Genomic DNA, 72,089 nt, shown 5'->3' with positions numbered 1-72,089 from the left:
CAGGTAGTACATGGCCTTTGGGTAGAAAACGTCCAAATATTGTCATCATTGCGTCGTAGCATTCTCTGCCCAAGTTGAATTGAGCCTTCAGAGCCATTATTTGTGAGATGGCATCCAGCTGACAAAGCTCAGTGTGCTCGTGGAGAGGACGTTTTGAAGACTCCAACATTTCATTGAAGGCCTTTGCAGATTCTTCCATCTCATCATCCGAGTCCCGAGCATCATCAAAGTCTTGCACCATGTCTTGCATCCGTACCATGCTTGTCGGTGCGACGACGAAGCACCTCAACTCTGGCACGTTGGGCAGACTCGCCATGAAAAGTCCACACTGTATAATATGGCGTAAAACCCACTTCTCTAGGTGTTTGCCCATTTCATCCTCTATCCTCTTGTGCCAATTGTTGCACCCGGCATAGGGGCACCATGCTGTCCTCTGGCCATTTGCAAATGCGGCTCTCGGAAACCCCTTGGTTTTTGTTAACCATTCAATGGTCATGTCTTTCTGACTAGTGTGACCGGTGTACATCCACGCACGATCAGTCATCTTGCCTAGCTACTGGACACATAAGAAATATATATATATATATATATCGACATGTATATATTCATCAGTTAATGGAGTTTGTCATTACGTCCATGCAACCTAGATGCTAATAGGTAAAGATAGGTCCTAATCCCACCTGAGTATGTGTAGACTGGGTTCGTTTTCCCATGCTCTACTCCGGATCCAACGTAAAATTTCGGCAGCACCTCCTTGCTGTTCTCCTGATACACGTCTCGACAATAAGCAGAGAGGATGTGTACCCGGAGAACAACAGGGAGGCACTGACAAAATTCTGCATCGGATCCGGAGCAGAGCATATGGGAAAACGAACCCAATCTACACATACTCGGGCTGTCCATGGATAACGTTGGACAATTCGAAAGAATCACGGTTATAAATATGCAAATGCATGCATATTTATAGATGTAACCCTTTCGAACGGGAGACGCATAGTGGTCATGCATACTGATGATTGAAGACACCTATAGCTAGCAAGTTTCATCGGCACGAAGACCGGAATAGAGCAAATGAAGGGGGAGGAGGAGATGTCATTTGTGCTCACCCACGAACACAGGGGCAGAGCTCGTCGAACACTAGACCCTCGCAGCGACGAAAAAACTGCACATTTAAATCGAAAGATGAGTAACATAGCAATTTTTCCGTTGACCTAACTAAATATTTACAACAGGACGAGCGGGTTAGGGGGTTCCTTGGCGTCGATGGAACCCTAAATAGCAAGTATCATTAGTGCGAGATACATGTGGCGCTCGGCATTGAACACTAGATCCACATCCCGCAAGTGAAGCCGGCGCCCGGCGTCCCGCAACAATAGTTCTGGTGGCCGATGACGGTCGAGCACCTTGGCGAATTTGTCTGGTAGCCTTTGCGATGAGGATTAAAGCCAAGTTTTGAAATTTCAAACAACCAAACCGACTTGAGTCAATTTGGGTGTTTCAAGTTTCAACACTTGCCTTTTAATCGTCATCGCAGAGGCTGCCAAACAAATTCGCAATGGTGTTCGACCGCCATCGACACCGAGAACTGTTGTTGTGGGACGCCGGACGCCGGCGTCACTTGTGAGACGTGGATGTAGTGTTCGACACCGACGGCCACATGTATCTTGCACCGACGATACTTGGTATTTAGGGTTCCATCGACAACGAGGAATCCCCTAACCCACTCGACCCGGTTTCGTCGGTAATACACCCCTAATCTTCTTCTTCTTCCTCCTCCTCCTCCTCCTCTTCTTCTTCCTCCTTTTCTTCTTCTTCCTCTTCTTCTTCTTCTTCTTATTCTTCTTTTTCATCTTTCTTCTTTCTTCTTAACCTAAAATAAACCTAATAAACTTAACCTCAACTACTAAATCTAAACCTAAAATACAGAAACTAAACCTAAACTAAACCAAGCCTAAATTAAACTAATCCTAATGAAACTAAATCTAAAAAAGAGGGATGTCTCACCTTCAGGGCGTGGCAGGGGGTGCCGGATGGAGGAGGGGGCGGGGCGATGCGGCTGGGGTGGCGGGGCGCCGGGTAGCCCGGGACATCTCGGGGCGGCGGGGCGGGGCGGGGCGGCGGGGCGGAGGGGCGGCGCGGCGGGGCGGGGTGGCCGGCGGCGGCGGGGCAGCGGATCGGCGGGGGCGGCTCGGGCACGGGGCGGCGGCGCGGATGTGATGAGGGAGGGAGAGAGGGGGGAGAGAAAGGGACGTGGGGCTGGTGGTTATTTAGTTTAAGTCACAGCTCTTTGCCGTCTGCTAGCGAACGACAAAGAGCCTAGCGAACGGACGTTAGTTGGCCACTTTCTTTGCCGTCCGCTAGCCGACGGCAAAGATTCTTTGCCGTCCGCTAGCTGACGGCAAAGAAAGTGGCCGTTAGGAGGCCCTCGCTGGTACGCCACCCTCCCTCTTTGCCGTCCGCTAGCGGATGGCAAAGCTTCTATGCCGTCTGCTAGCGGACGACAAAGAACTGGCTGACAGCAAACACCATCTTTGTCGTTCACTCTTTCTTTGTCGTCATCTTTCTGTATGCTGATGGCAAAGACCTCCTTTATCGTCAGCTAACTGACGGCAAAGAACTGGCTGATGGCAAAGATCCTGATTCCAGTAGTGAATGATCATGAATATAGGCATCACGTCCGTGTCAAGTAGACCGAAACGATTCTCCATCTACTACTATTACTCCACACATCGACCGCTATCCAGCATGCATCTAGAGTATTAAGTTCATAAAGAACGGAGTAACGCCGTAAGCAAGATGACATGATGTTGAGGAATTAACTCAAGCAATATGATGAAAACCCCATCTTTGTATCCTCAATGGCAACAATACAATACGTGCCTTGCTGCCCCTACTGTCACTAGGAAAGGCACCGCAAGATTGAACCCAAAGCTAAGCACTTCTCCCATTGCAAGAAAAACCAATCTAGTTGGCCAAACCAAATCGATAGTTCGAAGAGACTTGCAAAGATATCAAATCATGCATAAAAGAATTCAGAGAAGATTCAAATAATATTCATAGATAAGCTGATCATAAATCCATAATTCATCGGATCTCGGCAAACACACCGCAAAAGAGTATTACATCGAATAGATCTCCAAGAACATCGAAGTGAACTTTGTATTGAGGATCAAAGAGAGAGAAGAAGCCATCTAGCTACTAGCTATGGACCCGTAGATCTGTGGTAAACTACTCACGCTTCATCGGAGAGGCAATGGTGTTGATGTAGAAGCCCTCCGTGATCGAATCCTCCTCCGGCAGGATGCCGGAAAAGGCCCCTAGATGGGATCTCACAGGTACAGAAGGTTGCGGTGGTGGAAAAGTGGTTTCGTGTTTCCCCTGGAAGTTTTTGGGGTATTTGAGAATATATATATATATAGGAGGAAGATCTAGGTCAGGGGGTCACCGAGGGGCCCACAAGGTCGGGGGGGCGCCCTCCACCCTTGTGGCCGCCTCGTGGCTCTTCTGACTTGCACTCCAAGTCTCCTGGGTGTCTTCTGGTCCAAGAAAAATCATTGCGAAAGTTTTATTCCGTTTGGACTCCGTTTGGTATTCCTTTTCTGCAAAACTCTAAAACAAGGAAAAAACAGGAACTGGCACTGGGCTCTAGGTTAATAGGTTAGTCCCAAAAATCATATAAAATAGTATTAATGCGTATAAAACATCCAAAACATATAATATAATAGCATGGAACAATAAAAAACTATAGATACATTGGAGACGTATCTGGTTGTCTCCCAACAAGCGCTTTTCTTTATTAATGCCTTTCTAGCTAGGCACGATAATTTTGATGATGCTCACATAGGAGATAAGAATTGAAACATAATGGGAGCATCATGAAGCATATGACTAGCACATTTAATCCTAACCCACTTCCTATGCGTAGGGATTTTGTGAGCAAACAATTCATGGTAACAAGAATCAACTTGCATAGGAAGGTAAAGCAAGCAAAACTTCAAGATTTTCAACATGTAGAGAGGAAACTTGATATTATTGAGATACTATGTTCCTCTCTCATAATAATATTGAATAGCATCATGAATGAATTCAACAATATAACCATCACACAAAGCATCCTTTTCATGATCCACAAGCATAGAAAATTTACTACTCTCCACATAAGCAAAATTCTTCTTATTCATAATAGTGGGAGCAAATTCAACAAAATACCTATCATGTGAGGCATAATCCAATTGAAAATGAAAATCATGATGACAAGCTTCATGGTTATCATTATTCTTTATAGCATACACGTCATTACAATAATCATCATAGATAGCAACTCTGTTCTCATAATCAATTGAAACCTCTTCTGAAATAGTGGATTCATCACTGAATAAAGTCCTGACCTCTCCAAATCCACTTTCATAAATATTATAAGATTCAACACCCTCCAAAATAGTGGGATCATTACCTAGAGTTGACACTCTTCCAAGCACACTTTCATCAATATAATCATCATAAATAGGAGGCATGCTATTATCATAATAAATTTGCTCATCAAAACTTGGGGGACAAAAAATATCAACTTCATCAAACATAGCATCTCCAAGCTTGTAGCTTTGCATATCATTAGCATCATGGATATTCAAAGAATTCATACTAACAACATTACAATCATGCTCATTATTCAAAGATTTAGTGACAAACATTTTAATGCATTCTTCTTCTAACACTTTGGCACAATTATCGGGATCCTTATTTTCATGAAAGACATTAAAAAGATGAAGCATATGAAGCAACCTCAATTCCATTTTTTTGTAGTTTTATTTTATAGACTAAACTAGTGATAAAACAAGAAACTAAAAGATTCAATTGCAAGATCTAAAGATACACCTTCAAGCACTAACGTCCCCGGCAACGGCGCCAGAAAAGAGCTTGATGTCTACTACACAACCTTCTTCTTGTAGACTCGTGTTGGGCCTCCAAGCGCAGAGTTTTGTAGGACAGTAGCAAATTTTCCGCAAGTGGATGACCTAAGGTTTATCAATCCGTGGGAGGCATAGGAGGAAGATGGTCTCTCTCAAACAACCCTGCAACCAAATAACAAAGAGTCTCTTGTGTCCCCAACACACCCAATACAGTGGTAAATTGTATAGGTGCACTAGTTCGGCGAAGAGATGGTGATACAAGTGTAATATGGATAGTAGATATAGGTTTTTGTAATCTGAAAAAATATAAAAACAGCAAGGTAACTAGTAACAAAATTGAGCAAAAAGGGTATTGCAATGCTTGAAAACAAGGCCTAGGGTTCATACTTTCACTACTGCAAGTTCTCTCAACAATGATGACATAATTAGATCATATGGCAATCCCTCAACGTGCGACAAAAGTCAATCCAAAGTTCCTACCGCGGAGAACATAAGATGAAATTGCTTGTAGGGTACGAAACCACCTCAAAGTAATTCTTTCCGATCAATCCATTGAGCTATTCCTATAAGTGTCACAAACATCCCTAGAGTTCGTAGTAAAATAACACCATAAGACACACATCAATCAACCCTAATGTCACCTAGATACTCCAATGTCACCACAAGTATCCGTGGGTCAATTATACGTTATGCATCAAACAACTTCAGATTCATAATATTCAATCCAACACAAAGAACTTCAAAGAGTGCCCAAGATTTCTACCGGAGAAACAAGGACGAAAACATGCATCAAACCCTATGCATATATTACCCCAATGTCACCTTGGGAATCCCCGAGTTGAGTGCCAAAACATACATCAAGTGAATCAATAGAACACCCGATTGTCACCATGGGTATCCCACGCAAGACATACATCAAGTGTTCTCAAATCCATAATAGTATTCAATCCGATAATAGTGAAACCTCAAAGGTAAAACTCAATTCATCACAAGAGGATAGAAGGGGAGAAACATCATATGATCCAACTATAGTAACAAAGCTCGTGGTACATCAAGATCGTGCCATATCAAGAACACGAGAGAGAGAGAGAGAGAGAGAGAGAGAGGGAGAGATCAAACAAATAGGTACTGGTACATACCCTCAGCCCTGAGGGTGAACTACTCCCTCCTCATCATGGAGAGCGCTGGGATGATGAAGATGGCCTCCGGTGATGGTTTCCCTCTCCAGCAGGGTGCCGGAACAGGATCCCGATTGGTTTTTCGTGGCTACAGAGGCTTGCGGCAGCGGAACTCCCGATCCAGGTTTATTTCTGGGGTTTTTGGTATTTATAGGAATTTTTGGCGTCGGCAACAAGTCAAGGAGGTCCACAAGGCGACGACAAGGTAGGGGGGCGAGCCCCCCACCCTTGTGGATGCCTCAGGACTCTTATGGCCCAACTCTTTTGCTTCGGGGGCTTCTTCTGGTCCATAAAAAATCACCGTAAATTTTCAGCCCATTACAAGAACTTTTATTTCTGCACAAAAAACGACACCACGGTAGTTCTGCTGAAAACAGCGTCAGTCCGGGTTAGTTCTAATCAAATCATACCAAAATCATATAAAATTGTTGTAAACATGGCATGAATGCTTCATAAATTATAGATACGTTGGAGATGTATCAAAGTGCGAGGGGAAACTGACTTTCTGGACTTGCTTCCTTTGGATGCACGATCCTTTTTCTTCTGTATGTCTTGCTGAGTCAGCGCAACGCTTTTAGCTTCTACTTGATTTTTGTTCGCAGCCCTAGCATCACGCTTGGCTTTTGCCTTAGCCCTCTTAGCCACTTCATTGGGAAAGTTAGCTATGGTTTTGAGGGAGTCCGGATGAGCATTCGAAGGCTGAGGAGGTCTGACCTTTTCATTATGAGGTCCAATGCAATTTTCTGCAATACAGTCGTTCCACGGAGGTGAGAAGGCAAATAGAATTTGATATTTCTCGCGAACGTTTTCATAGTTGAACCATTTCTTTGCCCAGTGATGGTGAATCCTTTGCAACCTGTTGTTATGTTCAGTTGTCGTTTCAACTCCAGGTGGAGTTTTGTAACCTTCTGGTTCAGACATCTCAGCATTGGTATTCTTCTCTCTGTCGCGACCACCCTTTTTAGGATTTCCATCGGAGAACATTGTCAGGGTGTTAGTGACCAATTCATCCTCGGGATGACTGTGAGCAGAGGGAATCTCTTCATCATCTCCTTCGGATTCAGACTCTGATTTCTTCTTCGGTGTCTTGGGAGGCTTTGATGATTTTCCTCCTCCGGCCAATCTCATTCAGTCAGATCTAGGTGGAAGCTGAGGCAATTCTCCTTCAGAATCTATGTACTCATCTGAACTCTGTGTCATTGCTAACCTATGAAAAGAATAGATACGAGGGAAAATAGGGTAGGGTCATAAACATGCACAGAAGCATTTTTGAACAAAAATGAATGTTTTTTGGAAGGAACATAGGAATCCATGGTATACTTAGAGAAGATATCTTTGATAGATTTCAACCTAGACACAAAGAGTGCAAGACCGATCAAACTATCTAATCTTTCGGATAAGTACTCATGAACCCTAGATCGAGGAGGACTAGTATGAGGGAAAAACTACAAACTGCACCAGCCATAATCTAGTGAATCCTAAAGATCTACTGCAAGGAAATAAATCAAGGGAAATGTCGTCAGTATGAACTGCCCTAAGAACAGAGGTCAGGACAGGAGTAGTTCCAGATCTAGGCGCCCTAACTTGGCAGCATAGATCAACTACGGCAATGCGGAAAGGAAGATTACCGCACGGGCGTGATCAACTATGACGAGACTTCACCGGAGTCGCACGGCAAGGCACCTCGCCGGAGTTGCTTCGAGCTCAGGCTCGGGAGGAGGTGGATCTGAGGGTTTGAGGAACAAACAAGGAAGAAGACACCGAGAGGGGTATTTATAGCTAGCGAGCAGAACCACCTCTCCAAGATCCACGATCCTCATAAGCGGGACGTCCCACATTCAACGGACGCGGTCACGGTCATGGGGATTATGGGCACGTGGCAACCGTTTCCTGTGAAAAACTCGGAAACTAAGTGAGAGACCGAAAGGTTTGAGGAAGGGCAAACGCCAAAAACAGATTAAAGTTCGAAGTTGGTTTCTTTCGCGACCAAGGACATCGGATAGAAATTTGCTTCATATCAAGTTGCATGCTCATGACGGACAACATAGATTGGATGACCAAGAATAGAGGGATAAAAGGGTCCGAAACAAAACAGTCTGCCAGAAGAGAGAAAACACACAACACGAAGCTACGAGTGAGTTGTTCATCGAACGAAACACAAACATGGCAAGCGAAAACAAACACGAGAACGAAAGCAAATAAATACAAAGAGCTAGCAGCAACAATAATAGATCTCAGGGCTTAGAGTAAGCGAGTGGTATCCCTGAGAAATTTCCTGCAAGAAGGGTTAGTTCTTTTTCGCAACCCACACTTGTGTGGGCGGCGAGCATCTCATTCGCTTAGTCTGAGCAGGAACATTCCTTCGGCGAGATCTGTAGTTCACCTGTGCATTTCAAGTGTAATCATATGAATATGCATTGAAGTTGTTCCCAGAGACATGAGCATAATGATTCAAGGAGACACGCATGTACTCCTTCTGTCGAAGGTTTGACCCATATCTGTTCAAGGAAGTTTCAGGTCTAGTCTATGAAGGATAATCATTCCCATGAAGAGAATCACTCTGCATATCCAAGTTAGTCGTGACAGATAAATTTTCAATAATGCACTTCTTCACCCATATTAGCTTCTTGGGTGACCCAGACCTACCGTTAGTTCCAACATACCGAGCGAAAACCTTGCCATTCTGTTGTTTAAAGATTTTGTAGCTTGAGTCATCTGACTCGTCAAAAACAACAGATATGGGAGAATCATATCCAGACAAAGTTGCAGGTTTGAGAGTTTTACTTTTGGCAAGAACCCAACTCGTTCAAGGATATTGCTCGGGAGTCCAATAGCTTCCATCAACATTGAGTTTCCTTTCGAAACCCAAACCTTCCTTTCTAGGGTTTTTGTGCAGTATGGACTTTTTGAGCATGTCACAAAGGGTTTGATGTCCTATGAGCCTCTTTATCATTCATTTCTCAAGCAAGTTCTTTAACCTGCGATTTTCATTAGAGAGAGCAACAAATTCCTCGGTGGAGGGGTTAGAAATATCATTCGTAGTTGTTGCAATATTCTTAATGATGGCATTAGAAGTTTCAACATTCGAATCAGCATTGCTACGTTCTAGGCATTGTAAGCAAGGAGGCACAAAATCATCAGGAGGTCGATTAGATTGCTCGGCGAAGAGAGAAGCTTTTCCCATCGCAAGCACGTTATGAGACTCTTTCAGTGACTCGAGTTCTTGATTCCCATTAAGGAGTTCATCTGATAAACTCTCGTAGTCGACTGTAAGGGAATCATATTGGTTGGAAAGATCATCAATAGTTGAAGAAAAAGCTTCATGCTTTTCGATCAACTCTTGATTCTTCTCCATCTCTTCGACCAGTAATCCTTCGGTTTTACTAAGATTTTTCTCAAGTTTTTCAAGCTCAACTTGTTGAGATTTTGCAATCTTGACAAGTTTAGCGTAGGCAATGTATTCAGGAGAATATTCATTCATGGATGATCGATGTTTTGCTGATACCTGATCCTTTGAGGTTTTTGCCATGAGAATGTGATTGGTTCATCATCACTTGAGGCATTGTCATCAGTGTCTGATTCGAGAGATTTCTCAGCTGATTCGAAGGCAATGAATGCAATGCTTCTTCCTAACTTTCTGTAAAGCTCTTCATCTTCTGATTCTGATTCGGATGTCTCATCTTCCGAATCCACAGTCATTTCAGCACATGCTCTGTTCAGCTGCAATATTCTCCTCATATTGGATTCGATGGTTGTTCTTGCTTGCACGTCAGTGACTAGTCTCGCCGAAGAGGATGAGGAAGATTAATTCTTCTTCAAGAGCTTAGTGTGAAGATCAATTCGATTAAATCCATTGCAGTGAAGATATTTCCATCGGTTACTAGGTTTTCCATCCCAGCAAGAAAAGTCTGCTATAAAATGACCGAACTGTTTGCATTTGAAGCACTTCATTTCTTTCGGAGTTAATTGTGTTGAAGATTCAGGCAAGTCAAGTTCGTCATCATTTGTGAGACACAGATTCTGTCTTCTGAGATCGCTTAGCCTTTCAGTGAGCATTTCTAGTTCCCTTGTGATAGAGTGTTGATTTTCGACATCTTCTTCTTCTTGTGAACTGCCATAGTGTGAAAGAATTTCCCCTTCACCTCACTACAAAAAAAATACACTTCCGTGATGATACGTCTTTGTCACAGTAGGTCGCGTTTTCTGTCATGCATGTACATCCATGACAAATTTATGACAGAATCAAGATAGTCATACATGTGCTGTCGTAGAAGTGTTCCATGACATTGCCAAAATTATCATCACGGAAGTGTCCACATCCATGATGATAAATCGCGCGTCACAGAAGTGCTTTCGTCAAGGGTGACCGACATGTGGCATCCACCGTAACAGAACGCCGTTAAGCTATCGGGTCGGGTTTTGGATCCGATAACCCGTTAACAGCCCCAACCAATGGGGATTTTCCACGTGTAAAATCATCATTGGCTGGAGGAAACACGTGTCGGCTCATCGTTGGGACAGATGTCATCCACTCATTGGACGGAAGGCGCCTATGATACGTCGACACGTGGCATGGCCCATTCCTGTGAAAAGGTCGGGCCGTTTGACTTGGTCAAAAGGTGGCGGGCCAGCCCATGGAAAGCCTGTTAACGGCCTGTTCGCATATAGCCATTTACAGCCCGCTAACCCAAGGCCCGTTACGCCCTATCCGAATTAGGCCCAATAGCGTCATCTGGGCCATCCAATATGATTCCAGCCCATTTTCACTTCTGGCGCGTGTATGGCCCATGACGTCTTTCGGCCCATATGAGGCCCTATGTAACTCTTGGCCTATTAACGGCCCGTGGTGAAACTGGCCCGTAATGAACAGTGTATCACTTTACACCCATTAACGGCCCGTGGTGAAACTGGCCCGTAATGAACACTGTATCACTTTATACCCATTAACGGCCCGTTATTCCGTTGGGCCGTTTCCAGCCCATGTTATCTTTCGGCCTTCTCAGAGCCCATTTATTCTTGGGCTCATTTCCAGCATTCGTTTACTTACGGCCCGTTACTCTCATTTTTTGCTTGTGGGCCAAATTCAACCCGTGGTTACAGTCGGCCCGTTTGTGGTCCGTTAATACGTTGGGCCGTTTTCATAGCGTCATCAAATACGGCCTATTAACGATGGCCCGTTATGGTCTGCCCATGAACGGATGATTCCAACTCTAGCCCATTTACGGCCATAATGCGGTCTATTTGGCCCATGTTTGGCCAATCGATCATACGGCCCGTATAAGGCCCATTGATGATACGGCCCGCAGAAGGCCCATTGTTTCTACGGCCCGTAGAAGGCCCATTGTTTCTATGGCCCGTAGAAGGCCCACTGTTTCTATGGCCAGTAGGAGGCCCAGTGTCACTACAGTAAATATTAGCCCATGGTTATTGTGGCCTAGTTTTAAAAAACAGGTTATTGCAGCCACTAGCTAACCGCGGAAAAAGAACTGCAATGACTACAAGCAAACAAATAAACAAGACAACAAGGAAATAAATAAGCAAGCAACTAACGCTAGGCTATCACGGCTATTACACATATTACATCCATTGGGCATCAAAGTTCGCCACCAGTGCAAATATAGCGAACAAAGCAGCATATCATATACACCGGTTGTCAAAGTTGGCAACCAGCGCAAATAAACGTTGCAGCAAAACAAATCCAGAACTGAAACCACTTCAGAAGATCTCAAGAAACAATATCCTGGGTACCCATAATGCTGGCAAGATGCTTAGCAAGCTTATTAACTTTCTCTTGTTTGGCGCTAAAATCCTCCAGCGCTTGCTGTTGCACCAGAAAATATGCATCTGAATTCTGCAGGGACTTCATCAGTCCTTCAGCTTCCTGTCGCAACACATCTGATCGATGTCTTTCAACTTGAAGTTGAGACTCAAGAAGACGAACTGATTCAGGCAGCGAGTTCGAAGAGCTTGTGCTAGCAGTAGTGGCCAGTAACTCGAACACTACATCAAGACAGGACTTTTGGGTTCCCTCACTGTCGTCAAGATAGTTTTTATCAGCTTTGTTGGAGACCAACAGGGATGTCTCACTATCTTGAACCTTATCTGCATTACTTCCTTTACCATTGGATAACGCGGTACTGTTCTCCAATATTTTGTTCGCATTCTAAAAGAGAAACAAGCAGACACCTCACATGTTTACCATGTTGTATATGAAACTCATTTTGGTAAATGAGTTCAGTAGTAAAGTGGATAGGATAACAGCATGAAACAAACATATATCTATGTACCATGGTCACTTTATGGTCTATATCATTCTAGTTTTTGTTGCCAAATCAAGATAGAGACACAGTTCAAATAATATTTGTTCAAGACAAAGCAGAATAGACAGAATATAAGTGTGGGTAACTATAGAGCAATAACAATACTTGTAATGTGCATGACATGAGAACATAACTGTTTATTCAATTGAAACTGAAATCAACATAGAGCAGGTTACAACAGCAAACCAGTTAAAGAAACAGGTTTAAAACATACCTGTTGCGCCATTGGAGTTTCAATTCCATCCTTCAAAATTGAAAATAGTTGGTATGAGTAAATACAGTAATGCAAGAGCAAAGGAGTATGAACCATAGCTACAGAACCTGACCTGAGAACAAATGTTCTTCTCCTTTAAGCATTGAGTTGGGATTCGGAGTGGTGGTCCTCGTGCTTTGGGCACTGCAGTTCCCTTACTAACTGTTCGTGTTTGGGTACTCTGTGGTGGAGACAGTGCTGTGTCAACAGGAACTGGGTTACTATCTGACGGGGTTGGGGTTAGAAGGGGTGTAGCTGGTTCTCTGTCCAACTGGGTAGGGGTACAATCTGCGAGAGTCTGGGTTATGTGTGGTGGATCTGGTCCTTGGGCAAGTACAACCGTGGTTCTATCTGCATCAACTGGTAGCATTATCTTTTCTGAGGACCGTGTTGTTACTCCCTTAGATACTGCCATCACGCTCTCCAATTCAAATGGCTGATAAACAAGAAAAGTAATTGAAAGTACAGACATTGTATGATAGACAGGTGCAATGGATAGTCGGGAATAAAAGAGGGCATGAAATAATTCATATTTATGTTGTCTAACCAAACAGGATAGCATGACACAATTTCACATATATGATGGCTAACTAAACAGGATAGCATGACACAATTTCACATTATGATGGCTAACTAAAAAAGATGGAAAGACATAGTTCAAAATATGAGACTGTGTAAACAGGATGACATGACATAACTATATAATGTGTTTATTAAATAGGTTGGCATGCCATAATTCACATACATTCACGGATAGAATGCCATAATTCAAAATATGATGACTGTAAACACTAAACAGGATGAGATGATATAACTATATGATGTCTTTATTAAATGGGTTGCCATGCCATAATTCAGATAGATGATGTGTATGTACTATGTAAACATGATGGCATGATATAATTCAAATATATGATTTATATAGTAAGCAAGTAAGCAGATGGCAATCCATATATGATGTAAAAACTAAGCAATGCAAGACAACATGCATGACATGGGTAACATAACCCTGCCAAGTTTGAGCATAGACCTCAGGGGGGAAATAGGACTGGTCATCAGTCTCTGAATCCTCCTCTGAGGAGTTGTTTGTAACCAGCAAGATGTCTGCTTCAGCAGGTAGCATTGTCTGCTCTGAATACCTTGTTTTCACTCCAGATACTTCCATCATCGCTTCAAATGGCTGATGCACAGGAAGAGTAGTTGAATATACAAACGTTGTCGACAAATGGAACACGTGATACAAAAAAATGATAGCATGATATAATTCACATACATGATGATTGGCCAAACAGCATGGCATTGCATAATTCACATATATAATGCCTTTGCAACAAGATAGCATTGTATAATTCACATATATAATGTCTTGCAACAAGATGGCAATGCATAATTCACATATATGGTAATTAGACACTGAACAGGTGGCATGCACACAAAGCATGTCTAAACTAATCAAATGACATAGCAATGCGAGACACCATACGCACGATATGAGCAACATAACCCTCGGGGGGGTAGGGCTGGTCATCTGTCTCTGAATCCTCCTCTGAGGAGCTATCCGTAACCAGCGAGATATGCGCTTCGTCAGATAGCATAGTCTGCTCTGAAGACCTTGTTTTCACTCCAGAATTTGCCATCACCGTGTCAAATGGCTGATGCACACGAAGAGCAGTTGAATGTACTAACATTGTTGACAAATGTAATATGTAGCGAAAAAAAGGATGGCCTGATATAATTTACATATAAGATGACTGGCTAAGCAGGATGGCGTTGCAAAATTCACATATATGATGCCTGGCTAAACAAGATGGCGTTGCATAATTCACATAAACGATGAATAAACTAAACAGATGGCATTCGCACAAAGGATGTCTAAACTAAGCAGATGACATATTTGATGTATAAAGTAAGCAATGCAATACACCATATGCATGATATAACCAACATCAGCATGCCAAGTTAGAGCGAAGACCTCATGGGGTAAAAAGGAGTTGTCTTCTCCTTCTGAATCCCCCTCAGAACAGATATCTTCCTCTCGATTACAATCCGAAATGCGTGGAGGGGGGCTGCCTTTGCGCCTACCATGGAGCGACGTCTGCATGAAATTTTATTGCCATGCAAGGCTCGTCTCTTTTGCTCTACATGTTCAGTTCCATTGTTTACAATAACTGTCATGCATAGGAATAAAACATAGTGAGATTATGTAAGGAGTGCATGCAGAAATCCAGAGTGATGGTAGCAACCTGTGGATAGACCCAAAACCAATAATAGCAGGCAGATAATGGCTTCAGTTAAAAAATACAGATAATGTCTTCTTTACTGTTTGTTTCCCACCCAACATGAAACTCATAGTAGACACCGGAGATTAACCAGATAGTAGATAGATACTATTGATAGCGGCCCCGATATGTACCCCACAACCATTTAAAAACTCAAGTTTGACCATTAGTTTGGAGCTGACTCAGAGTCTAATCGGTGAACAGGACGATAAAGTAGCATGTAATATTAAGCGATGCATAACGTAAGCAGACACGAAAGAGTGCGACCTCTCTTGCGGACCCGTGTAGTCCTCGAGGTCATCTGCTCGGTTGATGATGGTAATGTAGTTTTCATGGCTGCCAGCGGCGGGGAAGAAGATCTGAGGCGGCGAAAGACAGTCTGGAGGCTGGATCCCTGCTGTGCTAGACCCTTCTATCATTGGAGCAGCTGAGCTGGGGTGGACGACGGCGCAGCAGGAGCGGGACAAACCACACAAGGTTTTCTTTGACAACTATCTGTAAGAGAAGTAATTTTGTAAGGGCTCGTTTGAATTGGAGGATTCCAACAATGCAGGGATAGGAAATAGACAGGAATAGGATAGGAATGCACGTGCAAAACAGAGAATTTAAAAACACAGGATTTCTGCCAATCTGGGTGTTTAATTCACAACAATTGGAAGATCACAGGATGCAAAGAAGCATGGTGAGATTAAGTCAAACCACAAGAAAATGTACGGTTATAATGCTATTATGCTACTATCTCTTAGTCTTGTGCTTCATGAATAGGAATTTGAAAAGGAGGACAAGTGAAAATTAAAATTCCTACGTTTTTTCTTTCAAGGAGACACTAAAGGAACAAATCCGTGTGCTCAGTGGACAATATATATAACATGTAGAGTAAAAAAGAGATGCAACAAGTGTACAACCTCTTTGGCGAAGCCATGTCGATCTCAGCGTGATTGGGTTGGCCGGTGAGGATGCTCCGGCTGACTTTGCTGTCGGAGGAGGGGAAGAAGATCTTAGGCATCTGGAGATGGAGCCCGAGGTACTGCTCCGCTGTGATGGAGGGTTTCGACGTTGGAGCAGCTCCGGTGAGTTGTACGACGCCGAGGCTGAAGCAGAACAAGAGAGACAACGAACAACGTTAACCTGAGTGGAATTCTAATAGCATCTCCAATACATGACGTAAAATACATAACCACAAAGTGCTAGATGTAAAATACATCAGCCGCTCATCTCTGAACTTAACTGTCGAAACTGAGCTTAACTGTCGAAACTGAACTTAACTGTCGAAACTGAATTTTGCTGTCGAAACTGAACGCACTAGCAAGGTGAGGCTACACGTCGGTCGACTGACTTTTTCATCTCTGGTTAGTCGATTTTGCAGCCATTGGATATGAAATCAAGGGCCTGCGGTTCATCTTCAACCTCCACCCCCCTGAGCCGCCAGCCACCATCGGCCAAACAGCAGCCCCCCGCCGCCCGCGGCCGGCGGTGCGCCGTCCCGCCCGCCCCGAAAACACTCCCCACCGCCGGTCCGCCGCCGCCCCGGCCATCCCTCTAGGCCCCCCCCCGTGCCGAGCTTTTTCTCCGGCGATCCCCACGCCATCGCCCCGCCAACGCCCCGCCACCGCCGGCGACCACCGCCCCCATCCTGAACCCTAAGGTAGATAGTGGGGTACCTCTCCGGCGATCCCCCCTCCCCGCTGCGGCTGGTTCTTCCTTCACCCCGGCGAGCCCCCCCCCCTCCCCCACCCCCTGAAAATCGACTGACCCAAAAGTCGATTCAGTCGACTGAAGTGTAGCTAAATCGGAGCAGCATCGCAAGCAAGAGCAAGAGCGAGAGCAGCAGCAAGATCAAGAGCAATAGCAAGAGCAGACCAGGCAGGGGACCGAGAGCAAGAGCAGCAGCGCGAGCGAGAGCTAAAGCAGCAGCAGCTCCTACTGATGTGGACGTCGCCGTCGAGGGAGCGACGCCGTGGAGGAAGTGGCCGGCGATGCCGCCGTGGATGGAGTCACGCCGTGTCGGCTCGGGACTGAGCGCCGGCAGCACCGTGAGATCGAATCAAGAAGAAAATGCGGCGATTAGTGTACAACCTCTTTGGTGGCACCGATTAGGCCGCAGCTTCATCCGAGGAAACAGTGATGATGATGCTCTTCTGGTGGTGCAGGTGAAGATGGCGGTGTGGGAATGGAGGTGGCGCGAAAGACGAGGGGAACGTCGGGGCAGCTCCTTGGAGGTGGAGGACGGGGTGGCTGAACCGGCGGGACGATGAGATCGACGACGGATCCTCTTCCGGTACGGTGGATGAGGGACGTCGAGGTGTTGCTGTGGACGACGTCGTCGGGGAAGAGGCTCCGGCTGGGTGGCGGACGGAGCAGGGTGTGGGGTTTCGTCGCGGGTTTTCGCGGCCTCGGTGTACGAATGGGTGGGCGGATGGGATGGCAGTGGGGAACCATGGCTTAGAGACACGCTTGTCCGAAATGTGGGGTAAGTTATGAAAGTACCCCCACTGATTTGAGGTGGTTCTTTCGGTTCAGGGGTAGCACGGGCATTTCGCGTGTCGGGATTTCACAGGAGGTGGGAGTTTTCGCGCGCGTTGTAATTTCGGAATAGCAAGGCGCGGGTTGAGATGGAAGGAGTTGTCGGAGCACAACAAGACAAAGATATATCTTAAATATTTCGGGCTAACAAGGCGTGGGTTGAAATTTCCGGATAAGCCTAACGTGTATTGTACCAAATCAATGCGCACTACAAATGTCATTCAAAACTTTGAATTCATGTTATGTTCAATTAAAATATTTCGCTACATGTATAATGCATGCAACCTACTACTCAAATGAACGTTTTAGTGCATTCCAAACGTATATACTACCGCTTCAATATGAACTAAATTTCAATTCGTTTCTCTATTTGAATAAGATCTACAGTAATGATTGTTGTGAAGTCAAAGCATTTGAATTCATTTCTCTGTTTTAATAAGATCTACAATCATCATTATTGTCAAGTTAAACCATCGTTTGTGTATTATCTTCACAGCACACCACATGATTAGTCTCGAGTTACATATGAACTATGTGTACTATATGAACTCGAACTAGATTTTTTGAATCCACTTTATTTTGATTTCAAATCACATTACATTTCTAGCTCTAGCTAGATCTTCATAATCTAAACCATGTCTCATATGTTAATGTGTTTATCACATTATGTATGGTGCCCCGCCCCTACGCCTACAAGTATTTAGATGTGAGTTGCAAACACCACACATTACCACAAATTCAAATAAAATGTGAGAATGTTCGATATATAGTATTGTTTAGATTGTTCGATATTTAGTTGTAAGCTGCAAACGCCACACATTATCACAAATTCAAATAAAATGTGAGATTGTTTGATGTATAGTATGGTTTAGATTGTTCGGCATTTAGCTGTGAGTTGCAAACGCCATGCATTATCACATTATGGTATAACATGTGCACAGCACGTGTATCACCGCTATATTCATGCATGCAATGTTTAAAACACTATGATCTCCTATTCAAATATATGAATCCGCTTTCATATCAAATTATGATCTTTGTTAGTCTCTTACACCCACACAATCCTCTAACCTTTGTAGCTACCACTAACTTTCTCTCGTGCATGCACACGCCCTCCTCGCCCTCCCCCTCCCTCGGCATTCTATCCACCGGGCACATTCATTTTTTTCTTTAGGTCGTTCTCCCAGAGTCTCCACAAATCCTTTCCGACACACACCGATCGATAAACCTCTCCAGCGATGCCTGCCTACAACATACACACACCTTCAATCTCCTCCTTTATGTGTCCTTGCCTCGTTCTCTCATACGGTCAGACACACGTGTAAACTCTCGCCCCTCTTTTCATCGATCTCACAACCGCACACTCCTCCCCCTATCTAGCTAGTAGTTGGGCCTCTCGCACCACCTCCTAGCTCCATTCTCTCTGTCTATCCATCTCACTGGGCCTTATTTGCCTCTAACAAATGGACGTACACCGACCGATCTATCGCTATACATATAGCTAGCTAGGTCCTTATAACTCGTTTTTACCCACACGTCAATCGATCTACCTCATTAGTTGTGTCTCTCCCTTCCTCTGCCAAACAACAATTGATCTACCGATCTAGTTAGGTTTGCTTACCAAACACATGGTTCCCCTTCATCATCCATGGATGCGTCCCGACAGATCTATCACGCACAGGCACACACAGAAACACATCCCCACTCTTATTGATAACATTGCAGTTCCACCCTCAGTTTGTCTAGTAGGCCTCTCCCACCATCTTCGAGAAGCAACTCCATCACCCATCCAGCACTCTACCCCTCTCCCTCCCTCTCTCTCTCCTCTCTCTCTCTCTCTGTCCCATCATATTTCACGTCCTTCAGTTATGTATGGATGTCGACCGATCTCCCTCAAGACATAGATGGGTCTCTCCTTCTCAACACATATACGAGTCGTTCTACCTCTATAGTTAGGCCTCTGCCTACCCCCCCCCCCCCCCCCCCCCCCCCCCACACACACCGATACATCGAGCGCTCTAGTCATGTCTCCCTGCCACACACAAACTTGACATGTGCCCTCTAACGTTCCGGTAGGCCAGTCGCCCTATATCTTTGACTTGCACACACACACAATTTCGATGGCTCTCTTCATCGATCTTGCACCCACCCACTTGATCCTCTCTTCGACTCTATCGATAGCTATGACCCCTCCCTCTCTTCTCGTGGATTGCCCGACCCTCTATGTATGATATGGATAGGCCTCCATTTCACACACATTGCATGCAAAATTTTGTTTGAGATGTCATCGACACATATTCCCACAAATAATTCACGAAATCAACCCCCCACCCCACCCCCCACCCCAAAACAAAAAACACTCACGAACGCGGTTTGTATCTCTCACACACACCCACGTAGGTGGGGGACGTGCACGAAGAGAAGAGGTGCATGCACGGCGCACGTACTCCCGTCTCTTTCCCAACCACACCCGCGCGGTACACGGTGGAGCTCATTTCTGTACGAAAAAGGCAGCCCACGTGGTAATTTGGCACGTGTAATAGTTATCCACTTGGTGGAGGGAGGATCGTCTACCACGGATGAACAAACAAATTGTGACTTGACGTGTTATGTTAAAAAAGAGGCAAACCATGTGGGGTCTACCTTAGAGACAAGGCTCTATACACTGGAGTACTTTTGATGTGTCCCGTCAACTCGCAGAACGAGGAGAAGCTTGCTTAGTACGCCGTCTCCCCCGCCCACGGGCGCGGTGGCTCGTAGGATGAGGTGAAGCTTGCTCCGCCTTACGCCCGCTCCCTCGCCCATGCGCGCGGTGGCTCGCAGGACAAGGAGAAAAATTTACTACTCCCTCCGTTTACTCCTCGTCCCTACTACCTTGGTTATAGAGATTATATCATATTGTTTGGAATATATATGTCCTTTAGTAGATTTCAATATGAACTACTAGTACATACTCCAAACACTGATGTATATAGACGTATTTTAGAGTGTAGATTCACTCATTTTGCTCCGTATCACTACAGGAATCAGCTATTTTGCCGTCTGCCACGGCGGACGGCAAAGGCATGAACGGTGGACGGCAAAAGCCTTTGCCGTCAGCCGCGGACGGCAAAAGGCTCCGGCAAAGTAGGCTACGGTAAACAGCTGCTTTGCCGTCTGCTTCCTGGCGGCTGACGGCAAAGGACCTTTGCCGTCTGCCGCGGACGGCAACGAGAGCAGACGGCAATAATTGTGCTCTCAGTCCGTTAAGTGGCTAACAGCAGGCCTTTGCCGTCCGCCGCGGACGGCAAACTTTCTAGTGCCTTTGCCGTCCGCTTTCGCCTCGCCCGCTTCCGCCACTCCCGCCGCATCGGCCGCCCCCGCTTCCGCCTCGGCCTGCGGCGCCACTTCCGCCTCGGCCGCCGCGTCGCGTCGCGTCGGCCGCCCCCGCTGAGGCACTGCCGCCTGCCCCCCTGCCCGCTGCCGCCTCGCCTGCCCCGCGTGCCCCGACGCCTCCTGCCCCCCGCTTCCCGCTGCCGCGCTGCACGCCTGCCGTGCTGCCGGCTGCCGCCTCGCCTGCCCCGCGTGCCCCGATGCCTCGCGGTCAACGCCGCCATCTCGTCTTCCACACGCCGCCCTCTCGTCTTCCGCGCGCCGCCCTCTCGTCTTCCGCGCGGCCATCTCGTCTTCCGCCCGCCGCCCTCTCGTCTTCCGTGGCCCGGCACCTCCCTGCCGCATTAAATCCCGACGCTATAAAACCCGCCCTGCGCGGCGAGTTTGGTCACACCGGCCACCTCCTCCACCGCCCCGCCCCCTCCTCTCCCTCTTCACACCGGCGTTCTCTTCGCGGGATGGCGTCCAGCGACTCGGACTCCGACGGCGCGGCACCGGGGGGCCACTGGCCGTTGAGCCTCACGTTGGGGCAGACGGAGGACCTCGCTCGGTTCGGCCTCTATGTGCCGCCGCCGGCGAAGCTGCCGCGGCCGTGGAGGATCTCCGCGGACGGATTCCCCACGCAGGGCGTACCGGCGACGCCGGCAGAGCTTCGCGCGCACCCCGGGGGACGCTACAACCGGAAGGGCCGCCGCCATTTTTGGAAGGGCAAGCGGTTCGACGACGTCATCGGCGCCTTCAAGCGCGCCGCCCGAGGGCTCCCTGTCGGTGATCTCTCTCGTGGAGCCGGGCCCTCCCAGCCGCGCAGGGCACCCGCTCCCATCCCCGCCCCAGCAGCCCCGGCCGAGGTTGTGATCCCGACGGAGCAGGCGGCGCTCCAGCAGGACGGCGACCCGGAGGACACGCCCGGGCTCCTCGCGATCCTGGCGCAGTCAGCGGAGGAGGCCGCCGCGGCGGCGGCGCTGGAGGCCCAGGAGGAGGCGGTGCTGCAGGCGGCGATGGCGGCGCTGCAGGCGGCGCTGGAGGCCCAGGAGAAGGCGGCGATGGCGGCGCAGCAGGCGGCGATGGCGCCGCCGGAGTGGCAGCAGGTGCCGCCGGAGTGGCAGCAGGCGCCGGCGGCGGAGGAGGAAGAGGATTCGGACGACGTCGCGAACCGGTCCAGCAGCGACGATAACGGCGGCAACGGCCCGGCCGTGATTGACCTAGATAGCGACGCCGAGTAGTTTTTTTACTATTTATGTACGAACTACTTTATGTACGAACTTTTTTTAGTGTGTTGTTTGCGGCCCTAAAACTAAACTAAAACTAAACCTAAAACTAAAAAAACAGAAAAAAAGGAAAAAAGGGGTAGAGCTCACCTGAGGCAGGGCCGGTGGAGGAGGTCGCCGGTGGAGGAGGGGGGCGGGGCGGTGGAGGAGGTGGCCGGTGGAGGAGAGGTGCGGGGCGGCCTGGGGCGGCGGCGCTGGGCCCGGGGCGGTGGGGCGGCGGGGGCCGGGGCGACGGGGCGGCGGGGCCCCGGGGCGGTGGGGCCGGGGCGCCGGGCGACGGCGAGTGCTGGGGGCGGCGGCGCGCGGCGGGCGGCGGCGGTGGGGTGGGATGTGGGGTGGGATGTGTGGTGGGATGTAGTGCGCGTCGGCGAGGTGAGAGAGGGAGAGAACAGAGAGTAACGGGCGGGGGGGTACGGGCCTTTAGGTAGTCTCCTCTTTGCCATCCGCCACTATTTGCCGTCCGCCCTTTCGCCTCTTTGCCGTCCGCTGGCAGACGGCAAAGAGGTGGGGCGTTAAGTTTTCCCCAAACGGGCGGGGGGTCGGGGCCACCTCTCTCTTTGCTGTCCGCCAGCTGACGGTAAAGAATCTTTGCCGTCCACTGGCGGACGGCAAAGAGCCCGCAGATGGCAAAGAGCTTCTTTGCCGTCTGCCACTTCTTTGCCGTCAGCTTCTGGGTAGCTGATGGCAAAGAGCTTCTTCGCCGTCAGCTAGCAGACGGCAAAGAGCTGGCAGATGGCAAATTAGCTGATTCCAGCAGTGTATGTAGCACTCTCCCTCGCCCCTCGACCCTCGCCCACGTGGTGGACGTGCAGCAATTCATTCGGTCTCATATAGCCAGAACGATATATACTCCACTACCATTATTGCTCGACTTCCCGAAGAGGCGAAGAGCCAATCGCAAGGTTAATATTTTGGAGATGCCAAGCGCAAGGTTATAGGAGAACGAGTAGTAGGTGCCGCGTCATTTATAAATAAAGTTTTTTTTTCTTCAGTGGCACGTACACAATATGATAGGTTCATATGGAGAGGAAAGGAAACCGCTCCAATATATACATAGTCAGGACGGGCCAGCCTACACGGTTGCTTGCTGGGGTTGCTCTCTTCACACTCTCTCGCACAAAACGACTGTGGCCACATCTCTAACATCCCGGCGGATCACATCCGCTTGGGGAAGGGGTGGATGCTTAGTGTAGATGCGGTGGCCGTCGCCGACGGCGAAAACCCACTGTCGGCACGTCCCGATCAGGGGTCCCCGCCGTTCTCTCTCACAAAGCCGGTGAGGTTGCCTTCGTCCCTTGCTCACTGCCGCGACGTGGGCAGTTGTCGCCTCCCGCCGCCCTCCTCAAGGTTGTGCTACGTCCCTCAGGTACAACTCCCTTTACAGCCGGCTTGCACCACTGCTCCAGCTGCCCACATCACTCCCTGTGGATATTTCTGTACTTCTTTGCCCCGCACATACCTCTACTGGCTTCTACGTACTGTATTTGTGATGAGTTTATGTCTCATCAACTAGTCCCAGTAATCTTATTCTAATCACGCTTCTTCAATTTCTTTGCCACAGGGATGCTCATCTCGATTTTGGTGAAACTGCACAAAATGATCCGATGGTCAAAAGGTTGCAAACTTCATTTATTAGGAAGCTCGAACGTTGCCAGCAAATTGAAGCCTGGTCAGGGTTCACGGTTCAAGGGCTAGGGACTGCATGGATCTTTTTTTCTTTAGCTGCCTCTATTCCAAAATAAGTGTCAACTTTAGTAGTAGTACAACTTTGTACTAAAGTTTGCACAAAGTTGAGACACTTATTTTGGAACGGAGGGAGTACATATTTGTTATGATTTGTCAATCATTGAGATGCAATAGCATGCATGTTAGTCTCCTTTGTATTTGATGAAATGTTGCAACGGGCAACCTTGGACGCAAGATACATGTAACAGAAGCTGGAAGCTTCATAGCATTGTACAAATTTATCTCGCTGATAAATTACAGTACGTAGTATACTAGTACTTCCTCCGTTCCTAAATATAAGTCTTTGTAGATATTTCACCATGAACCACAAGCGGATGTATATAGATGCATTTTAAGTGTAGATTCATTCATTTTGCTCCGTATGTAGTGGAATCTCTACAAAGACTTATCTACTAGTAATAGCTAGCCCCCACTAGTAGGAATTCTCTATCCTCTCCTTGAGCCACATCATCAAAATTGATGTAGCCGTTAGATGAAGTAAATCAGTCCATAATAGCCGTCTGATCTAGACGTTGAGAGGCTCCGCACTAAGCCACATGCAAGCATGCAGAAATACCGTGGCACATGCATGTGAGTGGGTTTTAAATCACATCAACATGTCTGCATGCAAGCATGCACCGGTAGCATGCATGTAAGTGAGCTTTTAAGTCCCATTAACATGTCAAAAAGAAAAATATAATCTCATTATGCAGTAGGAGTTGGCTGATCTTTTTTCCTTACGTGGGATGATCTAAATGATGATGGGAGTTTATTTAGTTTGGCTACCACATTTGTCATGCGGTTATAGAGTTTTTTTTAGTTCTATGAAATCAATAATTTTGCGCAGAGAGATATACCGCTGTTCCGCGGCAACGTGCGGGGACTCATCTAGTAATATTTAGGAACGAAGGGAGTACTATGTAAAGAGTTAGGTGTCGCATGGTGATAGTGTGAGGTGGGCCATGTAATCACTGAGCCTGCGTGTTTTCACTGCTCTTGCACGCCTCCGCTGTAAGAATGGAGAAAATTGTAATCTAGTAGTAGTACCTCCTTTCGCCGAAAGCGTGGGACATCCAGCAGTCCTACCACCTCAGTAATAAAGACCAATGAGCCGTCAAATCACATAGACCCAGCAGTAAGTTGGACGGACGAAGCAACCATCACTCTTGCGCCAGTGAGAGGTCGCGTCCGCTCTGCCCGGGCATGAATGCGGCACCGATTCTTTGGAGCGGCGCTGGCCGTCTCGGGCGGGAAGCGCGCGCGGGTGATGGAGGGGCTTTGGGTGGGCCAGGCTGGTCAGGAGCGGGCGTGGCAGCTGTCCGCATGTCCCTACCGGACACGCCCGGAAACGAGAGGATGCACCGACTCTCGCGGCTAAAATCGTACACTACACAACATCTCTCTGTAGGAGTACGTCGATCTGTCGCTCTCTCTAGCACACACATGTTGTTAAACACACACACACACACACACACACACGCACCTTGGTCCCGTTGCACCTTCTAACGTGACTTATTACACCTAGACGGAGGGAGTAGTAAGTATACGAGATACGGTGGCACACTGACTTAAGTCGAATACAAGTGCCCAAAATTTGTGTGCATGTTATAATAAGGATTCACTTAAAATAGTACATGAGCGAACAGAGGGATCAATTGGATAGTGTTCCCGAGCAGTAGCGAGATGTGTGAGGTAAGATACACCGCTGGCACTTTTAATTTTTCTTATTAATTTGTTTGTTTCACCCTCTGACTGGTGGGACCCAACATACTACGTGGAGAGAGGTAAGGTGACTAAGGCTGCATTATTTCTGCACCACTGTGGATAGTCTTACCACCAAAGCCACATGACACGATTATGATTGAAATCCCAACGACTCCCACACACACACACAAAAAACACGGCATGCTTGTCACACGAATGCAGGAATGTATAAAAGGTTATTTCCCTCTCGTTGAACATAACGGGAGGGTTGTGTAGCTGGTTAGCCTGTTCGCTCATCAAACTTGAGGTCTCGGGTTCGATAACTACACTTGAGCATAATTTGTGCCAGGAGGATTCTTTGACTGGTCAAAAGGTTTTCTAGGGTTTGCACGCTTCACACTCTCTCTCCAGTATATATATACACGCTGGAGCCTCAGCGCTTGTAGTTGCTCTCTTCACACTCTCTCGCCCTCTCCCGTTGGAGCCTCAGCGCTTGTAGTTGCTCTCTTCACACTCTCTCGCCCTCTCCAGATCTAAACAAGACTTCGTTAGCCTCTCTCTCCCCTCACTGCTGCTCAAAGAGCCGGCAGGATCCGTCCGCCGGGAAGGGAAGGAGGCTTAACGTTGTCGCCGTCGGCGAGGGACTACCGGCGCAGCTGTTCACTTTCCACCCAGCGGCGGCGCGGGAGGGCCTCCGGCCCCTTCTTCTTCGCCGTTGTCCCGTCGCCCACCGACCACGCCCCAAGAACCTTAAGGTATAATTTACTTACTCCACATGCATTGCTCTAGCTGCATGTATACCATGAATCTAGGACGTGGTTCAAAGAGGAAAGGAGTGGGGGAAAGTAGTGGGAAAAGTTGTATATAGCATGAATCTAGGACGTGGTTCAAAGAGGAAATGAAGGGGGAAAGTTGTATAGCATGAATCTAGGACGTGGTTCAAAGAGGAAAGGAATGGGAGAAAGTAGTGGGGAAAGTTGTATCGCATAAATCTAGGACGTGGTTCAAAGAGGAAAGGAAGGGGCGAAAGTACTAGTTCAAAAAGGAAAGGAAGGGACAAGGTTGTAGAGTTTGAGCAGGACTAGATTTGCTGCGCTCACATAGGGAAAGGTGTCTAAAGATAACAAAACTGGGACCAACACAAATATGCTCCTTGGTTGTTTGTTCTTTGTTGCAACAGACTGTGCATGACCACAGTACATCGGTAGATGCACATGGTGCTGGTGCGTCCACTATCCCATGCAACTCATTAGCTGTTGTTAATCTAAGGCCATGTTTGGTTAAAAACTCCCTAGTCCCTACCTGCTTGGTTCCAGGGACTAAACATGGACTAGAGGTTATTAAATGACATGCTAAAAGACCATGTTACCCCTAGTAATGAACTAATAGAGACAAGGTGCGATGCGTGGCAGGGGCAACTGTTGGAAAAAGTCCCAAAAAGACTCCCTCGGGGTCTTCTTTCTTTAGTCCCAAATGCCCACTTTTAGTCCCTAAAAGTCCCTCCTGTTTGGTTTAGATGGGACTGACACGGAGTTTTTTTAGTCCCTACACCAAAATGTCCCTGTAAACAAACACCCTCTAATAATGCCGCTGGAAAATTGATGCAATGCCACAGTTAAAAGCAAATTACATGTTTAACGAATTTTATTGTTAATATAATCTCTATGTTAATATTAATCAATGCCACCGCTTGAGAAATGCTACTGTCTTGCTTTCTTTCCCATTTAGATAAGGTAGATGCTTCTTTTTGTTGGCTTCTGTGTCATTCACCATTATTGTTTCCTTTGCACCTCTGTGTAAACAGGGTTATCTACTTCACCTCATTGCCATTGTGACCTTTTGTTGCACTGCACAAAACACTTTTGTTTTAAGAGTGTTTTGTGCAGTTCAACCAAAATGTCACACCGACAACGTTGCTTGATTGCTTGATCTTAGTGGAACTGTACAAGAGGAGATCTTACTTCCTATCCGTTAAGGCGAATTTGGTTCAGATCTTCTTCTTGTGAGTTGTTTGAATTCTGCATCATGAGAGGTCAGTACTAGCCTTCTTTCACATGATTTTGCAGTGTGCTTTCATATGTTGTGCTACTTGTACGATAATGTTACTTGATTTTAGTGAACTGCACAAATGGAGACAAGACTTCCAATCTGTATGTGCACCGTAATATCCCATTGAGGTAAGATAAGGATATTTCACAAGGAGCAGTTGAAGGATGGTTACATTACTCCCCACAAGACCAAACTAACTTCAGCTCAGAAGGACTGACAAATCTCCATTTTTTTGCTGTGATGCGCGAGTACAATGTTGTTCTAGGATTCTTTCTGGTGAGTTCCATTTTTCTAAAAGTGTGCTCTACATGGACCATGTATGTGCCTGTTGAAACTGTCAATTCATAGTACAATTTGCTTTATACTAATCACTTTTTTGTATTTGTGCAAACAGGGGTGCTTAGCTTGATTTCAATGGGAACTGCGCAAAATGTTCATGAATACATCGAATCATTCATTTCCACCACAAGAAAGGAGGTGCCGATAAGTTCAAGGCGTTGCAACATATAAGGGCGAAATCATACAAGCTATGCGCGAACTTGGTTGATTTTGGTGGAACTACACAAAAAGAACAGTTGGTTTATTTAGCACGAGGTGCCATGTCAATGTCCGAACTGATGGCAAACCCTTCCCATTCCACAATCGTAGGCATTTGATATTTTGGAATGGGACAACCTTGTCAAATTTTGCTCATTGATTTTAGCAAGACATGCGTTTGATATTTTCGAATGGGACGCCCTTTGCTGTCAGCAGCGTCGATCAATTTTTTCTTTATTCTTTAGTTGTGAAGTAAATATTGCCTCTGACATGTGAGTAGCTGAGATGCATAATCATCGATTGTTTTGAATGTTCTCTATGAATTGCCAGGCCTGTGTGTTTGATTGCAATGTACAGAAATGCTAAAAAGCTGCTCAAACTCTTTGTACCCCTTCTGTTCCTTTTTACTTCGCACATTGTGAAAGTGCATACTTTTTTGTATAAGATTGGTCAAAGTAGAGATACTTTGACTGCAGACAAAACTTGTATGCAGACTAGAAAGGACCGGAGGGAGTACATGTGAAACTGCTGCAAACGAGGTGATCACCCTGGGAATAATGCTAGTACGTATTGTTTTGCATGTTCATCCAATGCCAGTGATACAGGAATCCGAACTAATCGAAATAAATTCATTCATACACGGTGGGATTTCATATAAACATGCCGGATTTCATTACATTTCATACATTCTTCAACTAAAAAGGGGTGCGCTAGAGGTATAATTAATTAACCGAAGCTACCCACCTGTGTCCCGCTGAGCCGAACAGAAGCTTCAGTGACTTAACTGCAGGTGCAGTTGCGTAACTGACATGTGGCCTGTTGGGCCCACGTGTCAGTCAGCCAACTGCACCAGCAGTTAAGTAGAAGCAGCGTTCTTCTCCAGCGCAGCTCTCCGACTCCACGTCGCCGCCAAGAAGCTAACCGGTCGTCAATGGTCAACCCGCCTAGGTTGGCTTCAACCAGAGGGTAGCAGCGGTGGCCTTACTTGGACCCGAGCGGTGGCGACCTACCGTGTTCTACTCTTCCTCGTTTTCTATGTGGCGCGGCCTCGTTGGCAGCGGGGCGGGGCCTCGACGGAGCCGGCGATGTCCTCTGTCTCGTTGCCGGCGGGCGGCGCCTCAGCGGAGCGGTGGAAATCCTCCCCCACGTTGCCGGCAGGGTGGGGCCTCGGCTGAGCCGGCGATGTCCTCTGCCTCGTTGTTGGCGGGGCGGGGCCTCGGCGGAGCCGGCGGTGTCCTCTGCCTTGTTGTTGGCGCCGCGGGGCCTTGGCGGAGCAGGGCCTCGTCGACGCTAGCGGAGCGGGGACTCGTCGGAACCGGCATTGTCCTCTGCCTCGTCCTCGGTCTCGTCAAACAGCGCCTCGCCCGCTTCATCGCCCTCTTTGCTAGCCTCTTTGTAGGCGGCCGCAGCCTCCGCCACCCGCATGTGGTACCGCCAGCGCTCGAGGCAGCCCTTGTGGGCGGAGCGGTACGAGTCGAGCAGCGCCTCCTGCTCCGCCCGCTCTGCGACGGTCTGCTCCTCCGCCTGCAGGTGCTCCTGGAGGAGATGGTGGTTGTAGGCGGCGTCGGCCTGCGCCTCCCGGAACTGCTCCTCACGCATCTGCCTCACCCAGTCCATATATTGGGCATGGGCCTCGCCGATGGTCATGGTGCAATGCACCGGCGAGGATGGCGCGGAGGAGGGGGTTGGCGCCGGATCGTCGACTACCATGTTCTCCATTGGGACGTCGTCGTCCTCCGGCTGCCTGCCGGCCAGCCGGTCGGCAGCAATGGCTGCCATCTCCTTGTGGTCTGTCGTCCGCCCATCCCGAAGAGCGCTGGAGCGCGAGGAAGCCATGGTGGGCACTAGTGGTGTGGACAGGAGAAAGGGAACAGATGCGGATGACTGCGGCTATGGCCGGCGCAGCAGTTTATATAGCAATGGTGGGCGGGCGGAGGGACGGACGTGTGGCGCCGCAGTAGCCGCCTCGGCAACCGCGTATCATTAATGTGGGCGGCAGATGGACGGACGGACGGCACTTGTGTCGTTTGAAGGCGGAGCAATCGCCTGCACCGGGAAGCGGGGCGGGCGGCGCTAACTGTTTCGGGCGGAAAGCGCGCGCGGGCGAGGAGATGACTTTACTTGGAGATGATGACAATGGGGACCCACCAGGTCCATAGCCTCACGTACACAAGTGCCTCCTTATTTTATATATATATAACTATAATTTATTTTGCTTCCTCCTGGTTTCCTGACATCACGGTCCCACACCATTGTCAACCTATGTAGTAGTCAATAAACAAGAGAATTGCACAAGAAGCGGCCGACAGCTGGGACCAAGCAGCTCGAGCAGTATTTGTGTTTTTGAGGTGTCAGCACTGCAGAGTTTTTTGATGTTTAGCCCAGATATTAATTTTTCTCCTCTGAACAACAACGAAAACATCGCTGCAGATATTAACTGGGCGGGTTGTGGCCCGTCTAGCCCAGGCCAGATATCCAGCCCAGATATTAATTTTGTTCAAGCTGAAAATGGCTAGCCCAGCTATACTTTTTTTTAGGAATACCCAGGCAAGGTCAAGTTGTTATTCTCCGCCCCGCTGGGCTGCAAATCTTTCCTAGGAGGGATGCATTAGGCTTAACAAGAAAATGGGCTTTAAGAAATAATAAATGGGATGTAATTATAAAAACTGGGCAGTAACTATAAAAAAAATGCACCAAACACGTGATTACTTTATAAAATATTATTTTTGGATATTGAAAATTTTAATTTCATTAATTGTTGCGAGCGCAATGTTTCGTTGGATTTTTACGTAATATAAATTTATATTGAAATTGTATTTAATCTGACTAGAAATTTCGGGATAAAAATATTTCGGATCCCATCAAAATGTGGGAAATTTTATTGAATTCTGTTTTGAACGATTGGTTGAAATGGGCTGTACTTTTAACAAACTGTAAATGGGTTGTAGTAAATTCCATTAGAATTCAAAAATGGGCTACACATTCTTACAAATCTCAAATGGGCTATAAGTTCTCTGCCACACACTTCTGGCCTTACTAAGTTGACGCATCCCCTAAAAAACAGAGTTGACGCGTATGCAAGGCTTTGTCAACTTATAGTCAACACACGGTTCTAGCAGCAGTGGCCGTTGGATGTCCATCCAACGGATGCCGTGCTTCTTCTTCAATCTCGGATATTCTAGCTTCACCCGCCCAAAAAATGATTCCTCCCCCTGACATCTGGGGCGCACCATTTCGAAAGCTGACCTGTGGGCCTACTAAGCTGATCTGCATGCATTCAAAAAAAAGTTGACGTACCAAGGGCTTTGTCAACTTAGTCAATATAAATGATTCTAGCTGCAGTGACCGTACGATGTCCATCCAACGGCCGTCGTGCTTCTTCAACCTCTGGTCTTCTTGCTCCAGCCGCCCAAAGCAGCGCCGGTCGTGCCGCCTGCTCCTGCCTCCCGTGGCCGGCTGTGCTGTCGCGGAGGCCTCACCGCCCCCTACTACTCCCACCGCTGGCCAGGCCATCCCTCCACTCACCCACACCCCCTGTTATTCTGCGATGATGGCAGCCTCACACCGCAGCCGAAGCAGTGAACGCTCGTACTCCTCTCCGCGTGGGCATCCACTGCCGCGTCTTGCCTGGCTCTGCGTCGTCCCCTTCCTAGGCCTCGCCGTCGTCCACCGCCGTGGTGCTCTCGGCGCGGCGTGGTCAATGTGGTCAACGACCGACTTCCATCGGAAGAGTACTGTACGTGGAGAGGCTGACAGCTAGGTCCACGGCAGCCGCAAGGAAGTGCCTCCTTATTACGCGGAAAATAGTTATTCCTCCACCTGACAGCGGGGACCCACCGGACGGGCCACCAGTAATTTTTTGCAAAAAAAATTGTTTCCCCTTGACTGCTGGGACCCACCGGACGGGCCACCGTATTTCGCGAAAAAAGCGTTCCCCCCGCTGTCAGCTCGGACCCACCGGAAGTGCCTCCTTATTATGCACAAAAAAATAAATACTCCCCCGGCTAGCTGGGACCCACCTTGGTGGGAGGCTGACTTGTGGGCCTACTAAGTTGACGGGGACGAAGGGCTTTGTCAACTTAGTCAATATGAACGATTCTAGCTCCAGTGACCGTACGATGTCCATCCAACGGCCGTAGTGCTTCTTCAACCTCTGGTCTTCTTGCTCCAGCCGCCCAAAGCAGCGCCGGTCGTGCCGCATGCTCCTGCCTCCCATGGCCGGCTGTGCTGCCGCAGAGGCCTCACCGTCCCCTACTATTCCCACCGCTGGTCAGGCCCTGTGGTGACGGCAGCCTCACACCGCAGCCGAACCAGTGAACCCTCGTACTCCTCTCCGCGTGGGCTTCCACTGCCGCGTCTTCCCCGGCTCCGCGTCTTCCCCTTCCTAGGCCTCACCGTCGTCCACCGCTGTGGTGCTCTCCGCGCGGCGTGGTCAACGTGGTCAAGGAACGACTTCCATCGGAAGAGTACTGTACGTGGAGAGACTGACAGCTGGGTCCACGGCCACAGCCTGATTTTTTTGTGATTTGCCAAGTAAGTCGCTTTGTTAGGCCTGTTGGGCTGCAAATCTTTCAAGACGAGGAGAGCTTTCATTCGGCTGGCCGAGAAAATGGTCCATCAGTAATGACAAATGGGATGTACATTTTTAAAACACATCAAACCGGCAATTAGTTTCAAATATCTTTTTTTCATTTCAAGATTTTAAATTACATTAATTTTTATGCATGGAGAATTTGTTGGATTTTATATTGATATACATTTATTTTTAAAATCAGTTTGAATGTGAGTCGAAATTTCGGGATTAAAAACAGTTCAGACCACACCGAAATATGCAAAATTTCGTATAATTTTTTAACTTTGGCCACAATATGGGCTGTAATTTTAACAAAAAGAATATGGGCTTCAAAAAAAACCTTAAGAATTAGCAAATGGGCTGTAAATTATTAGAAATAACGGCAGATGGACTGTATGCTGTTTTCCACATATTTGAGGCTTTCCTAAAAAAAGGTTGACGCACAAGCACTGACTGTTGGATGTCCATCCAACGGCCGTCGTGCTTCTTCAATCTTTGCTCTTCCTGCTCCAGCCGCTCAAACAAGCGCCGGCGGGACTGCCTCCTCCCTCCTCCCCGCGGCCAGCTGTGCTGCCGCGCAGGCCTCACCGCCCCACCGTACTCCCATCGCTGGCCTAGCCATCCCTCTACTCACCCACACCTGTTGTTATTCTCCGGCGACGGCAGACGAACCAGTAAACCCTCGTACAGTCATACTCCCCTCCGCGTGGGAAACAACTGCCGAGTCTTCCCTGCCTCCGTGTCGTCCCCTTCCTAGGCCTCGCCATCGTCCACCGCCGTGGTGCTCTCGGCGCGGCGTGGTCAATGTGGTCAACGACCGACTTCCATCGGAAGAGTACTGTGCGTGGAGGCGCTGACAGCTGGGTCCACGCGCAGCAAGGAAGTGCCTCCTTATTACGCGCAAAATAATTATTCCTCCACCTGACAGCGAGGACCCACCGGACGGGCCACCGTATTTCACAAAAAAACGTTTCCCCCCTGACTGCTGGGACCCACCAGCTACACCTTCGCACGCAAGTAAGTGCGTCTGGGCAAAAAAAACAAAACGATTCGCCCCCCCTGACTGCTGGGACCCACCAGCTACATCTTCGCACGCAAGGAAGTGCCTGACAGTCGGGACCCACCTGGTCGAAGCGTACGTAGCGTTGTCATTCTGGTCGCGAACGTGTACGTACATATATACTGGTGGATGTAGTGGCGCGCACGTGTCGTAGTAGAGGCGCGTACGTGTCGTAGTAGAGGCGCGCACGTAGCATGTACACGTACGTATAGCGGCCAGGGTGCAAGAAAAAAAATACGGCCACGTATGTGTACATACGGGCGGGGTCTCGAACGCCTACTCACGCATACATACGGCCAGGGCTCGTGTACATGGCTGGGTCGGAACGGAGAAACAGCGTCGTCGTCGTGTTCATGGGGAGGCAACGTAATGCGTCGTGTTCATGGGGAGGCAACGGAATGCGTCGTGTTCATCGGGAGGCAACGGAACGCGTGGGAGCCAACCGGCTGGGTCGGAACGGAATGCGTGGTCGTGTTCATCGGGAGGGCTTGGAAGGAACAGGCGATGGAAACGAGGCCTGGCGTACAGCAGAACGGAGGAAACGGCCTTGTGTTCGACCGGCCACGTTCGAAACGGGATCCTGTTCATCGGGAGGGGTCTGGCGTACCGCAAAACGGATGAAACGGACCTCCTACAGTCGAAACGGGGGTCCTGTTGATCGGGAGGGGTGTGGCGTACCGCAAAACGGACGAAACGGACCTCCTACGGTCGAAACGGAGGTCCTGTTGATCGGGAGGGGTGTGGCGTACCGCAAAACGGACGAAACGGACCTCCTACGATCGAAACGGGGGTCCTGTTCATCGGGAGGGGTGTGGCGTACCGCAAAACGGGACTCCATGGGATACTGTTCATCTCCACCGTCGACCTCCTCCAGCCTCCACGGGCTACCGTCGACCTCCTCCAGCCTCCACGGGCTCCTGTTCATCCAGCCTCCACCGCGCGCTACTCCACCGGCTACTGTTCAACCACCCCTCCACGGGCACCCCTCCACCGTCTACTGTTCATCCAGCCATCCACAGCACGGGGTCCTGTTCAACCACCCCTCCACGGGCACCCCTCCACCGTCTACTGTTCATCCAGCCCTCCACCACACCACGGGGTCATGTTCATCCAGAGGCAACGCCACCGCTCACTGTTCATCCAAACCCCCCCCCCCCCGCAACGCTCACTGTTCATCCCAGAGGCAGCATCGATCGGCTTCAGTTAGCAGCAGTAGCGAAGGAATCGCTCGATCGGGTTCAGTTAACAGCCATCGATCGATCGCTCGGGTTCAGTAACGCGTAGCCTGCAGTGCAATCGCTCGGGTTCAGTTAGAGCCCAACGCCTCACTCGGGTTCAGTTAGAGCCAACGCCTCGCACACACGCGCGTACGTGTACGAGAGAAACGCGCATCGCTCGGCCCCCAACCTCCCACCGTAATCGGGAACTCCCCGAAATTTTCCCCGCCCTCGCTTCTACCACGGTTTTTTCCGTCATGGACGGCCCAAAGAATGTCATGCAGCTGCGTCTCCGGCCCGCCCAGGACGAAAAGCCCATTTTCTGTCATGATGTTTTGTCATAGAAGTAGGAGCCCACCACATCTATGATGATACCGGGGAGTTCCCGGTTACGGTGGGAGGTCGGGGCCGAGAGAAACGCGCATCGCTCGGCCCCCGACCTCCCACCGTAACCGGGAACTCCCCGAAATTTTCCTCACCCTCGCTTCTACCATGGTTTTTTCCGTCATGGACGGCCCAAAGAATGTCATGCAGCTGCGTCTCCGGCCCGCCCAGGACGAAAAGCCCATTTTCTGTCATGATTTTTTGTCATAGAAGTAGGAGCCCACCACATCTATGATGATACCGGGTTTTGTCACAATTATCGTCATAGAAGTGTCATACGTATGACAGGAAAAAAATCCGTTCGGCCCAAAATGTCACGGATGTGTCTTTTTTTGTAGTGCCTTCCGAAGAAGATTCTGGATGTCCATTTTCAAGTTTCATCTTTTCTTCGTGAATGGACAGCAATGTCATGACCTCGACGTAGTGAAGTTCTTCATAGTTTGGTCTTTGTTTGATTTCAGCTACTATTGGATCGGAAGTTGCATCACGAGCACTCAGTAGCTTGTTGACCACATCTGTATCGATGATATTAGTCACGCCTCATTGATGAAGTCTTTCAACAGTGTTGGTCAACTGATCAGTGAGCTCCATGGCACTTTCCTTACGAAGACTCCTGAAACCAGCAAACATGGCATGAAGCATTTCAGTGTGAGAATCTGTTCTGGTAACAAATTCTTCATGCACATTTTTTATGGCATCCCAGAGTTGCTTTGCAGTGTCAAGCTTTCGGAACCGAATGAAAATGTCCTTAGAGATACTTTCACAGATGATGCCTTTTGCTTGTGCATTCAACCGCATCATAGCTTTGTCATCAATATTTTGAGCATTAGGGTGTTGAATGGTATATCCATTTTCCACAATCTGCCACAGTTCTACATTGATAGCTTGAAGTCTAATTCTCATTCTTTCTTTCCAGTAAATATAGTCATTTCCATCGAAGATAGGAAATCTTTCAGAGTGCGAGGATCTACCTGCATACGACATACTCATAACTCCAAGGTTGTTAGACCTTTTAATAAACAGAGACAGAGTGTACCCGCTCTGGTACAAATTGTTAGGACCGAGAGTATATCGACCAGAGGGGGTGAATGGGAGATTCAAAAATTCTTTCAATGTTTTGAATAGATCCCAAACACAGCAGCGGAAATAAGGTTCGGCAGAATATAACTTAACTGATCACACTAGAGAGGAACATATCTTTCAAAGAAGACAGCAATAATCATTCGAGCATAGGTTAACACAGGTTTGACTATGATGATGGTAACGCAATATGCAAACAGGTACAACAACATGAATGAAAACGAGGTATGAATGATGAAGGATAACGCGTGAATGAGCATGGACAAGGTGAAAGAAAACGATATAGGGAAAGCACACCAAAGTAATTAAGAGCGAACAAAATGTATAAAACTGGAAGGACTAGCAAACAAATCAGTCCATGCATGTTTCTGTCAATAATATCCAAAACACAAGAGGGCAAATATTGCACCAACATTATGTTTGCATTTCGTACTCGAACTATGTTAGTTTGCATGCTTTGTACTCAAACTATGTTTAGGTTTGCATGTTTAAAACTTTGAATGTTTGGATCGAGTTTGCAATGATGTAGCTTAGTTTCTATGGTTTGGTGATCTAAACTACTTTTTCAATGCCCTATTTTAGGGCAGTTGTTGGAGATGCTCTTAAGGAGTGCGATACCACTTTGTTCTAGGTTGGCATCCGTCAAGTTATACGGATGGATTCATGTCGTTTTAGACAAGTGAAAGGATCGAAGAGGTCGATTAGAGGGGTGGGGTGTCATACAGGACTACAAATTGTTAGCATAACTTCCTATTTTAGGGGTAATGTATATAAAGTAAGTTCCCTAGATATGCAATTGTGGTGAGAACAACCTGAATGGAAAGCAATCTAATGTACTAGATAAGCAAGAGAAACAAGATATCTAGCAATCACAAGAAGTAAATGTATAGAAATAGATTAACCACACAAGCTGTGGACGAGGATGTATCATGAAGTTCACACTCATGGGGAGTTGATAACTCCATTGAAGAGGTGGAAATACAAAGACCCCAATGCGGAACAATAGATTAGGAAAATAAAAATAAAATCATATGTCACATTTGTTTGGCTGCTTCTAGATACTTCTACTGTAGTCCAGTATTTATTTTCTTTTCTCAACCCTAGCAACAGTTTTCTAGAGTCTTCTAGCTATGAGTAGAATGGCGAATCTTAGTAATGTTTTCAGGAGTGTTCTAGACATAAGTAGAAGTGAGATGTGAAGACTTCCCAAATCCCTATAAATAGAGATCCTCACCTCTAGTTTGTAAACCAGAATATGTACCCCCACTACATATAATAGAACTTTGTCTTCTTATCTAAGATCTTGGACTAGATGTTGTGCTCTAGGAGTTTTGGATTGAACTTATGTTGCCATATTGACCCTATCTCTGCCTCTAGAGCGATATCTAGCGCAACACGTTGAAGTTGTTCCTTCAACACTTGTGTTGTACACATTGTACCAGCGAGGTGGAGTTGCTCCTCCATAGCCTTGTGCTACTTCAGGTGGTATCAGAGCCCTATTGATCCATACTAGTTCTTGTTGCTCTCTTTGAGAGCGAGCTATAACAAGCAATGGAGCAATTGGAGAAGAGGATGGATGTTGCAGAATGACTAATCAAAGAGCTGCGTGAAGATCTTAATCAGAGATTAGACTAGCTAGTTGAGATGATGTTAAAGGGTGTTCCCCTACTGCCAATGAAGAATATTCATGTAAAGAAGAAGATATTCAACGACGAAGAAGGGGAGGTAATCTTGGAGGAAGACCACCACAACAACGTGCAGTTCAGTGTACTTCAATAAGGCCAATTTATGTTGAAACTTCTGAAGGTGAAGAATATGATGATGCCCTTGAAGAACCTAATCTATATGCATATCAGAGAGTACCAAACCCCACATATGTAAGGGATACATACAAGGTGAAAGTTGAGATCCCCACTTTTAATGTAAATATTGATATTGAAGGGTGCCTTGATTGGTTATATGAAATGGAGACTTTCTTTGAGGTCATGGAGGTTCCGAAAGATTGTAGAGTTCCTTTGGTCGCGTACAAGCTGGAAGGGGGAGCCGGTGCATGGTGGCATCGTGTTCAAGAAGAACGCATGCTAAGAGGAGAACCATGTGTGAGAACTTGGCGGTAAAAGAAAAGTCTTTTGAAAGGGGGGTTTTTACCCGCTGCCTATGATCAGACCCTATTTATCCAATTCCAAAATTATGCTCAAGGAAATAGGATTGTACTACAACAGCCTGTGCTTTTGCAGGTCATCAAGTATTTTTCTCGCGCCTTTGCGGGGATCATAACGCTTAGTCATTACCTACCCGCTTGCATATAGTTTAATTTGTTCATTGCTATTATCTTACTGTTTTCTCTTTAAATCAAAATAAATAAATAAAATACTAATCCTGTCTTCCGAGATTGATCTCAATGAACTGAAGAAACCTGCGATGGAGGACAAAAGCGACACAAGCCCACGCCATTGGCTATCGACCCTTCCGAAGAGGGAAAAAAGATGACGTGCTATTTTTTTGGGAAATCTCGCCATCTTTATTAACTCAGAGCAATGTTCATGGGTACAATAGGTAGATCACGTGGTGACCGAACCAGATATGACGACCACTATCTATAGAACTAGCATATTTGGCAAGATTGTGAGCTTCAAAATTAAAATTCCTACACTCAATAATGAAATTACAAGACTGAAATAAACTCTTACGACGTCCTATTTCCGTTATGATCGCTCCATGAGGCCATCCAGGCCCCGAAGATTGTCTTGGATAACACCTTGGCAATATGATGCAACACAAATGTTGTGTAGTCCAGGATCTTCGGCAAGTGACAGAGCTTCCCGGCATGCAAATGTTTCAAGTGTAGTAGGATCAACAATACTACTGAAAGCTACCGCCGAGGATCCAAGGTAGCCTCCCGTGCGGTCTCTACAAATTGCAGCCGCTGCTCCTTTGCGTACGCTATATGCTCGAAGCTCCATCAACATTATTTTTCATCATGCCTGTAGGTTGTGGAACCCACTGTTCAGCCGCAAACCAGGCTTTGAGTTCTAATGCTGGCTGGGAGACTGTTTCGCCGGTTGAGCCGCCGCCGCGAGATCATGCGGGCGCAAGTTGATAGAAGCGCCGGTATGGTGAGGACTTTTTTTGAGATACTGATTCATGGATGGATGATGTGCTAGTAATGATTTAAAAACGTCCTGAAAGTTGGACAAAACGTCACGTAAGGATTTTTAACGGCGTGGCGGTCGGTCCGTTCCGGAGCGAAGGGGGGAGCCTGTCGCATTCTCTGCCAGCAGTGGCCGATCCCACGCCCCTGGGTCGATCCGGACCGTCGAATCAAGATAGGCACGAGCACTTCCGGCCGGCAGCGTCCACCTCCACCAGCGGAGTGAATTGCACGTACCGTCCTGGTACTGGTGGGTTAGGTCCAAAACAGTCCTGGAGCTCGCTAACTGCCTCGCTACGGTCCTGCTACTCGCGAAATAGGTCCATCGACGGTCCTGGGCCGGCTCGCTGTACGTACGCGTGCACTCAATTAAAAAAAAAGGCACGTATCCAGCCACGTAAGCACAGCCAGACGAGGGCCGAATCAGTTTTCCCTGGACCGAGCGAGACCAGGTCAATTCCCCTGTTCGATCCCCAATTCGTTTGAAATCCCTAGCCTACAACCATGGACGGCGGCAGCGGCGGGAGTGAGTAGCTCCGTCTCCGGCGCCGGCGTCGGCACCGGCGAGCGTTGCATCCTGTGCGGGCGGAGGCTTAGCTATCCGAGTCGTGGCCCGCGACGGCCGGAGCAGGAGCGCCGGTTGCTGTGCAGGCGGAGGCGGAGCCGTCCCAGCCGTGGCCCGCGGCGGCGACTACACCATCGGCGTGCACGGGAGAGCATTCCCGCAGGAGGTGTGGCGCCGTGGAGATCCATGTCTCCGCCCGGAGAGTTGTCGTGTCCTCCTGGCTTACACGCCTGGGACGGACGCGCTGGAGGTGAGCTAGTGCGAGCGCCTGCTGCTAGCTAATGACGTCGGCGAGCGGAGGGTCGATGTGGCACTGTCGGCTCTACTTGCGGCACTGGAGAAAGAGGGTGTGCTGCTAAGCTACTGTCGGCTCAGTACTGCCGTGGGCGTGTGCTGCTTAGGTACTGCCGAGTGCCGACAGTGCGTGGGAGACGGACTCGTCAAGGGCGTACTGAAGGAGCTCCACGGCAAGCTGATTGCCATCGAGCCGCCCTCCGGTAGGCGGGAGCTGCAGGTCAATGCATGGTTGCGTGCCGCCGGCAACTCTGGAGATCACTGAATTTTTTTGAAGTTCAGAACTTTGGCTTGTGTAATGGCGCTGTTGTTAGTTATACTCTTGTTTGAGATGGTGTTAGTTGGAAGATCTGGGCTATGTGTGATCTTTAGGTAATTGCATAGTTGTGATCTGGGCTATGTTGTGTAAGATGGATGAGATTTGTAATCTGAACAAAATATTTCTATGTGATATATGATGTGTTGTGATCTCGTCATATTGGTGCCATTTGCCATCTATGGGCATGTGATGTGCTTTATCATTTGAACATTACATGGATTATATGATCATCTGATGTACCATTTGGTCATCGCTATGCACTGATTTAGACATGAAGTTGCAATGTTAATAGAAACAGGGCAATATGTGAACATGGACAGTATTTATATGAAATAGAAACAGTGCATGGATTATTTGGACATGTGTTGTACCATTTGGCCATTGCTTTTCACTTTCTACAGGATTTAGATATTAACTTGTAATGTTCGTAGAAACTGGGCAATATGTGAACTGAACAGTACATGGATAATATGTGTATGAACAGTACATGGATTATTTGGTCATGTGTTGTACCATTTGCCAAGGGAAATTTGCATTTTTCAGCATATCACAGGAAATTTCAGGAAATAAAAAAAATCATACTTTTGCAAATAACATGTCACTGCATCCTCCCTGAAAGACAGTAGTCATTACAGCCAGGGCATCATGATCATGAGCAAAACATGATCATGAACACATTTTAGAAAATAAACATAGTCTCCTGAGCACATCTCACAAAATAAACATAGTTTCAACTACATGGTAATCCAAAATAAACTGAAATTGGCAGATCACATGAACTAAACTACTCCCTTAGATAATCAAACATACTAACTTTTCTTGGCATCTTAAATTGAGTGTTTTGCGGACTGAGAAGAGTTCTTTTGTTGGAAGTGCCTTGTTGACTGTTTGCTTGCTCCATCTGCTCTTCTTTTTGCAGCCATGCCCTGTACCTCTCCTCATCAACTCTTAACCTCATTGCTTCCATATCATCTAGCTTTCTTTTCTCCACAATGGTTTGCCTTGCTGTAGAAGAATGAGCCCTACTAACCTCCTCTTCTCTTGCTGTAGCAGCTTGAGCCCTATTAACCTGTGTTACGACAGGATCCTCCCAAACCTTTTTCGTTGCTTGCTCCTCTTGGTGTTGATATTCTTTAAATCTCTGCTGCCTTTCCTGCTCATCTTGCTGCATGAAAATAAAGTTCATTTCCTCCCTTGCATATGCTTCTTCTGCATCTCTCTTCTTCTCTTCTTGAATTCTTTTTTTTTCTTCTGCCTTCTTTTGCTTTGCCTCTGCTGCTTCTTTTTTTTTGCTTGCATAGCTAACCTTTTTGCCTCTGCAAGTGCAAATTTCTCCTCTTGAGCTTTCTTTTTTTTTCTTCAGCAACTCTTTTTCTTGCCTCAGCTTCTAATTTTTTCTGCTCCAACATTGCTTTTTTTTTCTCTTCAGCAACTTTCCTCTTTTCTTGCAGCTCTTGTTTTCTCTGCTCAGCTGCTAGCATTAGTTTGTTCTCTTCTTCTTTAAGCTTTGCCATGGCTGCATCAAATTTGGCTTGATCCGCTACGTCCCTTCTCTCGGCTGCTGCTTTCAATTTGGCCAAAGCTAACACCTCTCTCTTCCTATGAACATTTCCATGGATTGTGGCAGTTGTCTCTTGCACTCGGGGCTGCATTTGGACATTTCCTTGAATGAAAGCATTTTCTGGTAAAGCAGTTGGTTGCACAATCGGTCTCTGGCTTGATTGTGTCTGCAATGTTAAATATTGGATTTCAGCAATGCATGTTGTATAGATAAATATTACAGAAATGGCACTAGAAAGCACATACAAACAAACCTCAGCTATCAATGTAGAAATGGCCTCTGCTTCATATGTAGTACGTTCTGGTTGACTCATACCCATAGTTTGCATATTTTGCTCCTATATTAATCATGACAGTTGCTATTAATTATATATATGGGAAATGATACATGAAATTAAATAAATAATGAGAAATGACACATACTATTATATACATTACCTGAGTTAGGACTGGATCCTCATTTTCTGAATCAGAGGAAACCGGTGGCTCAGCTCTAACTACCTTGCCCTTTTTCTTTGGTTTCAAACCAAGCTTAAAATCAGTGCATCCTCCGATATTGTGGCCCGCAGCACCACAATAGCTGCAATGGATAACAGCCCCTCCTCTACCCATTTTTCGCCCTGCCCTTCCCTCTTTCTCTTCTGGTTGTTGTCTCCTATTTTTCTTTCTCCTTCCTTTCTTTTTCAGAATTGGTGGAGGAAGTATTTCTCTTCCATACATTCTCTGCCACTCAGCCACATCTTTGCATGGCATGATAATATGCTCATATGCTTTTAAATATGTTTGAATGGAGTAGCATGAGTGCACCATTTCTTCTGGAGGTATTTGGTCATGCCTACAAGCAGCCACTCCATGACAACATGGTATTCCAGTCAAATCCCATCTCTTGCAGCTACAAGTCCTCAACCTGATGTCCACTTCAAAATCTGCACCTCTGTCATTAACTTGGAATATCCCAAGTCCTGCTGGGTCAGTCGTGCATGTATTAGCAGCTTCCACATGCCTTTGGAGTCTTTTCCTAATTTTTGGACATATGGTGCCATGCCACTTCCCTGCTTCTTCCTTCTTGGAATAAACTCTCGCCATTATCTGCCCCTTTATGGTCTGCACCATGCTTAAGAAGGGCATTTCTCTTGCTTCTAATATGTACTTATTGAAGACCTCACAATTGTTATTCAGTAGCACATCGCACTTAGGGAATTCTCTTTGATAAGCTCTAACCCAAGTTTTCGGATCTAACTCATCCAACCAGTCATGAGCTTCTTTATTTAAAATCAACATCTGATCCATGTTGGCCCTAAATTGACCTGTTGTAGTACTTCTTGCGCATCTCCATAGTTGGTTCTTCAAGATTTCACCTTTAAAGTTTTTTGTGAAATTCTGCCACAAATGCCTAACACAAAATCTATGCTCTGAGTCACTAAACAGTTCCTTAACAGCCCTAATTAATCCCTGGTTGAGATAAAGCAATGTAAGCATGCCGAATTGATTTGAAAAATAAGATGCATGAACAAAATACATGAGACATATGATCTTACTTTCTGCTTGTCTGACATAATGCTCCATCGGGAGGTGTTGACAATGCCTAGGTCTTCTTTGAAAGCAGTCAAGAACCACCTCCAACTTTTTGTATTCTCAACTTCAACAACACCAAAAGCTATTGGAAAGATGCAGTCATTGGGGTCCATTCCAATAGCTGTCAAGAGAATGCCACCAAATTGGGTCTTCAAATGGGTTCCATCAACAAAAAGTACTGGCCTACAAGCAGATAGAAACCCCCTCTTGCATGCATCAAATGAGAAATAACATTTCTGAAACTGACCATCATCGGCAAGCTCAACAAAGAAAGTGCTGCCTGGATTGGATCTCCTCAACTCATGCCCATAGTCCCATAACTTATTGTATTGTGCAATTTCATCTCCATAGATTATGTTGTGTGCAATTTTCCTAGCTCTCCCAAGTTTTCCCCTCTTCACTTTCATGTTCCATTCTTGTTGCACTAGTGACCCAAAACCCTTAAGTGTAATCTTCTCATCAGCTCTGATCTTCTCCACATACTTATGAGCTATATATCTGGCTGTAAAAGCTTTTACTTGCCACTTTTTGCAGCAAGTGTGTTCATCTTTGAATGTCTTGATCATGATGGATTGTGTCCTGTTGTCATATGATGCATACAAGTACCAAGGGCATCCATCATTGCATTTCGCTCCAAGCCTAGTTTTGTCATTCTTCGGAAAGGTTATGTTCAACCTCTCCTTGCAACTGTACTCCCTAATTGCTTTCCTCAACTGATCAATAGATGTGAAGACCTGACCCAAATGAAACTTGGGCGCATTCATATCTGCATCTGTAAAATGCTTGAAATTGAATTTCATGTCTTCTTCATCTGAATCTGGAAGCTCCAGTTTATCATCTTCAGAAATGTCATCTTCTACAACTTCTTTACTTTTCCCTTTGCATTCCTTCTCTGCACCATTCTGCTTCCTATCAATGAACAAATCAGCATCACCATCCTCTAGATCATAGTCACTGTCTACTAGTGATGCAACGTAATCAGAGTCACATGATTCATCATCACTACACACATCATCTTCTTCCTTTGCTTTTCCTCTCCCTTTGCATGTACTCGTCCCTTCTATTCTACTCTCATCAGCATGACTAGGTGACACATTGCTCTGCTCCAAAACACTCTCATGCTCCTGATCTGTACTGCAATTCATAGGGCTGATAACATTGGGCAACTCAGTGGTGGGGTTTGCAATAACATCATCCTGTGTTTCTGCAGCAATTTTATCGTCATGCTCAAGATAAAACATGAGAAACCTATGTCCCTCTCTAACCATAGCCCTGATGCACGTTGTGTCGCTGTCCTTTGATAACAACCGCAGACCATCTTCATTGATTTGCATACCGGGCAGCAAAAAGTATATGTTAATTCTGCCCCTTCTTTCATAACCCAATGCCTTAATTAAATCGCCAAACATGGCCATACATATTACATCAGCTTCACAGTAATCATATGAAACCTTCCTACCATTAACATAGGACCTATTGCCTCCTGTCCCCATGAAAACTCCATCATAAATGAACTCCATAGTGAAGTAATCAGTCTCTTGTGCTGTCAAACACAGAAAAGGAAATTCAATTTTTCAGTTCATCCATACAAAAACCCTACGGTTGTGTCCAAACCCTAAGCAAATCAGTGCCGAATTGAACTAAACTGATGACCAGAAGAATTCCAACGATCGAAATCAACATAATTCCCCTACTCACAACTCTAAAGAAGAAGTAATGGGATGAATCAAACACACCGTATTTGGGTACGGGACCCCTGTTGTGCCGCTGGACGGGAGCCATCACCGCCGGTGACGACGCACAGTTGATATGTCGTCGCCACTGTCTCCGATCGCCTCCTTCACTCTCCCTCAATGATCGCTGCGTCGCCGCCGATCGCTGCCGATCTCAACCGCCGCCGCCCTGTTCGTCCCAGTTCGAAGGCTGTAATGCGGGCAGGTTTGTCCTGAAAGGGAGGGGCCGCATTGCAAAGAACTGATTCGGCCCTCGTCTGGCTGTGCTTACGTGGCTGGATACGTGCCTTTTTTTAATTGAGTGCACGCGTACGTACAGCAAGCCGGCCCAGGACCGTCGATGGACCTATTTCGCGAGTAGCAGGATCGTAGCGAGGCAGTTAGCGAGCTCCAGGACTGTTTTGGACCTAACCCACCAGTACCAGGACCGTACGTGCAATTCACTCCCACCAGCGCAACGCAGCGCAGGCGGCCGCACCGATTTGACGACTCCTTTTTATTTCGCCCGTTTCCTCCAAACCATCCATCCGTCCGTCCCATTTCTTCCTCCTGCTCCAACCCCCGCCCACCGATCCCCAAGTCGGTACTACTGGCCCGCGTCGCACCGCATCGCCGAGACGAGCCGGCGGTGAGGCCGACCCGTCGCCGTGCACCGCGGGCGGGCAAATGGGAGTTGGGCGGTGATGGGCGCGGCGAGCTCGAGGCTGGAGAAGGCGCTGGGCGAGCAGTTCCCCGAGGGCGAGCGATACTTCGGCCTCGAGAACTTCGGCAACACCTGCTACTGCAACAGCGTCCTCCAGGTACGGACCCCCACCCCAAATCCGAGATCGTCGCGTGCGCGCGGGCGGGCGCCTCGTTTCCTTCGCCCCCAAGCGCGCGCGCGCGCGATTGATTCGTCCTGTTCAATGCGTTCCCCGCGCCGGGAGGGGCGCGGTTTTCCGTCGGATCGCGGGGCCTTGAATTCGATCTTGCGACGTCGGGGTAGATTTGTGTGCGGGGTGGTGAGCGGAGGCCGCGGAGCGAGTGAGGTTCAGAGTCCAGTCAGCGCCCCTTGTATGGAGAAACTCACTCTTGGGGTTGGCCTGATGGATGATGAGATGCTGTTCCTGTTTCGATCATGTGTGTTCCAACTTTGAACCGAGAGGTTGCATTTTTAATGTTGAAATTTTGGCAATGGGGGATTGGGGGGCATTTGCGGATTCCGCATGGACCGATGCGTGAGTTTTGCCCTGTATAATTGACTAATGTTCTCATCACAAACTTTGTGAGAAGGGAGAGGATAATATGTTTTCTCCATTTATATCTGTACTCCTCATGGGATTGGCTAAATTGTTTTGTGATTCTAGTGCAGGCACTTTACTTCTGTGTTCCTTTCCGCGAGCAATTACTGGAGTACTATGCAAACAATAAAAGCGCCAGTGATGGCGAAGAGAACATGTTAACCTGCTTAGCTGACCTTTTCTCTCAGGTACATTGCAGCTGAAAATTGTTTATTCTGCCTCAGTTTCCTTCATTTCCATCTGCTGTGTCATATACAAATCACATGCAAAACATATTATATCTGAACCGCCACTTCATCACGTATCCCCTAAATAACATGGGATTTCCTCTGGTTTATTGAGGGATTCCTCGTCAGAGGCCTATAGTGTGATGCGTAGAGGAAGTCAGCCTTTGGCAGTCTAGTAACCCCCTGGAGTGGTGCTAGTGTCAAATTCAAGAATTTGGACTGTGGAGCAAGCCCAGAAAGAAGTCTTTGTAATTGATAAACCTAGAATTGATTATAACTATAATGCATGTTAAATGGAGAAGATTCACAGGATAGCACTTGCTATTGTCTTGGTTGATCTCTATGGTTTCAGGGTTTGTTTGTGTTTAACTCTGTAGTGAGATGATACATAGGTGCTAGTCAATTGCTTTCGTTGTTTATCTTTTAGTCTGAACATCAATGTTCATTTGGGTAGGGCCTTTTATCTGGAGACCTTATACTAGTTTCAGTTGTATGATTTGATAAAAGTGGCTATGCTGGATCACATTGCAAAATATAATTGTCATGTTCCTCTGTGCACACAGATCAGCAATCAGAAGAAGAAAACAGGCGTTATCGCTCCTAAGCGTTTTATTCAACGACTGAAGAAACAGAATGAGCTTTTCCGCAGCTATATGCATCAGGTAATACATTACGTGATGATGACACGTTTACTAGTGTGTTATGTCGTCTTAATCATCCCAATTGACCATGACTGCTATACTGTTCTGTTTTACAGGATGCTCATGAATTTCTGAATTTTTTGTTGAATGAGCTAGCTGACATTCTCGAGAAAGAATGTAAAGCCAATAAAGAAACTCCTCAAAATTCATCTTCAAATAAGAGTTCTAATGGCCCTATTAATGGTCAGCCCAATGGTAGTCATAAAGAACCAGAGACTACATGGGTCCACAAATGCTTCCAGGTGAGTTTTCATCCATTTCTGCCTATATCGTTTGTGTATGAATCATGCTCTTATTGCAGTCTGGGAGATGTGCCTCATAGTATTTTATTTCTTTAGGGAATATTGACTAATCAAACAAAATGTCTGAGATGTGAAACCGTCACTGATAGAGATGAAACATTTCTTGACTTGAGCCTGGATATAGAACAAAATAGTTCAATCACCAGCTGTCTTAAAAACTTCAGCTCAACAGAAACTTTGAACGCCGAGGATAAGTTCTTCTGTGACAAATGCTGCAGGTATGTTATTCCATTTCTTTTGATTGCCTGTTGTTTCCTCATGTGATATCTGGTATCTCCATTTCCTCGTGGTCCACATCACGATTCGGTAGAGTAGCATAAGAGCTTGTGGAAATGTTGTTACTTATTACCTCTGCCTACTTGCTTGACTTATGTGCTTTAAGTTCATTCATTGACTATGCACTAGCATATCAAACTTCCAAATTCAGTTATTTGGCAAAAATTGTTTATGTCACAGGCATTCATTTTCATTTCAGCTATCACAATTTGATCTGATATTCAATGTATCAAAATTGTTGCATTGCCTGTCCATTTTTTGTGTGTTTGGATTATCTCTATTTATCTTGGATCTTGATTGAAGTTGTCATTAATTTCAGTTTACAAGAAGCACAGAAAAGAATGAAGATAAAGAAACAGCCAAACATCCTGGTAATCCATCTCAAGCGCTTCAAGTACATCGAGCAGCTTGGCCGCTACAAAAAGCTGACATACCGAGTCGTTTTCCCACTGGAGCTTAAACTCATGAACACAGTCGACAACTCAGACTTGGAATATTCCCTCTTTGCTGTGCTAGTCCACGTCGGAAGTGGGCCAAATCATGGCCACTACATCAGCGTGGTAAAGAGCCACAACCACTGGTTGTTCTTCGACGATGAGACTGTTGAGATGACCGATGAGTCCATGGTACAGACATTCTTCGGCTCAGCACAGGAGTTCAGTGGTAACACCGACAATGGCTACATACTCTTCTACGAAAGCGTCGCTAAAACAAGCTGATGCCTTCCTGCGTATCTCGTGATTAGCAACACAGTTTTTCATTTTGTCACCACACCTACTGCTCCGTGCTATATAGAAGATTCGGTAAATTAGAATAATTAGAATGGCAAGACCATTCAACCTTAGATGCTTTGGTGGAGTCAGTCAGTGCTTAGCAATAAAGAAGCTGTGACGAGTTTTGCGGGTGGGTGCTGTAGCCGCCGAAGCTTGCAGCCTTCTTGCTGTTGTTTTCCGTTGTGGCGCAAGTTTGTATCGATCTGGAATAATGTTTCTTAAGAAGATCTTATCATGTGAAGAGATGCTTGTATCTTGGAAGCCCTCTGGCTTTGAGTAAAATTTTGCTTGAGAGAGCTCCTGCTGATTCTGAAGTCTAAACGATATCTTTCTTATATGTAGCTGCTGTTTGCTAATTCGCGAACAAATCTACTGCCTTCCTTTCTTTGTCATTTGTATTTGTATATACTGTATACTCTGATTTGGGAGCTTGTTCCGATCGTGCTAAGCTCCTGAAAATTGGAGAAGCCAAATTCAGATATGTACAGCCACATACATATGTGGTGTGTGACTGCGTAGCCAATTTTCCAACTTGGTTGCAATGGACCACATGGATACTATAAGTGGTGAGATTTGTTTGGCAAGGTAGCATGAAGCCCAAGGTGAGGAAGCAACAAAGCTGATTCTGCATTTCGTGGGTGTGTCTATCCGTGCAGCTGGACGCCGCTGTTGATCTCGACCGGCTGTTCTCCTCCAGCCACTTAGTTCATCCTAGTTACCACTACAGGCAAGATATTTTGCCCAGAAACCATATGCACGCAAGTGCACAAGCTCAAACTGGAATCCAACAGTTCACCGAAGCGACAACAGTTACGTACAATACACTGGGGAATAGAACATTCTAGCTGATGGCTACTGGATGATTTAGATTTGTCCTTGCACTGGCGACTGGCATAGCAAAGTGAACCGTCCGGCCGCATAGGTTAACGGGAACAGAGGTTCACTTGCTTTCGATAACGCCTGAAGGGTGGTTGTGCTACTGTGGATGATGATGTTTCCGACATGAGATCACTCGGCAAATTAAATGTTTCAAAAGTTTATAATTTTGATTCAGTGTTTAGCAATAAAGAAACTGAACCGTGATGATGTTTGCTGACAAGTTTTAATATAAGAAATCGTCTGTTCATGAGTGTCAGTTGGATATACCCATTAGGAGACGCAATCCAAAATTTAAGCTTCCCTGACATCTTCATATATTGTAGCACCACATAACATAAGGACCTCTGCAGTTTATCTTCAGTTCATTTTTACTTATGTACTAATCGCCTCTCCTATTTCCAGAAAGCATCTGGCACTGTCAGTGCTTTGAATCCAACAATAGCAAACCCTGTGACGTCAGTAGCCCCTAGTCAAAATTTTGTTCCATCTTCTGTTGCCTTTGAGTAACAATCAGGGCCTACCACCTCATTTCAGCCAACCAGTCGTTCAACCAGGTCCCTTAGACCCACTGCAAGCTTCTGCAGCTAGAGAACAGGGCAAAGTTGCACAGTCTGAGATAGATCCTGACACAAGGAGAAGGTTTCTCATATTACAACATGAGCAGACTCCTACACCACCTCTTCGAGCAATACCACATGGAAATTGGTTCCTTGTGGAGAATGGCATGCACTCAAATAGTCTGAACAGGGGTTCAGCAGGATTCTCTTTAGAATCTGATACCACCAAGTAACCACCACAGCCATCTTTTTCTTTTTGACAGCAAATAGACTTTATTCCTCGTATGATGGTCATGTCTTTTACAAGTAAATGAGAAACAAAGTCAAGCATAACATCATCCCAAGAACCCCGAAGATCTAGCACTAAAAGAATGCTTGGCTAGCTCATCTGCCACCTGATTAGCTTCCCGGAAACAATGTTTAAATGATATTTTGGCAAAGTCCATTGACAACTGCTTGCATTCAGAAACCAATGCAATAGTGGGGATGGGGATAACAATCCTATGTCCTCTGGCCCAACATCCATCTTTCTACATTATTTTTGTTATTTTACGACCATGTAGAAATATTTTCAGCATAAAACAGTATATGCTGTTACGCTTTATCAGGCCTCTTGATCAGATCCCCTCCATGGAGAAATACCAGCAACTAAGACGACAATTACCACGATATGGACAAAAAGAAGGAAAAGACTAGCATTGTAAGCTTAGTGCCAAATATTTTCCATAGAAAGTGTAACATCACAACAGGCAATCGCATAAAAACATCGACGGGCATCACCGGACAAGCTGCAACTTGAATAATTTAAGCATATGCATTGATCGCAAGCAGTGCAGCTCATATGGCGCATATTAACATTGTACCTAATGCAAAAGTGGTCCCAACGATCAAAATCAGCAAGAAAAAAATAAATGACCCCCAACCGAGCTATCTTCTATGTGTCAAAGGATCGCTATTCCTTACATAGTGGGAGGGGATTTTAATATTTTGCGTCATAGTGGGGAGAAAAACAAGAAAACCCCACTGTCCCATTTCTGATGTTTTCAACTCTGTTATTCATTTGCTGGGGTTGAGAGAGATTATCATGTCAGGAGGCCTTTACACATGGTCGAACAAGCAAGAGCACCCTACTTTGGAAAAGTTGGATAGGGTCCTAATGTCCTCGGACTGGGAGGACCTTTTTTCTTTGGTATCAGTACATAAAATGGTTAAAGAGATCTCCGATCACAACCCTTTGCTTCTAGATGGGCGGGGGGGGGGGGGGTGTTGCTTCTTCTAGAACCCCTAGAAATAGATGCTTTAAGTTTGATAATGCCTGGTTGAATAACCCAGAATTTCTCCCTCTGGTGGCTGAAATCTAGTCCCAACCTGTTTATACTAATGATCCCATTGATGTATTAAACATCAAGCTAAAGAGAATTAAGAAATTTTTCAAAGGTTTGGGTTCCAATATATTTGGTCAGAATAAGATCAGGAAAAATCTTATTAAGCTCGAGCTACAAGAGCTAGAAAAACTTGAGGAAGAGAATGATCTTTGTGGGGAGGCTTACACTAGGAAGTTGGACATACTAGTAGAACTTAATAACATGTATGTTGAGGAAGAGACCCATTGGCATCAGTTTTCTAATGGGAGATGGCTCCTGAAAGGTGATAATAACACAGACTTTTTTCATAAAGTGGCTAATGGGCGACGTAGAAAACATTCTATGATCTCGCTGGAGTGTGGGGGGTGATTGTAGAAGGGACTAAAAATCTACTGTCCCATGCTACTGCGTATTATAGAGACCTATTTGGACCGGCCCCTGGTAATACTTGTAAGATTGATGCCTCCCTTTGGTCCCAGGATGAAAACATCACGCCTGAAGATAATGAGTATCTGACACGTCCTTTTTCACTTGAGGAAATTAAAACTGCGTTGTTTGAGATGAAAACTAACCGCGCTCCTGGACCGGACAACATACCGGTGGAGTTCTATCAACATTGTTGGGATGTTGTGAGCCCTGAACTGTTCAATCTTTTTGAATGGTTTTACGAGGGCAACTTGGATGTTCAACGCTTGAATTATGGGGTCATCACGCTGCTGCCTAAATCAGCTGATGCTAAAACAATCCAACAATATAGACCCATTTGTTTGCTGCGGTGTCCCTATAAACTGATCACTAAAGCCATGGATCTTAGGGCCGCGAAGTTTGCTAATAAATTGTTTAGTATTCAACAGAATGCATTTATTAAGGGGAGACATATTGTGGACGGAATACTATCCTTGCATGAGGTGATGCATTATACTCATGTGAAAAAAGAAGTGGGAGTGATATTTAAGATCGATTTTGAGAAAGCCTATGACAAAGTGAATTGGGAATTCCTACTTGATTGTCATGTTAAATGTGGCTTTAACACAAAGTGGTGTGGATGGGTGTCGCAAATCCTAAGGAATGGCACGGTAAGTGTCAAGATTAATGACGAGACAGGTCCTTATATTCAGATTGCTAAAGGGGTGCGACAAGGCGACCCACACTCTCTATTCCTGTTCAATCTTGCAGCAGATTGCTTGACTAAAATGGTTATTGCAGCCCAGAAAAATAATCTCATCAAAGGGCTGGCTTTTGGACTGACCGAGGAAGGGGTGGGCATCCTACAATACGCTGACGATACTGTCTTGTGTTTTGAACATGATATTGAAAAAGCTGTCAATATTAAGCTGGTGCTTTATCTCTTTGAGCTCATGTCGGGGTTGAAAATCAACTATGATAAAAGTGAAGTATTTGTTATCGGAGGAGATAATGAAACGGACAGGATCTATGCAGAGATGTTTGGCTGTCGGGTGGGTACCTTACCCATGAGATACTTGGGAGTGCCAGTTACATATTCCGCTCTTAAAAATATTGAGTTGGACTTCCTGGATGGTAAATTGATCAAAAAACTGGATGCGTGGGCAGCATATGCAGCTTCATGTGGAGCTAGGCTTACCCTGCTAGGTTCTAGTCTGGATGGTATTCCATCGTATCTGATGTCCATGTTACTTTTCAACAAAACCTTTGTTGAAAAAATTAATAAACACCGCAGATGTTTCTTTTGGAGGAAAAAGAATAAGAAGCGAGCTTATCATATGGTCAAATGGACTAGGGTTTGTCGGTCTAAAAGAATCGGTGGCCTGGGTTTGAAAGATATCCACAGGCAGAACATTAGTCTCCTTGTGAAATGGTGGTGGAAGTTAGAAACTGGTGATGGGTTATGGCAACGTATTGTTCGAGCGAAGTATTTCAGAAATAAAACCGTTGCGAATATTCGCAGTCGTTTTTCTGACTCCCCTTGCTGGAAATCTATCATGAAGGTCAAAGAGGTTTATATGGCTGGGAGGAAAGTCAACATTAATAAAGGAAATTTGGCCAGGTTTTGGCATGACCCGTGGATTGATAACTGCATACTGCGGGATCGGTTCCCTGTCCTGTACGACATCTGTCAAAACCAAAAGTGCACCATTGCATCCTTCGTGGCCAATAACTACGAGCTTGCTTTTAGATGTAGGTTGTTTGGTGAATTAGAGGAGCAATGGTCCTGGGTGGTGTGCGAGGCTAAGAAGAAGGTTGTGAATGAAAACTCAGATACTATCTCCTGGTCTCTGAATAGTGGGGGCAAATTTACTACTAAATCGGTCTATGAGTGGCTGGAGAGAGATTTATCTGGACCTAGTTATAAAATGATATGGAAAGTTGCGATCCCCTTGAAAATAATTTTTTCCTATGGCAACTGTTTCAAAATGTTGTGCCTATGCGCGATAACATGCGGCGTAGAAATTGGCCAGGAAATCCTGTGTGCTCCTTCTGCACAAATGTGGAAACTGCTAATCACCTCTTTTTTACCTGTCCTCTCGCCCGTACGGTTTGGGGCGTATTGGGGTTGACAGCAGGAGCCTCTTGTGCCCCCGGATCTATTTGGCAAAGTTTAGCTTGGTTGTATAAATTCTTTCCAAGTGGAAAGAGGTTTTATATGATGATTATTGCAGCCGTGTGCTGGGGGTGTGGTGTCTTCGTAACAAAACTACTTTTGACAATTATAATGCTCGCACTCCTCTGGAGGCTGTCTTCACCGCTTGTTCGTTTATGTTATATTGGGCAGGGTTGCTGAAGGAGGATGACAAGACAAGATTTCAGGCTGGTGTGAAGAGACTTGCTCAGGTGGCGGCTGCTCTGGCGGACAGGACATATACGCACGGCAGGCGGCTCCTGGGAGACGGGGATGGTATTCAGATTGGCTAGTCTGCTCAGTGCTCGTTGTAGCTTAGGTCCTATATCCACTGGGGTCTGATGCCCGCTGGACCGGTCTTTTGGTGTTGTTGGTTCTGTCCGCTGGAGTTTTATCCTCTAGACAGTTTCGTCTGTGTCGTGTGGTGGTTGTAGTGTCGTCAGGTTTTCGCCCCACAGCTGATAGTCCGTTTCAGGGTTGTCATGCAGTGGGTTTCCTGGCGATGCACCAACCCGCTACCCCCTTTCAGTCTCTTTTGCTTAGTAGTTGTCCTATTTGGCTTGATGCCTAGCTTGCGATCTTCGAACAACGATACCTGACTGATGTATTTCCGTTGGTTGCAAAATTAATGAAAAGGGGTGTGAGCCCGGTTGGAAAAAAAGAAAAAAAAACTGCATTTGGCCATGTAGCAATAAGAAAGATCAATGCATCACAACCAAATCTGTTTAGTCCAAATGGAGTATGAAAAAACAAACCATTCACTACCAAAACAGCAGAAAAGGAGGATGAATGCGACGCTGGTTATGATACACTGAGGTCTGTAGCTGATGCAAGGTATATAGGGGAACATAACTTGAGAAACCAAGACTTCTATACTAGCAGTCCCATTTATCAAGTGTTACTCCTTTCACTTTAGCTTTACACACTGATACAATAAAACGCTCCAGAACGAAGTAAACAACAGGAAGGCACACACAACAACTGTAAACTGTAATAAACGGCTTAACATAATTGCATATATAGCAAGATTCAACTGCATTCCATGACCAAAAGGGCAATCACAGGTTAAATGCAAACGGCACCACATCTTATGGAGAATAGCACAGCTAAAGATAAAAGTCTTGTGTTTGAGCTGCCTCCCCAAATTCCATACCTCAAGCTAACTTTTGCATCTAGTGGTAGAGTACTGCAGCAGAATAACATAAAGACAAGAATATAATAGCATCACAAGGAAGCAGGGACATACTCTTACAACACCGTATCAAAACATCTTCCTCTTCTTGTTTCCTGACTCACCCTTCTGGTTGTTAAATCCTCTGAAGTCATTCGTCGTCTCAGCAGTGTTTTGCTTCTTCATCCCTTTGCGACCGCCATGACCAAACTTGGAATCCTTTGACCTATGGTTCTTTCCTTGTTTACCTCGCTTAGCAAGACCACCAGACCTATCACCAGGAGAAACGCCAGGCCTCTGCTTCTTGTGTTGCTTGAGTCCTTCTTCAACTTCAAAGTTGAGGTTTGGCCCGTCCTCCTTACCCTTGGAAAATCCACCCTGTTGCCTCTGCTTCCTCCACTTCTTGATCGATTCGATGCTCTCCTTCTTCTCCTTGGCCCTCTCCTTGAGCTTCTCTGCCTGCACCTCCTTCGATCTCTTCTTCGACTCCCGCGCCTTCTTCTCTCCTCAGCCTCCTCAATCTTCTTCTTCTCAAACAGGAGCTTCCCTTTGATCTTGTGCATGTGAGTGTCAGTCTTGACCATCTCCGTGTAGTAATCTGCCGGCCTGAGGAACCGGACCTTCCTGGACTGCAACTTTTCAAAGGCCTGCCTCGTGCCATCCAAAGCCTGGGTGTAGAAAGCGAGCTCGCGGGTAAGATCGTCGTTCACATCGACCTTCTCCCCCTGGTCATGATCGACGGTGAGCTTGTGCATCCGGTCCACATTCTCCGGCCAGGCGATGTCCTCGAGCTTCTCAAGGAGCCCCTCCTTGTTGTACACGACCTTCTTTGAAGGTTCAGCCTGCAATTCCTCCTCCGAATCATCATCCTCTGACTCCACATAGTCATCGTCGGTATCATCATCATCCAGCATGGCTTGGTCGTGGACCAAGGGGTCCTCTTCTTTTTCAAGTTCCACCATTTTCGCTGTGCCAAAGAAAACATGATATTAATACACAGAACCGTATAAGAAAATTCCAGCGGATAGGACGGCGCAACCTAGGGTTCAAAAGGGGGGCTTCGATTTCAGTTTGGCCTAGCCACTATGGCGGCTGCACAAATAAGGCGGCGGTTTGGTACAAGAGGCGGAGGCGGAGGACTCGGTAGGGCGAGGTTGGGCGTCCGCCCTACCTTGATTTATTGCGCAAAACGTTATCTACTGGTACACTGCATCGCCATGGAAGCGAGCGAGCGACCAACCCTAGTGCTAGTGGCCACCGCGGGCGGCGAGCAGGCGGACAACGGGAGAAGCGAAGGCTAGACAGAGCTCAGCCGCGGGCGTAGGCGCTTGCGTAAGCGGCGGCCTGACGGCGCTGGTGGTGGGCTGCGCTGGGTGGCACGCGCCGCCGCGGTTGTTGCCGGTGAAGGCGCCGCCGCACCTTAAGAATAATTCGTCCTCCGCCGCTGGATAGAGGAGAGGGGGAGTGCTCACCTTGCTTACGGGGAACCGTCATCGCCGGAGAGGGTCGCCGGCCGCCGCAGAGACGCGGGGACGAGAAGGGGGAGAAGGGGGCGTCGGGGTGAAGGAAATATGCCCTAGAGGCAATAATAAAGTATTATATATTTCCTTATATCATGATAAATGTTTATTATTCATGCTAGAATTGTATTAACCGGAAACATAATACATGTGTGAATACATAGACAAACAGAGTGTCACTAGTATGCCTCTACTTGACTAGCTCGTTAATCAAAGATGGTTATGTTTCCTAGCCATAGACATGAGTTGTCATTTGATTAACGAGATCACCTCATTAGGAGAATGACGTGATTGACTTGACCCATTCCGTTAGCTTAGCACCCGATCGTTTAGTATGTTGCTATTGCTTTCTTCATGACTTATACATGTTCCTCTGACTATGAGATTATGCAACTCCCGTTTACCGGAGGAACACTTTGTGTGCTACCAAACGTCACAACGTAAATGGGTGATTATAAAGGTGCTCTACAGGTGTCTTCAAAGGTACTTGTTGGGTTGGCGTATTTCGAGATTAGGATTTGTCACTCCAATTGTCGGAGAGGTATCTCTGGGCCCACTCGGTAATGCACATCACTATAAGCCTTGCAAGCATTGTGACTAATAAGTTAGTTGCGGGATGATGTGTTACGGAACGAGTAAAGAGACTTGCCGGTAACGAGATTGAACTAGGTATCGAGATAACGACGATCGAATCTTGGGCAAGTAACATACTGATGACAAAGGGAACAACGTATGTTGTTATGCGGTCTGACCGATAAAGATCTTCGTAGAATATGTGGGAGCCAATATGGGCATCCAGGTCCCGCTATTGGTTATTGACCGGAGACGTGTCTCGGTCATGTCTACATAGTTCTCGAACCCGTAGGGTCCGCACGCTTAAAGTTTTGATGACAGTTTTATTATGAGTTTATGTATGTTGATGTACCGAAGGAGTTCGGAGTCCCGGATGAGATCGGGGACATGACGAGGAGTCTCGAAATGGTCGAGACGTAAAGATCGATATATTGGACGACTATATTCGGACTTCGGAAAGGTTCCGAGTGATTCGGGTATTTTTCGGAGTACCGGAGAGTTACGGGAATACGTATTGGGCCTTATTGGGCCATACGGGAAAGAAGAAAAAGGGCCTCAAGGGTGGCCGCACCCCTCCCCTTGGTCTGGTCCGAATTGGACTAGGGAAGGGGGCGCCCCCTTCCTTCCTTCTCTTTTTCCCTTTCTCTTTTCCTATTCCATATGGGAGGTGGAATCCTACTAGGACTAGGGAGTCCTAGTAGGCCTCCACACTTGGTGCGCCCCCTCCTAGGGCCGGCCTCCTCCTCCCTTGCTCCTTTATATACGGGGCAGGGGGCACCCCAGAGACACAACAATTGATCCTTGAGATCTCTTAGCCGTGTGCGGTGCCCCTCCACCATATTACACCTCGATAATACCATTGCGGAGCTTAGGCGAAGCCCTGCGTCGGTGGAACATCATCATCGTCACCACGTCGTCGTGCTGACGAAACTCTCCCTCAACACTCGGCTGGATCGGAGTTCGAGGGACGTCATCGATCTGAACGTGTGTAGAACTCGGAGGTGCCGTGTGTTCGGTACTTGATCGGTCGGATCGTGAAGACGTACGACTACATCAACCGCGTTGTGATAACGCTTCCGCTGTCGGTCTACGAGGGTACGTGGACAACACTCTCCCCTCTCGTTGCTATGCATCACCATGATCTTGCGTGTGCGTAGGAATTTTTTTGAAATTACTACGTTCCCCAACAGTGGCATCCGAACCTGGTTTTATGCGTTGATGCTATGCACGAGTAGAACACAAGTGAGTTGTGGGCGATATAATTCATACTGCTTACCAGCATGTCATACTTTGGTTCAGCGGTATTGTGAGATGAAGCGGCCCGGACCGACATTACGCGTACGCTTACGCGAGACTGGTTTCACCGTTCGGAGCACTCGTTGCTTAAAGGTGACTGGCGGGTGTCTGTCTCTCTCACTTTAGTTGAACCGAGTGTGGCTACGCCCGGTCCTTGCGAAGGTTAAAACAACACCAACTTGACAAACTATCGTTGTGGTTTTGATGCGTAGGTAAGAACGGTTCTTGCTAAGCCCGTAGCAGCCACGTAAAATATGCAACAACAAAGTAGAGGACGTCTAACTTGTTTTTGCAGGGCATGTTGTGATGTGATATGGTCAAGACATGATGTGATATAATGTGTTGTATGAGATGATCATGTTTTGTAACCGAGTTATCGGCAACTGGCAGGAGCCATATGGTTGCCGCTTTATTGTATGAGATGCAATCGCCATGTAATAGTTTTACTTTATCACTAAGCGGTAGCGATAGTCGTAAAAGGAATAAGTTGGCGAGACGACAACGATACTACGATGGAGATCAAGGTGTCGAGCCGGTGACGATGGTGATCATGACGGTGCTTCGGAGATGGAGATCACAAGCACGGTGCTTCGGAGATGGAGATCACAAGCACAAGATGATGATGGCCATATCATATCACTTATATTGATTGCATGTGATGTTAATCCTTTATGCATCTTATCTTGCTTTGATTGACGGTAGCATTATAAGATGATCTCTCACTAAAATTTCAAGATAAAAGTGTTCTCCCTGAGTATGCACCGTTGCAAAAGTTCTTCGTGCTGAGACACCACGTGTTAATCGAGTGTGATAGGCTCTACGTTCAAATACAACAGGTGCAAAACAGTTGCACACGTGGAATACTCAGGTTAAACTTGACGAGCCTAGCATATACAGATATGGCCTCAGAACACAGAGACCGAAAGGTCGAGCGTGAATCATATAGTAGATATGATCAACATAGTGATGTTCACCATTGAAACTACTCCATCTCACGTGTTAATCGGACATGGTTTAGTTGCTTTGGATCACGTGATCACTTAGAGGATTAGAGGGATGTCTATCTAAGTGGGAGTTCTTAAGTAATATGATTAATTGAACTTAAATTTATCATGAACTTAGTCCTGATAGTATTTTGCAAATTATGTTGTAGATCAATAGCTCGCGTTGTTGCTTCCCTGTTTTATTTTTTATATGTTCCTAGAGAAAATTATGTTGAAAGATGTTAGTAGCAAAGATGCGGATTGGATCCGTGATCTGAGGATTATCCTCATTGCTGCACAGAAAAATTATGTCCTTGATGCACCGCTAGGTGACAGACCTATTGCAGGAGCAGATGCAGACGTTATGAACGTTTGGCTAGCTCAATATGATGACTACTTGATAGTTTAGTGCACCATGCTTAACGGCTTAGAATCGGGACTTCAAAGACGTTTTGAACGTCATGGACCATATGAGATGTTCCAGGAGTTGAAATTAATATTTCAAGCAAATACCCGAGTTGAGAGATATGAAGTCTCCAACAAGTTCTATAGCTAAAAGATGGAGGAGAATCGCTCAACTAGTGAGCGTGTGCTCAGATTGTCTGGGTACTACAATCGCTTGAATCAAGTGGGAGTTAATCTTTCAGATGAAATAGTGATTGACAGAATTCTCTAGTCACCATCACCAAGTTAGTAGAACGTCATGATGAACTATAGTATGCAAGGGATGACGAAAGTAATTCCCGAGCTCTTCGTGATGCTGAAATCGACGAAGGTAGAAATCAAGAAAAACATCAAGTGTTGATGATTGACGAGACCACTAGTTTCAAGAAAAGGGCAAAGGGAAGAAGGGGAACTTCAAGAAGAACGGCAAGCAAGTTGCTGCTCAAGTGAAGAAGCCTAAGTCTGGTCCTAAGCCTGAGACTAAGTGCTTCCACTGCAAAGGGACTGGTCACTAGAAGCGGAACTACCCCAACTATTTGGTGGATAAGAAGGATGGCAAAGTGAACAAAGGTATATTTGATATACAGATTATTGATGTGTACTTTACTAGTGTTTATAGCAACCCCTCGGTAATTGATACTGGTTCAGTTGCTAAGAGTAGTAACTCGAAACGGGAGTTGCAGAATAAACAGAGACTAGTAAAAGTGAACAAAGGTATATTTGATATACAGATTATTGATGTGCACTTTACTAGTGTTTATAGCAACCCCTCGGTAATTGATACTGGTTCAGTTGCTAAAGAGTAGTAACTCGAAAACGGGAGTAGCAGAATAAATAGAGACTAGTAAAAGGCGAGGTGACGATGTGTGCTGGAAGTAGTTCCAAGATTGATATGATCATCATCGCACACTCCCTATACTTTCGGGATTAGTGTTGAAACTAAATAAGTGTTATTTGGTGTTTGCGTTGAGCATGAATATGATTTGATCATGTTTATTGCAATACGGTTATTCATTTAAGTTAGAGAACAATTGTTGTTCTGTTTACATGAATAAAAACCTTCTATGGTCATACACACCAACGAAAATGGTTTGTTGGATCTCGATCGTAGTGATACACATATTCATAATATTGAAGCCAAAAGATGCAAAGTTAATAATGATAGTGCAACTTATTTGTGGCACTGCCGTTTAGGTCATATTGGTGTAAAGCGCATGAAGAAACTCCATACTGATGGGATTTTGGAATCACTTGATTATGAATCACTTGATGCTTGCGAACCGTGCCTCATGGGCAAGATGACTAAAACGCCGTTCTCCGGAACTATGGAGAGAGCAACAGATTTGTTGGAAATCATACATACAGATGTATGTGGTCCGATGAATATTGAGGCTCGTAGCAGGTATCATTATTTTCTGACCTTCACAGATGATTTGAGCAGATATGGGTATATCTACTTGATGAAACACAAAGTCTGAAACATTTGAAAAGTTCAAAGAATTTCAGAGTGAAGTGGAGAATCATCGTAACAAGAAAATAAAAGTTTCTACGATATGATCGCAGAGGTAAAATATTTGAGTTACGAGTTTGGCCTTCAGTTAAAACAATGTGAAATAGTTTCACTACTCACGCCACCTGGAACACCACAGTGTAATGGCGTGTCCGAACGTCATAACCGTACTTTATTGGATATAGTGCAATCTATGATGTCTCTTACCAATTTACCACTATCATTTTGGGTTATGCATTAGAGACAGCTACATTCACGTTAAATAGGGCACCATCAAAATCCGTTGAGACGACGCCTTATGAACTGTGGTTTGGCAAGAAACCAAAGTTGTCGTTTCTTAAAATTTTGGGGTTGCGATGCTTATGTGAAAAATTTCATCCTGATAAGCTCAAACCCAAATCGGAGAAATGTGTCTTCATAGGATACCCAAAGGAGACAGTTGGGTACACCTTCTATCACAGATCCGAAGGCAAGACATTCGTTGCTAAGTATGGATCCTTTCTAGAGAAGGAGTTTCTCTCGAAAGATGTGAGTGGGAGGAAAGTAGAACTTGATGAGGTAACTGTACCTGCTCCCTTATTGGATCACAGAAATCTGTTCCTGTGACTTCTACACCAATTAGTGAGGAAGTTAATGATGATGATCATGTAACTTCAGATCAAGTTACTACCAAACCTCGTAGGTAAACCAGAGTAAGATCCGCACCAGAGTGGTACGGTAATCCTGTTCTGGAGGTTATGTTACTAGACCATAACGAACCTACGAACTATGAAGAAGCGATGGTGAGCCCAGATTCCGCAAAATGGCTTGAGGCCATGAAATCTGAGATGAGATCCATGTATGAGAACAAAGTGTGGACTTTGGTTGACTTGCCCGATGATCGGCAAGCAATTGAGAATAAATGGATTGTCAAGAGGAAGACGGACGCTGATAGTAGTATCACTATCTACAAAGCTAGAATTGTCGCAAAAAGGTTTTCGACAAGTTCAAGATGTTGACTACGATGAGAGTTTCTCACTCGTATCTATGCTTAAGTCTGTCCGAATCATGTTAGCAATTGCCGCATTTTATGAAATCTGGCAAAGGGATAAACAAAACTGCATTCCTTGATGGATTTATTAAAGAAGAGTTGTATATGATACAACCAGAAGGTTTTGTCAATCCTAAAGGTGCTAACAAAATATGCAAGCTCCAGCGATCCATCAATGGACTGGTGCAAGCATCTCGGAGTTGGAATATACACTTTGATAAGTTGATCAAAGCATATAGTTGTATACAGACTTGCGGTGAAGCCTGTATTTACAAGAAAGTGAGTGGGAGCACTACAACATTTCTGATAAGTATATGTGAATGACATATTGTTGATCGGAAATAATGTAGAATTATTCTGCAAAGCATAAAGGAATGTTTGAAAGGAGTTTTTCAAAGAAAGACCTCGGTGAAGCTGCTTACATATTGAGCATCAAGATCTATAGAGATAGATCAAAACGCTTGATAAGTTTATTTAATGAGTACATACCTTAACAAGATTTTGAAGTGGTTCAAAATGGAACAGTCAAAGAAAGAGTTTCGTACCTGTGTTACAAGGTGTGAAATTGAGTACGACTCAAAGCCCGACCACGGCAGAAGATAGAAAAAGAATGAAAGTCATTCCCTATGCCTTGGCCATAGGTTCTATAAAGTATGCCATGCTGTGTACCAGATCTATTGTATACCCTACACTGATTTTGGCAAGGGAGTACAATAGTGATCTAGGAGTAGATCACTGGACAGCGGTCAAAATTATCCTTAGTGGAATAAGGATATGTTTCTCGATTATGGAAGTGACAAAAAGGTTCGTCGTAAAGGGTTACGTCGATACAAGTTTTGACACTAAATCTAGATGACTCTAAGTCTCGGTCTAGATACATATTGAAAGTGGAAGCAATTAGCTAGAGTAGCGCCGTGCAGAGCATTGTAGACATAGAAATTTGCAAAATACTTACGGATCTGAATGTGCCAGACCCGTTGACTAAAATTATCTCACAATCAAAACATGATCACACCTTAGTACTCTTTGGGTTCGCATAGCGATGTGAACTAGATTATTGACTCTAGTAAACCCTTTGAGTGTTGGTCACATAGAGATGTGAACTATGGGTGTTAATCACATGGTGATGTGAATTATTGATGTTAAATCACATGGCGATGTGAACTAGATTATTGACTCTAGTGCAAGTGGGAGACTGAAGGAAATATGCCCTAGAGGCAATAATAAAGTATTATATATTTCCTTATATCATGATAAATGTTTATTATTCATGCTAGAATTGTATTAACCGGAAACATAATACATGTGTGAATACATAGACAAACAGAGTGTCACTAGTATGCCTCTACTTGACTAGCTCGTTAATCAAAGATGGTTATGTTTCCTAGCCATAGACATGAGTTGTCATTTGATTAACGAGATCACCTCATTAGGAGAATGACGTGATTGACTTGACCCATTCCGTTAGCTTAGCACCCGATCGTTTAGTATGTTGCTATTGCTTTCTTCATGACTTATACATGTTCCTCTGACTATGAGATTATGCAACTCCCGTTTACCGGAGGAACACTTTGTGTGCTACCAAACGTCACAACGTAAATGGGTGATTATAAAGGTGCTCTACAGGTGTCTCCAAAGGTACTTGTTGGGTTGGCGTATTTCGAGATTACGATTTGTCACTCCAATTGTCGGAGAGGTATCTCTGGGCCCACTCGGTAATGCACATCACTATAAGCCTTGCAAGCATTGTGACTAATAAGTTAGTTGCGGGATGATGTGTTACGGAACGAGTAAAGAGACTTGCCGGTAACGAGATTGAACTAGGTATCGAGATACCGACGATCGAATCTCGGGCAAGTAACATACTGATGACAAAGGGAACAACGTATGTTGTTATGCGGTCTGACCGATAAAGATCTTCGTAGAATATGTGGGAGCCAATATGGGCATCCAGGTCCCGCTATTGGTTATTGACCGGAGACGTGTCTCGGTCATGTCTACATAGTTCTCGAACCCGTAGGGTCCGCACGCTTAAAGTTACGATGACAGTCTTATTATGAGTTTATGTATGTTGATGTACCGAAGGAGTTCGGAGTCCCGGATGAGATCGGGGACATGACGAGGAGTCTCGAAATGGTCGAGACGTAAAGATCGATATATTGGACGACTATATTCGGACTTCGGAAAGGTTCCGAGTGATTCGGGTATTTTTCGGAGTACCGGAGAGTTACGGGAATACGTATTGGGCCTTATTGGGCCATACGGGAAAGAAGAAAAAGGGCCTCAAGGGTGGCCGCACCCCTCCCCTTGGTCTGGTCCGAATTGGACTAGGGAAGGGGGCGCCCCCTTCCTTCCTTCCCTTTTTCCCTTTCTCTTTTCCTATTCCATATGGGAGGTGGAATCCTACTAGGACTAGGGAGTCCTAGTAGGCCTCCACACTTGGTGCGCCCCCTCCTAGGGCCGGCCTCCTCCTCCCTTGCTCCTTTATATACGGGGCAGGGGGCACCCCAGAGACACAACAATTGATCCTTGAGATCTCTTAGCCGTGTGCGGTGCCCCCCTCCACCATTACACCTCGATAATACCGTTGCGGAGCTTAGGCGAAGCCCTGCGTCGGTGGAACATCATCATCGTCACCACGCCGTCGTGCTGACGAAACTCTCCCTCAACACTCGGCTGGATCGGAGTTCGAGGGACGTCATCGAGCTGAACGTGTGTAGAACTCGGAGGTGCCGTGCGTTCGGTACTTGATCGGTCGGATCGTGAAGACGTACGACTACATCAACCGCGTTGTGATAACGCTTCCGCTGTCGGTCTACGAGGGTACGTGGACAACACTCTCCCCTCTCGTTGCTATGCATCATCATGATCTTGCGTGTGCGTAGAATTTTTTTTTTGAAATTACTACGTTCCCCAACATGGGGTCGGGGAGGAGGCGCGCTGCCAGAGGAGGGGTCAGGGTTTAGGGTTAAGGAGCTCCCGTTGCGGGCTTTACCGCCGGGCCGTGCAGGTGGGCTGGCGATCACGGCCCATCAACGATGCTTTCCCGGGAGTGTTTTTCTTCTTCTTCTACCGTTGCGTTGCTTTCTCTAGCCCATGCCTCCGCGTGTTTATGAAAACTTCAGGATGGTCAAATCGAAATGTTATTTTTTATTTTTGCTACGTGAGAAAAATAAATGTACCAGATGAAAAAGTAAAGATTGCACATAAAGTAATTCAATAGTAGTACTGCCTCCGTCCGAAAAAGCTTGTCCCATAAATGGATGTATCTAGCATCAAGTTAATGCTAGATACATCCATTTAAGTGAGAAGCTTGGGACAAATTTTTCCGGACGGAGGGAGTACTAATCAAGCTCAAATAAGCTTTTGAACCTAGTTGTTCTAGAAACATTTCGGTGTATCACAACAACCAGATTGACAGTTCATAAAAAAGTCCTCCATCCGTTTTTAAATATTTGTCTTTCTAGAGATTTCAACAAGTGACTACATACGGAGCAAGACAAGTGAATCTACATACGGAGCAAAATCCGTATGTGGTAGGTCTATTTGAAATTTCTAAAAAGACAAATATTTAGAAACGGAGGGAGTATCATACATGAGACATTTTCATTTTAGAATCAATTTTAATTAATGGATATGATCATTTACTTCAATGAAAGTGTTCATGTGTGGAGCACGTAAAACTATTTTGGTAGTTTAAAATATGTTCTCAATATTATTATTTATGAAAGAATATTTAATTCAACATATGATGGTAAAAAGAATGCAGAAGACACTGATAAACTTCATGGTTTCACAAACATCTGTGATGACGAATAAAAATGTAATGAACGAATCATGTGAAAAGATAACTCATAAATCTATAAAATAAATGAATTCGACAAGTAGTGAGACAAAAAATAAATTATGTAATTTGCAAGAGAAGAAGATGATAATGATGATGAGGATGAAGAAATAAACAATAAAGGACAAAAAGGAAACAAGAAAACATAGAGCGACTCTAGAATATTTCATAAATCCTAACGCCTTTAAAAACTCTAGCAATATAAAGGGAGAGGTAAAAATACACCATGTCTTATTTCCTAAACCCTCATCTAGCTCTAATTTTTAACGGCACCTTAAAGCTAGGGTCTAATCTTATATTTAAAGGAAGAGAGAGTTACTATGGTTGTACCCTGGGAAATTTTTGTGTTCGTGATGTTTCCGTTCCCACGCCCCCCCCCCTCTCACAATGTCGTCGGCACTACCTCCCGCTAACGACGCCATCATGCAGACCCTCGCATCGCACCTTGCATCCGATCCGAAGCTCCAAACTCCTCGCGCACCTCCCCCTCGTATGTCTCTACTTGTGCCAGCACGTCATACTCAACACGGGTACGTTACTGCGCGACAGCCTAGTGTCCCATGACACTCCATTGCCGACAGTAACACCGTCGTCCGGCCTCCTCCCACGATCGCGCGGCTCTTCCTCCTCCATTCGTTCCTTTGGTGGCTCAATTTCATCCATTCGTGTTAAGCTCACGACGGTGATTAACTCTTCGGTCTGGCAAGTGTTTCGTGAGATGCTAAATAGGTACAAGAAGAACATTTTCGTTCAATTTTACTTGGTTCGGCTGTGATGTAACATAATGAGCTAGTATGTTCCAAAACCGCCTACATCAATCAATCAAAAAACATCTTGGAACATCGTTTTTTGTTAACCTTAGGGTCCAAATTAGACCAGTTTGAATGTGAGGGGGATATGTATCTATCGAAGCACTTTTACCTTCCTTTTCCATGACATTTGGCGCAAGGCACACATAATAAGATTCACTAACACGAGAGCTCCTAAGTGGCGCTTGCGTGGGCCGGCCCAAAATGCGTTGATTGGAGATGGTGTCCTGGACTAAGGGGTACTCCTCCATGTCGTCTTCCGGCCAAAAGGGCCGGGCCGAGGACCCCCGTGGCGGTTAATTATTGGGTCTCTTTGGGTAACTCATGACGTATATAAGGAAGATTCCACAAGACTTTGCGCACAAGACAAATACTCTTCTAAATCCTAGGCCTCCAGTACATTATATCCCATCCACAATCAATACAATACAAGCGGGATATAATGTTTTACCTCTTCGAGAGGGCCTGAACTTGGTTAAACATTGTGTCTCTTGTTCATCCTATTACTCCCTCCGTCCGAAAAAGCTTGTCCCTCAAATGGATGTATCTAGCCAAGACTACCAGCTCGGGTCCCCCCATTCGAGATTCGCCGGTTTTAGCTCCGACAGCTGGCTAGGCGGTGAACCGTCCGTTCATTGCGCTGGCTGGCCCCTTGTTCGTTTGCTCGGTCCACGACTAAGCGGTCAATCATTGATCATTGATCGGTCGATCGTTGACTTTTGAAAAGAAATCATGGGTCTGGAATTTTTTGCAGAAAATAAAAACAATTCATAAATTTTAAAAAGTCATGAATTTTAAAACAAATTTGTGAATTTGAAAAAAGTTCATGGAATTGAAAAGGATCATGAATTTGGAAAAAATCATGGATTTTAAAAGCTCATGAATTTGAAAAAAGTTCAAAGTTTTGAAAAGGTTCATGAATTTTGAAAAGTTTATAAAATTGAAAGAATGTTCATGAATTTGATTTTTTTTCATGAACTTTAGCAAAGTTCACAAATTGAGAAATTTCACATGTTTGATTTTTTTTCATGAATTTGATAAAAAAATTAATCTATTTCAAAAATGTTCACAAAATTGGAAAAGGTTCAAGAATTTAAATGTATTTGTGATCTTTTAAAAAATGTTCGAAACATTGGAAAAAGTTCATGAATTGAAATAAAAAACCATGAAGTATTTAAATAAGAAGGAAACAAAAGGAAAAATAAACGAAATAGAAAAAAGGAAGACTAAAAGTAAAAAATCTGGTCCAAAGCTCTAGAAGTTCCGAATCCAAAACAAGACAGAAAGCTAAACAAAAAGTAGAAGCGGTTCGCTTTGACGGGCCGGCCCAGTTGATTGTGGGGTGTGACTGGGTACATTTACTGAAGTAATCGACGCTGATTCTTAAAAAAGAAAGTAATCGGCGAAATCACTAATTAAGGAGTACTCGTTGCAAAGAACACTCAACTTTCCCAGGTCGCGACAAGTGGCGCACATGCAGCACGCCACTTCTCGCAACTTAGGAGTTTTCCCTTTTTCGTAAATCCGTTTATTCAAAACGTTTTATCTCTTCAAAACTAGATCCCATGTTGATAGATTTTGATGAACTTTTTTTTTCACAGAAAAACCGGACGAAAAAACCGGGCGAAAAAACCGAACCGGGAGCACGGTTTTTTCCCTTTCCGAAAGAGGCACGCCCGTGCCTCTCGCGAAATCACAACCGTGCCTCTCGTGGAAGCAAAACCGTGACTCTCGTGGAAGGAAAAAAAACAGAAAATGCGTTTTTTCCGTTTCCGAGAGGCACGGCCGTGACTCTCGCGAAAGCAAAACCGTGACTCTCGCGAAAGAAAAAAAACAAAAAATGCGTATTTTTTCCCTTTCCGAGAGGCACGGTCGTGACTCTCGCGAAAGCACAACCGTGCCTCTCGCGGAAGCAAAACCGTGACTCGCGAAAGGGAAAAACAACAGAAAACGCGTTTTTTTCCGTTTCCGAAAGGCACGGCCGTGACTCTCGCTAAAGCACAACCGTGCCTCTCGCGGAAGAAAAAACCGTGACTTTCGCGAAAGAAAAGAAAAAGAAAACGCATTTTTTCGCATAAATTTTTTTTGATCGAAAAGCTAAGGAAGACGGGGGAAAACCAAAACGTCGAAAAAACCCGAAAGAAAAACCGTTTAAAAAGCCGAAAACGCGTGCGAAAAAATAAATAAAAAATCCGGAGGAAGCGTCCACAGCGCGACACGTGACAAATGACTGAGAGCGCGCCCGAAAGAGTGCTCGTTAACTAGTTATTCTCACTAATCGGCGCTATAGACTATTACCTCGGTCCATAAGACCTCTACCACAAAGCCCACGCGGCCCTGTCGACAAGGTTACGCGGGTGTTGGAACTCAGATTTTCGTTTTATTTTCTACCTAAAGAAAAAGATTTTCCTTTTCTTTTTTGGAAACTTGGAATATTAGTTACTCGTCTAATGGACTATCTTTGCGATGATCTTGACAAAAAGAAGAAGAATGGTGTATACAGTGAAACGAAATTGTTACTCCCCTCGTTCCTAAATGTTAGACGTTTTGGCAGTTCAAAAATACATTTGAAAACAGAGGTACTCGTTACTTGTACTATTTGCTTTGATCCACGAGGGAGAAAAGCGTTTACGGGCGTCGCATCTGTCTTGGCCGTAATCAGCCTACCTACCTGTAAACCCGTAACCACCTGAGCTTGGCCGCTCCCAGTAGTACGTAGTACTATGATTTTCGCCTGCGTTCGGCGAACAGTGTGACCCCACGGACGGACTGTCGACGCCAACGCACGCTCCATCGCCGGCCGTACCAGTAGTCCGGTGCGTGGTCACGTCGCGGTCCCGCATTCCCGCGCGAGCGACGCCATACCGCACCCACACCCACACGTGCCGGCTGGGTTGGTTCGGCCGCTGCCCCGCCGGCGCCGGGAGACCCGTCAAGGAAAAAAGTGGTGCGCGAGCCCCGAGCCGCAGACCATACGATACGACGACGGCGACGGCTGCTGCGGACGGAGCAGAGCAAAGCTACGGCGGACGCTCGTGCCGTGTCCGTTTTGTCCTTGCCAGGCTACTATACGTACCACGGTACTAGTACCTGGAGAGCAGTAATTGACCGTCCGTTGTTGTGTCCGAGGTTCCCCGAGTTCGAGGAGATGTCGCGTTACGGAAGCAGCTCTGCAAAATGTTTCAGCGAAGCTATGCGCCTGGTTTGGTAGGAAACGTGTTCCGTCAGGTTGAGCAATCTCGACAGAAAAACCGGAAGAGCTGCTGCCTGGCTTGCCAATGCTGACCCTGGAGAAGTTAGACGGGCCACAAACGTGAGGAATGAGCTCCTGTATGGGGAAGAACAAATGGGATATTTGGATAAGAGCAACTCCAACGGGCCGACCCTAACGGACAGCGCTTTTGTCCGTTTAGGTCGGCCAGGCGGACACGGATGTCCGCTTCCGCGTTTGGGTCGACGCGTGCGCCCAACGCTGGCCCGACCCATTTTGACGGCGCTAGAAAAAAAAATAACACATGTATTTAAAAAGAAAAACAACATTAATTAAACATAAAGCCGGCCACGAAGGCCGGCGAGAATACACGCGTCCACATTTGCATTTAGAAAAAATAAAAACAACCTAAACTACGAGGCAGCGCGCTGCCCTAGGCATCGTCGTCGTCGTCCTTAGGGGTCCGTGAGGTCGATGAGCGTCGGCGTCGGCCCGGCCCAGGAGAACGCTTTGTTCCAGAGCGCGGCCATGTCGGGCGCAGGCAGTGCCGGCGCAGGGGGCTGTGCAGCCGCGGCCTGGCGCGCCTCCTCCCCGGTCTCGCGCTGCTCCTCCTCGAGGTCGCGCTCGAGCATCTCGAGGTACTCGCCGTCGCGGCGCTCCTCGGCCACCCGGATCTGGCGCCAGTGCTCGAGGTACGCCGCCTCCTGCGCTGGAGTCGCCCCCATCCAGACCGATGGCGCGCGTACCCACTCGCGCACTATTCCCGTCCAGGAGTAGCGCTCGATGGGGGACGGCTCCGGCTCGGGCTCCGGCTGCTTCTCCGGCTTGACGAGGCATCGGGGAGGGTACGGCGGGGCCACGGCGGCACCACGCAGTCGCCCGCCGCGGAGAGGGCAAGTGCCTGCGCCATTGCCGCCTCGTAGCGAGCCTTCTCTTCCTCCGCCGCCTCCGCCCTGCGCCGCTCGTCCTCCTGGCTCTTCCGGTAGACGGCCGCAAGAGCCGCCTGGTAGGCTTCGTCGGCCGCCTGGTCCTCCTCGCGGACGATGAGCGGCGGCGGCGGCTCGCTCCGGTCGACCTCGCGCACGCCCCGTCGCCTCGCCTCCTCGTGCTC

General features: G+C 46.3%; 2 protein-coding genes and 1 pseudogene across 2 annotated transcripts; 1 reads left to right on the top strand and 2 right to left on the bottom strand.

Annotated features, from left to right (window-relative positions):
• Window positions 1-41,960: 41,960 nt before the first annotated feature.
• Window positions 41,961-45,874, bottom strand: LOC123098735 (uncharacterized). The gene is made up of 5 exons (XM_044520799.1): window positions 45,633-45,874; window positions 43,860-45,439; window positions 42,760-43,773; window positions 42,576-42,659; window positions 41,961-42,488 (listed from the first exon to the last, which is right to left on the bottom strand). The coding sequence occupies exons 1-5, from the start codon at window positions 45,676-45,678 to the stop codon at window positions 42,063-42,065; spliced, it is 3,150 nt and encodes a 1,049-aa protein (XP_044376734.1). The 5' UTR covers window positions 45,679-45,874; the 3' UTR covers window positions 41,961-42,062.
• Window positions 45,875-46,125: 251 nt separating this feature from the next.
• On the top strand, window positions 46,126-49,429 carry LOC123098734 (ubiquitin carboxyl-terminal hydrolase 3). The gene is made up of 6 exons (XM_044520798.1): window positions 46,126-46,429; window positions 46,981-47,097; window positions 47,700-47,798; window positions 47,894-48,079; window positions 48,176-48,357; window positions 48,735-49,429. Exons 1-6 carry the CDS (start codon window positions 46,313-46,315, stop codon window positions 49,132-49,134), a joined length of 1,101 nt encoding a protein of 366 aa, XP_044376733.1. The 5' UTR covers window positions 46,126-46,312; the 3' UTR covers window positions 49,135-49,429.
• Window positions 49,430-55,589: 6,160 nt separating this feature from the next.
• On the bottom strand, window positions 55,590-57,252 carry LOC123098733 (probable rRNA-processing protein EBP2 homolog; annotated as a pseudogene).
• Between the last annotated feature and the right edge of the window lie 14,837 nt (window positions 57,253-72,089).

The sequence above is a fragment of the Triticum aestivum genome, chromosome 4D (genome assembly GCF_018294505.1).
Source record: "Triticum aestivum cultivar Chinese Spring chromosome 4D, IWGSC CS RefSeq v2.1, whole genome shotgun sequence".
In the NCBI taxonomy this organism is placed as follows: domain Eukaryota; kingdom Viridiplantae; phylum Streptophyta; class Magnoliopsida; order Poales; family Poaceae; genus Triticum; species Triticum aestivum.
Note: the sequence above shows the minus strand (reverse complement) of the source record. Positions and strands in the feature narration are given on the sequence as shown.

What these genes read in the sequence shown, in the direction of transcription:
- LOC123098735 (XM_044520799.1), bottom strand. Translation starts at nt 45,678, where the DNA reads ATGGCTCCCGTCCAGCGGCACAACAGGGGTCCCGTACCCAAATACG. An exon ending in AGGATCCAGTCCTAACTCAG is followed by an intron (nt 42,660 to 42,759) that starts GTAATGTATATA and finishes TGATTAATATAG; the next exon opens with GAGCAAAATATGCAAACTAT. An exon ending in TTTCTACATTGATAGCTGAG is followed by an intron (nt 42,489 to 42,575) that starts GTTTGTTTGTAT and finishes TTAACATTGCAG; the next exon opens with ACACAATCAAGCCAGAGACC.
- LOC123098734 (XM_044520798.1), top strand. Translation starts at nt 46,313, where the DNA reads ATGGGCGCGGCGAGCTCGAGGCTGGAGAAGGCGCTGGGCGAGCAGTTC. An exon ending in ACTGCAACAGCGTCCTCCAG is followed by an intron (nt 46,430 to 46,980) that starts GTACGGACCCCC and finishes ATTCTAGTGCAG; the next exon opens with GCACTTTACTTCTGTGTTCC. An exon ending in TTCTGTGACAAATGCTGCAG is followed by an intron (nt 48,358 to 48,734) that starts GTATGTTATTCC and finishes CATTAATTTCAG; the next exon opens with TTTACAAGAAGCACAGAAAA.